General features: G+C 47.0%; 1 protein-coding gene and 1 pseudogene across 2 annotated transcripts; one reads left to right on the forward strand and one right to left on the reverse strand.

Moving 5' to 3' along the window:
* Nucleotides 1-275: 275 nt before the first annotated feature.
* On the reverse strand, nucleotides 276-34857 carry Prpsap1 (phosphoribosyl pyrophosphate synthetase associated protein 1). 2 transcript variants are annotated; one of them, XM_057775753.1, is made up of 10 exons: nucleotides 34604-34857; nucleotides 33184-33236; nucleotides 27542-27608; nucleotides 11286-11458; nucleotides 10185-10300; nucleotides 9717-9772; nucleotides 8920-9065; nucleotides 5383-5453; nucleotides 1509-1655; nucleotides 276-933 (listed from the first exon to the last, which is right to left on the reverse strand). In XM_057775753.1, the coding sequence occupies exons 1-10, from the start codon at nucleotides 34771-34773 to the stop codon at nucleotides 775-777; spliced, it is 1158 nt and encodes a 385-aa protein (XP_057631736.1). In that variant the 5' UTR covers nucleotides 34774-34857; the 3' UTR covers nucleotides 276-774. The 2 variants fall into 2 exon arrangements, with proteins under 2 accessions (XP_057631736.1, XP_057631737.1); XM_057775754.1 differs by lacking the exons at nucleotides 27542-27608; nucleotides 34604-34857 and having other exon boundaries at nucleotides 33184-33203.
* LOC130878010 (protein fantom-like) lies at nucleotides 13846-14061 on the forward strand (annotated as a pseudogene).
* Nucleotides 34858-71483: the final 36626 nt, after the last annotated feature.

Here is a 71483-nt window from a genome sequence, read left to right on the forward strand (position 1 = left end):
GCAACCAACACTGCTCACTCCACCTCTCTAGACAGGGCAGTGATGGACACTTGCCTAGCGTGGGGGGAGGCCTGCAGCACTCTCTCTAGAACAGACACACACGCAGATTTGCCCTCAGTGCCTAGGAAGGTGATGGAGCCTGTGGGAGACGTATCTGTGGTCCATTCCACCACGGACCCTGCCCACCCTGTTTTGTACCCACTGTTTCCCGCATAAAACAGACAGGGTTTGTCACAATCTAGGGGGAGCAGGGAGCCCCAAAGTACACAAGACACTAGAGAGACAAGAAACCTTTATTTGTGACTTCTGAGCAACACGGTTGCTGGGGACAGGGTCCTCTCTAACCTGACTAGCTCAGTGAGGGCAGACACAGATGCTTCTCTGTTTAATGGCAGCTGGCATAGGGGTTTCTGAAGGAGAAGTGAATCTCTGTAAGACATATTAGACCCGGGTCCAGGGTGAGGACACTCAGCTCCCTGGCCAAATTCAGTGCCCCACTTGCCTTCCCTGGAGCAGACACTACTTAACAGAAGGAGCAGGGAGCCTCCGCCTTCGGCTTCTCTTCCACCTCAGTAGGGCTTTCAGTGTCTGCTCAGGGTTAGGGAACAGGGCCGATGATGGCCGAGAGAGAAGGTTATGTCATTTATTTATTAGTCCTGTCTTCTTTCCTATCTTAGAGTCTCCTCCTCACGAGCCTGGTAGAGACTTTTTCTACCGCAGCCCACTTCCAGGCCGACACATGGCTGTGAAGGCTTAGGGTCACGGCCACTCAAGTCAGTCGTCCACCGTGATGTTTCGGAAGAGGTAAGCCATGGACTCGCCATTGTGAATCCTCCGAATGGCCTCACAAAGAATCAAGCTGATGTCCACAGTCTTTATCTTGGGACACTGCAGTTTCTGGAGCTCATGAGGGACAGTGTTTGTCACCACCACCTGGATGCGAAGCAATGGAAAGAACACAGTTACATGTCTGTCAGGAGTGGCTATAATGAAAAGCAAACCTAACATTTAATTTAGAGCCCTTAGCTCCAGCTCCAAACAAAACGTTTCTTTAGTGGTATGGGGGCTGAACCCTTCATACACGCCAGTGTGTTCCGCTGAGCGACAGCCCAACCCTGGTTCTGACCTTCAAGAGGGTCCTGATATGTGACCTAGATTAAAGGTCAACTATAATCATCTCTCCAGAGCTGGGACTATAAGCATAAAACCCCATCTGGTCAATGTACAGACTTTACAAACTGGTCGTCCAGGGGCCCAGAACTTAGGTCCTAAGAATGTCCAGCCCCATTCAAAACTTAGCCATTATCAGGCATCAAATGCGACTCCACTGTCAACATGAGTTTTTAAATGTACACCTGCCTGAACGCGGCTGCTACCAAAAGTACTGACAGGTTGGCAGCCTAGCTAGGGGCATGACAACTTAACAGAGTCAACTTTATTATTCCCAGAAACTGCACTGGCAGCCTGGATTCAAGCTGAATGTCCTAAGCCCTTTAAAGCAGACAAACCTCATCTATGGAGGACTCCTCAATCAGACGGGGGGCTTCAGCAGACAGGATACCGTGTGTGGCCATGACGTAGATCTTGTAAGCTCCCCTCTCTTTCAGGATCTCTGCAGCAGCCACAAAACTCTCCACGTCGTCAATGATGTCATCCTGGAAAGAGAGGTGGCTTCACCCACTCTCCACCCCAGCAGAGAAAGACACCCACCTGGTGTGGCAGGTCCTTCTGTATGTACTGCTTTTATTGGTTAATGAATAAAGAAGCTGCTTTGACCTGTGATAGGGCAGAATAGAGCTGGGCATGAAAACTAAACTGACTGGTGGGAGAAAGAAGGTGGAGTCAGAAAGACCAGAGGAACCAGATGCCCGGTAAGCCACGACCTCGCGGGAATACACAGATTAATAGAAATGGGTTAATTTAAGATATAAGAGCTAGCTAGTAATATGCTTAAGTGATTTAATTAATACAGTTTGAGTGATTATTTAGGGTCTGGGCAGCCAGGAGATAAACAGCCAGCACCTCCAACTACAGATGGCGCACCAACGTGTGCCAGCTGAATCCATATAAAACCTGGGAGAGCTTGGAAAGGGATCCTAGACGTCTACACACGCAAAAAGTTTAGCCATAGTTTTCCCCCCAGATAGGCCCTGTTTGCTGGCAGCTCCTTTAAGAGAGGTCTTCCTGGCTCAGTATTAGCAGCAAAAAAACCTTGCGGTTTTAAAACAGTGGCTTCCTGGTTCATGCTAGTTGCAGGAACAGCTCTGGCTCTTTAGGAGGACGAGCACTTAAATGGGGTCTGTGAGCAGCCTGTTACAAATTGCTTAATGGTGACATAGATCTGCTGTGACCCTAAAGCCTGAACAGTGTGCATGGCTCTCAGAGGTAGTGAGCATGCCTCTGCCATGTTGGACTAGGCAGAACCAACAGGCAAAGCTCAGAGTTGATCCTGGCCATGCCTGGTCAGCATTAAAAAAAAAAAAAAAAAAAAAAAAACACACCCCTGGTCGGAAAATAATTACAGATATACACACAATAAAGACAAATTCAGATGGAAAAAGACCTTGAAATGGGTCACAGTGTTGGATAAATGTACATAGGCTTCAGAGACAGAGAGAGACAGAGAGAGAAGAAAATGAATTGTAGGGGCCGGATTATACAAGCCCATTTTTCTACATTTTATGGCGGCCAAAATTCTAAGCAACCTTCAAGGCACAATTTGCACCTGTCACACAGAAGGCGTCACCCAGCCTTTTGGGACAATCCTAAGCAAAGGGTCAGGATGTGCTAATGTCGCTCTGCTCCTTCTATTGTAATTTAGGAGGTCACCTGGGAAAGAGGTGTTAATTCAGTCAATGCATTGCAGAAGTGACCACAGTCATTCTCCCACTACCTAGGAAACAGAATGCTAATGGTTTCCCCTCAGTTCACATTTTGGTATAAAAGCTGTTTGGAGAATAAACGCGGGTGATTTTCAGAATGTGAATTCAGGATTTCATGAAGGATCCTTGAAAGCTCCCTCCTGATAAAGTCATTTGAGTTGTTTTTTATTTCCACGCCTCCACTCTGGTATGAAAAATGGTTTATGTCTGGGCTGGACCCTGATAAAGAATATAGACTGTTAAATGGTTTTAAAAATTAAAACAAAGTCTTTAAATAAAGAGAGTTCAGATAATCACAGATTAAAAGAGTAAAGATGGAAAACACACAGAGAGTCTGGATTATGTATATTATTGTGTTTTCTCTGAATTTTCTGACTGTGAATGAGCACACAGAGACATTTCATTGTACAGGCTGTATACTTTAAAGGCATCTTGACTTCAAAATTTGGATCTAAGGATTTGTTGCTTTGGAAAGAGGTTCTGCTTTTGTTTCCACAGAGGATGAGAACCTGTGGATTGCTTCCAGACTAATCTGATTTGATGGAACAAGACCCTCTGGAAGGTCTCCGCAAACCCCAAAATTACTTCGCTCAACAAAAAGCAGGAAGCAATTTGTATAGAACTACACCCAAATTCCCAAATATTGTTTATAAATATTTGTTTACATTTAAAGGGGGATATGCTATAGAGGTACTTTGCATTGGTATGGATCTTGATTTACTGATACAAATTTAAGGTCAATTTTGTTATTATGTATATTTCTGCTCTTGATTAAGTATTATGTTTGTGCAATTCATTTAAAAATTAAGAAATACAGGTTAATAGATAGTCATCTATAACAGTAATGTTAATTAGGTTTTCTAGATATACAGAGATATATTTCAGATAGGTATTCTTCAAACCTTTCAAAGACTACAGAATATGGCATTTAAAATGTTTTAAGAACTTAGGATTTTACAGGACAGTGAGACACATCTGTTCCTGACAACACCAAGCTACTTCAAGAGGAAGATGGACATCAAAGAGATTCCTCATGGAGTTTGTTAGTCATTTGGGCAAGAAACTGCTCTTGCCTGGACTGCTTGATGTTATGCTATACAAACTGGACATGCAGGACCCGCAGAGAGATAACTGCTGAACTTGCCTAAAGGTGAGATGGTCCTTCGGAGTTCCTGCTTCATGAAAGAATCTGCCAGATACTATGCATCTGTGGCTGAAGATGGATGTCCCAATGGCACAAAAGAACTTTAGGTGACTGTCCAGGCAGCGAGATGTCTGTCAATTTTGGAGTTTTGGAAGTTGCTTACAATGCACTGTTAACTTAGGTAATGTTATCCTTTCTGGAGTCTTTGATGGAGTTGAAGAATAGATAGTTTTCCTTAGTTATAATAATAGATATAAAACTTTATAGACTCACAAAAATAAAATAGATAAGAGTATTTTCATTAATTTGCCAGATGTAAATGGACTAAATATTGTAACTATAATTCTTGCTTGATAACTGTTTTGTTGTATGTAATCTTGCTATGTTAAAGTTAAAACCTTTTTTATTTAGACAGAAAAGGGGAGATGATATGGGAAGTCCTTCTGTATATGTGTTGCTTTTATTGGTTAATGAATAATAGAGCAGAATAGATAGGGCAGGAAAACTAAACTGAATGCTGGGAGAAAATAAGCGGAGTCAGAGATGCCATGTAGCCGCCAGGAGACAGACGCACAAACTTTGCTTGGTAAGCCACCATCTCACGGCGATACACAAATTAATAGAAATGGGTTAATTTAAGATATAAGAGCTAGCTGGCAATATGCTTAAGTGATTGGCCAAGCAGTGATTTAATTAGTACAGTTCCTGAGTGATTATTTCAGGTCTGGGAGGCCAGGAAGCGAACAAGCAGCCTCTGCCTCCACCATTTCTCTGCTGCACGTGGTTTCAGCAACATTAGAACACATGCCTGGGCCAAGAGCTGAGCTCCCTGGGACAGCAAAGGTGCACCTATGCAGGGTGAGTGACAGCAGAAAGAGCGAGGCCCCAGTCCTAGGTATGTGTGACACGGCAGCTGAAGCTGACTCCTAGCTCACTCCACTGAGCCAGCATGCTGCTTACTTTGTCCCAAGAGAGGGTGACACAGAAAGGAGAGAGAAATAAAGGAGCTGCTGACGATGTGACTCGTGTGAGAGTGGACGGCACTGGGACATCTGCTCCCATCTTCAGCTTATCCTACGGCCCCGAAATGTGAGGAAGATCACGTGAGCTGGTCTGAGGGGACCTGGAACCCCTAGATGAAGGTCATGGTGTACTGAATTTCCCATGGGAGGCACTAGGCTTTTGTCGGCTACCCATTAATTTCCATTCATTGCTGTAAAAATTCTATTGCTTTCTTAAAGGAGACTGAACAGGAAGGGCAGATGGACGCAGAGGACCCTGCCGTCATGTTGAACCCACACTGACTAAGCCGCCAGTGTCACCTCTGTGTACGAAAGATGATGATGAGTTCCATACCACTATGATTGCAATGCGTCCCCCGACGTCCCCGACCACCGTTATTGGGGGCTTCTCTTTGGCCATCATCACTAGGAAACAAATCACAAGACCCAGTTAGTCAAGTACCTGGGAAAATGTAATAATGACCGGGTGGCAAGCCACAGCCAACTATACAGCCTGACACACAGAACCCTCCTTGACTGACTCACTCAAGATAAAGAGCTGGAGCAACACTGCTCACAGAAATAAGACACAAGACGGAAAAGTGACCTTAAATTTTCTAGTGGCTGCCGGGCAGTGGTGGCGCACGCCTTTAATCCCAGCACTCGGGAGGCAGAGGCAGGCGGATCTCTGTGAGTTCGAGGCCAGCCTGCTCTAGAGGAGCTAGTTCCAGGACAGGAACCAAAAGCTACGGAGAAACCCTGTCTCAAAAATCAAAGAAAAAAAAAATTTCTAGTGGCTGAGCAGGAGTCCTGGACCATTTTCTGGTCCAATTTTAACAGGTCCTTCATTTCCCACAGTACCAGGATGCCCCAGTCACAAATGCTCTGCACACAGCTGGTTAGCAGTCTGACATGGTGACATATGATAATCCCAGAGGTGGAGGCAGGAAGATTGAGAATTTCAGGCCACACACACCAAAACCCTGTTCTCAGCAGAATTCAGCTCTACTTGGTCATGTTACGTGGGGCTATGTGGGAGGCTGAAACAAGTCTAACATTCAGCTCCAAAGTTTGCGGCCAAGTGGGCAACACATTAAGACAGCATCTTAAAAAGGGAGTGGGTGGGAGTGGCTAGAGAGATGGCTCAGTGGCTAAGAACGCCTGCTGTTCAATCATGAGGACCAGAGTTTGGATTCCAGCGTCTGAATTAGACGGCTCACAAATGCCTGTAACTTCAGCTTCAGGGAGGCACCTCACATGAGTACACTCTCTCTGGGGAAGAGGGGCCATGTCACATGAGTACACACTCTCTGGGGAAGAGGGGCCATGTCACATGAGTACACACTCTCTGGGGAAGAGGGGCCATGTCACATGAGTACACACTCTCTGGGGAAGAGGGGCCATGTCACATGAGTACTCTCTCTGGGGAAGAGGGGCCATGTCACATGAGTACTCTCTCTGGGGAAGAGGGGCCATGTCACATGAGTATACACTCTCTGGGGAAGAGGGGCCATGTCACATGAGTACACACTCTCTGGGGAAGAGGGGCCATGTCACATGAGTACTCTCTCTGGGGAAGAGGGGCCATGTCACATGAGTATACACTCTCTGGGGAAGAGGGGCCATGTCACATGAGTACACACTCTCTGGGGAAGAGGGGCCATGTCACATGAGTATACTCTCTCTGGGGAAGAGGGGCCATGTCACATGAGTACTCTCTCTGGGGAAGAGGGGCCATGTCACATGAGTACTCTCTCTGGGGAAGAGGGGCCATGTCACATGAGTACACACTCTCTGGGGAAGAGGGGCCATGTCACATGAGTACACACTCTCTGGGGAAGAGGGGCCATGTCACATGAGTACACACTCTCTGGGGAAGAGGGGCCATGTCACATGAGTACACTCTCTGGGGAAGAGGGGCCATGTCACATGAGTACTCTCTCTGGGGAAGAGGGGTCATGTCACATGAGTACTCTCTCTGGGGAAGAGGGGCCATGTCACATGAGTACACACTCTCTGGGGAAGAGGGGCCATGTCACATGAGTACTCTCTCTGGGGAAGAGGGGCCAGGCATGGTGGTGCGTGCTAGTTGTCCTAGCACTTTGTGTGTGTGTGGGGGGGGGGGGGGCTGAAGAAGGATCTCAAGCCCAAGCTCCAGAGCCAAGACGGTCTCAAAACTAGCAACAGCAGAAGACACCACCTGTCAACAGCCACCTCAATAATGAGTCAGGAGAGCTGTCAACAGACGCGAATGATGAGAAGGGGTATTCACAGTATGCTACTGATGAGGAAAAAGTAACTTTCCTAGTGGGAAGCCTGCCAGGCGCCAACTCCACCAAGATGCCAAAATCAGCCTTTCCAGCAAGGGGATACCACGTGTTTCCTGTGGCATTCCTGCCAAATACCCAGATTTGAATCTCAGCATGAGGACATAAGCAAGTCCCAATTAAGGGATAGTCTACAAAATAACTGCTGTGCTGCTCTACAGTGTCAAGGTCATCAGCAACAAAGAAGGGAGGAGCCATTCTGGATTAACTGAGGCCACAGAAATGCCAACTGAGTATGTGCAGCCACAGATCCGGCCCTGGGCAAAAAAACAAAACAAAAACAAAAACAAACCCAAAGGTTTTCCTCCCGTTCCACAGCACACAGCTAAGGTGGTTCCGAGTGAGAATCAGAGTCTCATCTGCACAGTCAAGTACTCAGGATCAAACGGCACCAGAGCCACAGCTCAGGCTCAAGGCACCCAAACTACAACAGTGTAAGTCGGAGACTCTGGAGAAAGGGACAGAGCCAAATTCTTTTTACAGCCAGTACCAAAAAAAAATAAAATTATGAAATCCTCAAAAAGAAAAAAAAAAAAAAACCCAAAACACCCAAATAAAATTAAAAGCACATTACAAACTCTTTATATAAAACATATACAAAACTAGAACTGAAAGTGAAGCAACAGGGCAGTGGTGGTGTACCTGGGAGGCAGAGGCAGGGGGATCTCTCTGAGTTCAAGGCCAGCCTGGTCTACACAGAAAAACCCTGTCTTGAAAAACCAAAAAAGCAACAGAGAGTTAAAGGGATGGGATGGAGAGCGTGCGCACACTTGACCTGGGTCCTGATGGGATGGGGAGTGCATGTGCACACACACACACTTGAGCTGGGTCCCGAAACCAACTCTGATCCCCCATTACTTTTTGCTTCTGAGCTATAGCAAAGATAATTTTGGAAAAAAAAAAAAAAAGAGAGAGAGAAACTTTTTTCCTCTAAACATCTTAAGCCTTGCTGCAGCACACACTTGTCAGAGTCTGCGAGTCTGCGGGTGTAACTGCTTGCACAGTTGGAGTAAGAGGAGCAAGTCAGTCAGGTATCAGGACAAAGAGCTACCTAATCAAACTAAAGGTGCCTGATGCCAAAGCCTATGTCACTTACCAAAATAAACCCGAAGGCTCTGACTCCACACCATCACATAGAGTTGTTTACTGCATCTAGACGTCAGTTCACACAAGCCCTGTCCTGTCCATCCTGCTGGAACACCTAGCTCTGCTTTTACGAAGGGGTCGTGAAAGCAACAGTGCCCATTTGTTTAAAAATAGCTGAACAGCCCAAAAAGCCTACAGCTGATTCTTAGCCATTCACACTATTCAGAATTTTCTTCTGTTTATAAGTGAAGATGCGGGGTTGGAGAGGTGATTCAGTGGTTAAGAGCACTGCCTGTTCTTCCAAAGGTCCTGAGTTCAATTCCCAGCAACTACATGGTGGCTCACAACCACCTGTAATGAGATCTGTTGCTCTCTTCTGGCCTGCGGGCATACATGTAGACAGAATACCGAGAATACTATACATAATAAATAAATCTTAAAAAAAAAAAAAAAAAAAGCGAGGCCACAGCGAATCTTACGGGGAAGCTCCAGGCCCGGGTGCACAGTAGCATTCTTGACCATGGGGGGCGAGTGTCGACCATCATCCATGTCCAGCTCCGTGCACTGAGCTTCTCCGTGGATCACAGCCAGTCCCAGGCGCAGTCTCTCAGCATAGGACTGAGCCCTGAGGAAGACAACAGCTGGCAGTGGTGAACTGGTGAGAACACAGCCCCTGGTGCCACTGCAGCTCTCCCAGGACACAGAATAGTTCCTAAAATAACAGCGCCAGGACTACTGCGGGGTTCTGGATAATTTGGGTTCCTTCTTCCCAATATTCTATGAAGTTATTTCTAGAACTTTGTTCAAACGATGTTTCAAAATCAATGCCAGGCTGGGGTCGTGGTTTAGTTGGCAGAGTCCTCATTTAGCATGACTGAGGTTCTGGGTCTGACTCCCTGCACCACATAAACCAAGTACTTGTGATTGCACTGTGTGAGGCAGAGGCAAAAGGATCAGAATTTCAAGGTCACCCTTAGCTATGAAGGAAACCTAAAGCAGCCGGGATACATGCCCGATGAACTGCCTAGAAAACCAGCTAGGACCACTGCCCAAAAGCATTCCTGGCCTCACTAGTTTCCATTTTCCCCCAGATGAAAACAGTAACTCTGTGCTCAGGTACAGAGTCTGGGGCGCTGAGACGAAGCTGCAGAGACGATCTGACAGTGGGGTGGGAAATAGGAACCCATGAACTGGCCACAATGAGAGCTCTGGCTTCCCAAACTAATTCTAACTTTAGAAGTAGCCACAGGGAGTCAGAAATGACTAGGGTATTTACCTTTTTGCAGCATCAGGAGACTTAGCTACAATGACTGCATTTCTGTAATTTGGAATCTAGATTTGGAGGAAAAATAAAAAAGTACTGAAACATTATTTAAAAAAATAAAACCACCTTAATCTGGATGCTTGCTCAGGACCTCTCAGAACCCACGCCAGCCATCGGTGTGCTAGCGTTCATGCTGACTGTCATCATCACCAACTCATCGCGGCAAAAGCACTGACTGCTACCTCAGGACAAAACTGCTAAAGCCCTCATTCTAGAAAACACACGCGTGAAGGCGCTCAGAGGGCCTGTTCTTTTTAATGTCTGAAGACATGGCCCTCCGTGCCTAGATGCCCTCTGGCTGTGGCAGGCCCTGAGCCTCGGAGAGCTCCTGGGATGTGCCTTTCAATAGCGAGACCTGAGGCCAGGGAAAAACTAAATAGCATGTCTTTGAGGACATGGGGTCTGCTGGAGGTTCCTCACTTCTTCCTGGATATACTGAAGCAGGAAAGGTGAGGCTCTAAGGTTGTCCACGGGAAAGCTGAAAAAGCCTTGTATTTCCTTTTGGTGAAGATCCATAGTGATAATGTGAGTTAAACCTGAAATTTTAAAACAAAAAATTACAAAGTTCTCCCCTACAAGTTAACGGCCACAGTGGACATAAACTAGGTGTTCAATTCCTGCTTCCTACCAGAAGCCTGAAGGCAGGGCTACTGGGAACCAGGGACACAAGCTCTACTGTCAGTCTAAGAAACAGCATGGAGTAGAGTGACCAAGAGCTACAGCAGAAGGGTGTGCTCGCTGCACTGTCCTCAGAGCGGTCAAAAGAGAGAAAGGAAGAGCGAAATCAAATACGGATACGGAGCAAATGTAAAGCAGCAGAGAAATAAGACAGCCTCGCCCTCAGCAAAGAATAAAAACCAACGGCTAGAGACCACGGCTACCTCAGAAACAAGCAAAGGAACAAGAGACTCAGCACAAGTGCAGGACACCGAGGCGCCCAGTGCCTCCCTACGACGGAGGGATGTGTGAGGGCGTTCTCAGGGAAAAGGGACATCTACAGATACACTGCATGCTGTCAAAGGTCACTGCTCTCCCGGACCACAGAAGCAGTACTGTTCAGACAGCAGACGGGGGAACCTCAGCCACTGACCAGTGTTACTCTGTCTGCTCTTCATGGGGAACAGAGTGGCGAGGCTACCCAGGACATAGTGTGAGCTGCGGAGGGAGAGTAGACCCTGACAGAGTCTCTGCAATTACACCTCCAAGTGAGGCAAACAAAGAGTTGGCCTGAAGCGTGAGGTCACAAGAACAAGTCTGCCAGTTAAAATACAGATTACAAATGGCGGCCAAGTAACACAAACAGGTCAGAGAAAATGATAAAGCAGCGCCTGCTAGAGACAGAGGGGAACCAAGAATTTAACCTCAGCTCATATGCCCCTCCGAACAACGAGACAGGAAACAAGGTGTCATTAGCGAGTCTGTAGAGAAACAGGTCCCAAACCAGACACGGAGGTGGAACCTGACCTGCGGGAGGGAGGGCTACATCTGGCGCTGGGACCCCAGGCCTCTGGTCACACTCACCGGCTTTCGCCAGCATGGAAGCCAGGAGCTTGCACACGATGGAGCCCCTCTTCCTCATCTTGCTTTGCTTGCTGTAGGGGAAGTAGGGGATGACACCGATGATGTTCCTGGCACAGGCGGTCTTCAGTGCATAGGCCATAATCAGTAACTCCATCACGGCTGTGTTCACATCTCTAAAACATAAAAATTATCCTGGAGTAAAATCTACACATTAACAACCAGCAGGGCCCCAGCATCTGGGGGACGGGCACTCCACCCTTACGCTGGCTGCAGCGACGACCCTTTTCAGCTGGGTCAGGTAGAGTTCTCAGATGTGGTCACTCATACCTGCAGCAGTGACCCGGCTCTCATCTCTGCCTGTCTCTTCTCTACGTCAGTAACCATAGCACTTGACACCTGCTGGTACTCAGTCAAGAATTCAGACGTAGGCCACAGCTGTCATTAACAGAAAGCATTTTGTCTTTCTCACAGGGAAGGTGGAAAGGAGTAGGGAAGTTTTGGAACTTTTCACAACCCCCCTTTCCTTTCTTCCTCTGGCACATTCCTGAGAAAGACAAGAGAAGGAAACCTGACCCTGAAGCGTGTCTGAGAAAGGCTTGTCCCTGTGGGAACCGATGTCACTCTGCAGAGGTGATGGACTTTTCTGGAAGATCTCAAGCTCTTGTCCCTATTCTCTGACTCTCTGGCAGATACCACCTGTTCTCTGGAACCGCAGACTTTCCAGGTGTAGCTCTGGAGCGGACAGGGAGGAGGCAGGCTGCCCATATAAAGACAGTGCAATCTACCACCACCCTGCTGCGAATCCAATGTGGCCATTGAATCTGCAGGACAGTTAGGCTCTTCCTGTCTCTTTTCCCTCCCTGATACAGGGTCAGTCTAGGTTGCTGGGCAGACCTGGAGGCCACTGTGCTGAGCAGGCTGGCTGCCTCTCTCGACAGCAGCCGCAAGGACGTCCTCTTACTGACAGCTTTGTCCTCCAATATTAAACTCAAGAAACGCCCAAGCTCAAAGGACTCTATGTTAGAAATGAGATCATCACAAACTCCAGAGACTAGGGAGAACAAGGCAGTTCTTAGACCCAGCTCTGATTCTGAGCCAGGCATGGTGTGCACATTTTAACTTCAGCAATGGGAGGCAGAGGCAGTGGATCTTTGTGAGTTCAACAACAGCTTGTCCACAGAGAATTCCCGGACAACCAGGGTACATGCTGAAACCCTGGCCTGGCCAAACAAAACAAAACAACAACAAAATAAAATAAAATAAAAAATAAAAGAGTTCTACAGAAAGGAGCACAGGCACAGGGAAAGGCAAAGACAGTGTATGTGCTGATTTGTCCCAGATGGTGTGTTTGTTCTGAGACAGGGTCTCTGTGCGGCCCTGGCACTCCTGGAGCTCGCTGTGGACCAGACTGGCCTCAGACTCAGAGATCCGCCTGCCTCTACTCCCACCTGCTGGGAGGTGTGCAATCCCCAATAGGGCTGGAGAGATGGCTCAGAGGTTAAGAGCACTGCCTGCTCTTCCAAAGGTCCTGAGTTCAATTCCCAGCAACCACATGGTGGCTCACAACAATCTGTAATGAGGTCTGGTGCCCTCTTCTGGCCTGCAGGCATACACACAGACAGAATAGTGTATACATAATAAATAAATATATTTTTTTAAAAAATCCCCCAATAGAGAGAAATTTCTGTCATTTTTTCCATAGGCTGGGATTTGCCCCCTCCCCAGATTTCCTACCCTACTTTTAGGACTCAAAGTTTTATCTAATAAATAAGTTGGGACTTGAAACTGCCCTGCCTGTCGCTTTGACCCTGAACTCACACAGCGAACTACCTGTAACTCAAGTTCGAAACAAGCAGCTACCAAAGACACTGAGAGCTTCCTGCTTCTAACTCCCATCAGCTGTCAGGCACAGCCCACACGGCCAACAATCCCAACAACCCACGCCTCCCATTTGTCAGAACCACTTATTTTAGGTAGGCTGCTTTTACTGCTGTCAAGAGACACCATGACCAAGGCGTTCTTACAAGAAAACATCTAACTGGGGGGACTCAGTTTCAGAGGTTCAATCTACATTTTGATGAGAAGGCAAGAGGAAGGTCACTGTCACTGGGCAGTATCTTGAGCATAGGAAACCTCCAAGTCCGCCCCACACTGACACACCTAACAAGGCCACACCTCCTAATAGTGCCACTGCCTATGAACTTATGGGGGCCAGTTACATTCAAACCGCCTCATCGCTATATGAATCTTTGATTAAAAAACATCTCTTGCTGGGGGTGGTGGGTGAGGTAGGTGGCACACACTCAGGAGGCAGAGGCAGGTGAAATCTCTGTGAGTTCAAGGCCACCCTAGATTACACAGCAAGCTCTAGGACAGGCTCCAAAGCTACACAGAGAAACCCTGTCTTGAAAAAAAAAATAAACATCATTCCGACTCAGCAGTAAAAGTGTATAACGTCCTTGTAGATCCTGAGTGTAGGGTCTCCCACACAATCCCCCGTGCGATCCACTGCCAACAGCAATGGTAGCTGTCTGAAGGTGAACCAGGAGACACACAGGCCATGTCTGGTTCAAGTGAGACAGGAGGAGACCTGCCAGAACAAGATCTCTAAACCTCTTCTGAGCTGGAGGGCTACAAGAAACTTCAACTGCATCATCAGCGAAGACGCACACCACGCAGCGTCACTGTCCTTCGTGAGGAACTGCAAGGCAGGTTTCTGCGTTTGCCTGATAAACAGGATGCCCGCAAGTAAGAGGATAAACTGAAAAGGTTATAAATAATAAGCTTTTAGCTTTTCTTCTTCTTCTTTTTATTTTATTTATTTATTTATTTTTTTTTTTTTGGTTTTTCGAGACAGGGTTTCTCTGTAGCTTTGGAGCCTGTCCTGGAACTAGCTCTTGTAGACCAGGCTGGCCACGAACTCCCAGAGATCTGCCTGCCTCTGCCTCCCGAGTGCTGGGATTAAAGGCATGCGCTACCATCACCGCCCGGCTAGCTTTTTTTCTTAACACTGGGGAAAAAAAAAAAAAAAGATCCAATGCCCTGTCAGGTCTGAGGGCACTTGCACACAAACACGCAATAATAAATCTGAAATACAGAACACTTCTCTCAGAGTGCAAGTATGTACAACTGACTTACAGGCTCATCTTCAAAACAACCAGGGGCTCTACCTGGACCCCTGGTTGTGTCCCCTTCCTTGACAGTTTGTTGCGGGAGGTCCTTCCGCTCCTCCAGCCAATAGCCGCTGAGATACCAGCCCATTGGGGCGTGGTCTCTTTCCCTTTAAAAAAGCAGCTACTTCCCTCCTCGCTCTCTTTACTTCCTGCTCCGGTTCCGGCGACTAGACTTCTTCCTAATTGCGTGCGCAGAGGGCTGTTGTCTGGGACGGTGATCTGTAAGTTTATTCCCCTTTAAATAAATACCACCCTATTAATCACAATTCCAAACTGGTGTGGGATTGTTTATGACTTGCGCCTTCATCTGGCACCCAACGTTTAGTTTTAGGACCCTCCTTCCCCTGCTGGGCTGCCTACTGGCAGTTTGGCCACGGCCTGTGCCTTGTGCATGGAGCCAGCAGTTTAACATAAATCATCACACAGGGGCTTTTCTTGCTGCAGTTCTTTATATTTTCCCTTTAGACACCTCAGATTGACTTCAAGTCCCCACGCAGCCTATCGTTTGCCTCCCTACGTGGATTTAAACTCCACAGGCCCGCATAGTCTCTGCCCACGTGGTTTGCTCTTTTCTGAGTCGTTTTGCAAGCGCAGTTTTTAAGCGGAGCGAACCAGAGCACGCGGTTACCGGTTGCCAAAAGCTGCAACCCCTTGGGACGACTCTGTCACGTGGAGGCATACACGGCTTCCGGGTTACTCTTCTCTACCCCTGGATTCTGTGTTTATGGTTCCGTCTACGGAATTGATTTAATTACATTTACTTTGTTGAGCAACTTGCATTTCCCAGTTTTTAACAAATACTAGGCAGACACTGAAACAGGACCCAGTTTTCGTGGCGACTTGGCAACAGCGCCACCTGCTGGATAATAGGTAATATGGCCGTTTTCGTTTCCAACACAAATTTTACTGTTTTGGTTACCAAAACAATGGGTTTTTTCATGCAAGGTTTATATGACTATGGGGATAACTTAATTTACTGGTTACTAGGTTTCAGTGTTCTTTTGAATATTCTATCATTTACGAAAAATATGGCACTCCTAAGAACCATACAATCTTTACTAGAAACTCATGCAGGTCAGGAGATTCAGGATTCAAAAGCTTTGGAATCACAGGTGCAGAATGGGGACCAAAAAACTGATACCTCAGTGAAATCAGTAGAAACACATGTAGTTCAGGAGATTGAGGATTTAAGAGAGACAATGATAAAAAGACTTGAAATGATTGAAGAAATTATTGGAGCTGGTGAACAGAGTAAGAAGGCACAAGGACAGGATACAATGCCACCACCAGCTATTAGAACTGGCTTACCCAGGGTTTTAGCGACATACCCTGTAATTCATTCTGACAAAGCGTCAACTTCTAAAGGCTCAAAGGGAGTCAGAGAAGCTAGATGGATGCCAATAGCAATGAATGATCTAAAAGAAATTAAGCAAGCTATTGTTACCTTTGGCTTGCACTCTGCATATGTTAAGGAAATGATAAGGACTTGGGCTTCTAATGCTAGAGCTACCCCCCACGATTTCCATCAGTTAGTGTCTGCAGTTTTAGATAATGGACCTTCCTTGATGTTTGGGATCTATTTCAGAGAAGAATCCAAACATATGGAACAGCAAGGAAGAGCAAAAGGTGTGGAGGTTTCCCAAGATCAAATTTTTGGTGTAGGAGAATATGCTGATCTACAGGTCCAAGCTCTTTATGATGATGAAGTACTGTGTTTATGTCACCAAGCAGCTTTAAATGCTTGGAATAGGCTACAAGATCCAGCAAAAAGGGTTGAATCATATACCAGAATTAGGCAGGGACAGAGAGAACCCTTTAGTGACTTTTTGCAAAGATTAATTAAGGCTCTGGACATAGGGGTAACAGACCCAGAAGCTAGATGACTACCTCTTGAATCTCTAGCTTTTGAGAATGCAAACATAGAATGCAAAAAGATAATTGGGCCTTTAAAGTTTAGATCAGCGCCTATGGATGAATGGATTCAGCATACAATGAATGTTGAGACGTTTAGCTATAATGATGAATCTTGGGTAGGAGAAGCGATTTCCAAAGCAATGGGGAGACATCAAACTGCCAGGTGTTTTAATTGTGGTAAATTAGGACATCTGAAAAGGGATTGCAGGCAAAGGATTTCTAGGAATAATATCCCTTCTGGGAATGACAAAAATAGGAGACCTCGGCCTTCAGGTATATGTAGGAGATGCGGTAAAGGCCGACATTGGTCCAACGAATGCAAGTCAACAACAGACAGACAAGGCAACCCGATACCGTCAGGAAACTCCTTGAGGGGCCTCTCGCAGGCCCCCAAGCCAACAGTGGCCCAGTCATTCCCAGTCACAGTAGAGAACGTGCCTCACCAAGAAAATTAAAAGCTCCAATTTCTGCTGTAAAAAATATTACTGGTCTAAATGATGAATTACGCATGGAGGATGAGTAAAAAAACCCAGTAGGACAGAGTAAACATATATTTTGGCAGACTTCTATTAATGATCAAAGACCAAAGCTAAGAGTCTGTATAAATGGCACTTTTATTGAAGGCTTATTAGACACAGGTGCGGATGTAAGTATCATTACTCCAGAATCTTGGCATCCGAATTGGCCTCTTCAAGAGGTAGATGTTCAGTTCCTGGGAATTGGAACCCTATCTCGTGTAAAACAAAGCACAAGATGGGTTGAATGCATAGGGCCTGAAGGGCAAATAGGAAGACTAAGGCCATATATTGCCAATATTGCAATAAATTTATGGGGCCGCGACCTGCTACAGCAATGGAATACCCAGATTAACATTCCTGTAGTTCCAGGAACTCATAATTCTGGGAAGGATATGATGAGATATTATGGGAAAAGGTCACCAGCCGTTCAGGCTGTACAAGAACATACAGCAAATACCAAACCTTTAGAGGTACCAACAGCCCTACCTTTAAAATGGCTAACTGAGAAGCCAATATGGATCAAACAGTGGCCTCTAGCTGAAGATAAATTACAGGCATTGGAACAGCTGGTCCAAGAGCAACTAGATGCTCACCATATTGAAGAATCAACCAGCCCTTGGAATTCTCCTGTGTTTGTTGTAAAAAAGAAATCCGGTAAATGGAGAATGGTGACAGATTTAAGAGCCGTCAACAAGGTAATTCAACCTATGGGCCCATTACAATCTGGAATTCCTTTGCCTTCTCTATTACCAAAAGGATGGCCTCTTATAGTTATTGATTTGAAAGGTTGTTTTTTCACCATACCGTTACAAGAAAAGGATAGAGAAAAATTTGCCTTCACAGTGCCTACTTATAATAATTCTCAGCCTAATAGGAGATGTCAATGGACTATCCTCCCACAGGGTATGCTCAATAGTCCTACATTGTGCCAATATTTTGTAAGTAAGCCTTTGGAAATAATTCATAAACAATTCCCCAAGTCCATAATTTATCATTACATGGATGACATCTTGTTATCTGATTCAAATAAAGATATTTTAGAAAGGATGTTTGAAGAAGTAAAGAAAGTCTTGTCTAGGTGGGGATTACAAATTGCCCCTGAAAAGATTCAAAGAGGAAATTCTATTAATTACCTAGGTTACAGAATAGGGTTAGAGAAAATTAAAACGCAAAAGGCACAAATTAGGCGAGACTGGTTAAAGACTTTTTTTTTTTTTTTGGTTTTTCGAGACAGGGTTTCTCTGTGGTTTTTTGGAGCCTGTCCTGGAACTAGCTCTGTAGACCAGGCTGGTCTCGAACTCACAGAGATCCGCCTGCCTCCGCCTCCCGAGTGCTGGGATTAAAGGAGTGCGCCACCACCGCCCGGCCTGGTTAAAGACTCTTAATGACTTCCAAAGATTGTTAGGAGACATTTCCAGTCTACAACCAGCTGTTGGGATAACATCTGATCTAATAGTTCATTTAAACAAAACCTTAGATGGTGATAAAGATTTGAATAGTCCAAGAAAACTGACAGCTGAAGCAGAAAAGGAACTGACAATGATTGAGGAAAAATTACAGGAGGCACATGTGGATAGGGTGAACCCAAATCTTAGCTGCATCCTAGTCATATTGCCTTCCAGAATTTCTCCTACAGGGATTCTAATGCAGAGGGAAGATATTATTTTAGAGTGGATATTTATACCTAATAAACCAAGTAAAAAATTAAAAACTTATGTGGAAAAAGTCTCTGAATTAATTATAAAAGGTAAACTGAGACTTCATCAACTAGCAGGTATAGACCCAGCAGAAATTATAGTGCCTTTTACTACTGAAGAAAAAAGTTATGGGAAGACAATGAACCATGGCAAAGAGCTTGTGCTAATTTTTTGGGAGAAATTAATAGCAACTATCCCAAAAGTGGTAGACTTAACCTCATAAAGAGAACTTCTTGGATTCTTCCTAGAATTGTACGTGATGCTCCAATAACTGGAGCCCGTACGTTCTATACTGATGCAAATAAATCAGGGAAAGCAGGTTATAAGTCAGATGAATTGAGTAAGGTGGAACAAAGCCCTTATAATTCTGTCCAGAAGGCAGAATTATATGCCATTCTTATAGTGCTAAGGGATTTTAAAGAACCTCTTAATATAGTTACAGATTCACAATATGCAGAAAGAGTTATCTTGCATATTGAAACCGCTGAATTTATACCAGATGACACAGTGTTGACTTCATTGTTTATCCAGATACAAGACATAATCAGGAACAGGCTTTGTCCGACGTACATAACACACATCTGGTCCCATACAGGTCTGCCTGGTCCTCTAGCGCAAGGCAATGCTGAGATTGATCAATTATTGATTGGAAGTGTGTTGCAGGCCTCAGAATTTCATAAGAAGCATCATGTCAATAGTAAAGGCCTAAAGAAAGAATTTTCCATTACATGGCAACAAGCTAAGGACATTATAAAGAGATGTCCTACTTGTTCTTTCTATAATCAAACACCGTTGCCTGCAGGGAGTAACCCAAAGGGTACTAAGAGAAATGAAATCTGGCAGATGGATGTGTTCCACTTTATGGAATTTGGTGAATTAAAATATGTACAGCACATCATAGACACGTATTCAGGTTTTCAATGGGCTACTGCCCTGAGCTAAGAAAAGGCTGATTCAGTAATCACACATCTATTGGAAGTTATGGCCATCATGGGAATACCTGCACAAATATAGACAGACAATGGTCCAGCATATGTATCTAAGAAAATGAAGCGCTTTTTTGCTTATTATAATATAAAACACATTACAGGTATACCACATAATCCCACAGGTCAAGCAGTTATAGAAAGATCAAATCGTACTATAAAGGATATGCTGAACAAACAGAAAGGGACTGAAAATACCCCCAGAAATAGATTACATAATGCTTTATTGACCTTGAATTTTCTTAACGCTAATGAGAAAGGAACGACAGCAGCAGAAAGACATTGGATAATGGAAAAGTCTGCTGAACTAAATCAACCAATTTATTTCAAAGATGTGCTGACCTCTCAATGGAAGCCAGGAGATGTGCTACATTGGGGAAGGGGTTTTGCTCTTGTTTCCACAGGAGAAGAAAAATTGTGGATACCATCAAAATTAATAAAGGTTCGATTTGAAGAGGAGAAACCTCTTGGAAAGGAGAAATGACAACTCATCCACAATGATGATATTCCTACAGGTGTTAAGAAAAACATATAGAATGGGGGCAGGGTTCTGTTCTTATCTCCACAGGAAAACACTCATCTTTGAAAAATTCAAGGGATCCTGGATGTTTGGATACTGACAGATGGAAAAATACCTGCCCAACAGGAACTATCAAGAAAACTGAATAAGTTGTGTAAGTAAAATATACTAAACCATATTTCTAAATTTATAGATCTGGTTTTGAAGTTGGACTCTGGCTCAGTCCCTCTCCAATTCCAAGCCTGTTGGTAAGAGAAAAACCCAGAGTTTCTGGAGTTTCTGTCTCATGTCAAGAGCCATGATAGGGGACAGAAAGAAATATGAGTTTAGAGAACATCTTTGCTTTTCTTCATATCTATCATACTTTTCATTGAATATATCTATCATGCCTTTCATTGAATATATATATATATGTGTGTATATATGTCTATATGATTAATGTTTAAGTTTTTCACAATGAGTTTTTCCTGAAGTGACATTTAAAGTTTCCAGGAAGAAGATGGGGCCCCATAACAACGACTCCACCTGGTCGATATGACGTCATGATACTGATAGCGCTACTACAAGACCTGTTTTGGGTACCAGCTGCACAAGACGATCCCAACTTGGTTAGCTGAAATGGTGCACATCTTATACAACATTCTGGCCAGACCTGCACAAAATACTCAGAGACTATTTGCAATTTTAAAAGACATTGATCTTGAAATTTAACCATCATTTTACTTTCACAGGATCCCCCAGAAAGAACGTCGCCCCCATGACAGCTGGAAGTAACTCTAGAGGACAATGTCCCCTCTCCCAGTAAAGTTTGCCCTTGGGTTTAGGGACATCATTTAGGGGTTGATTATAATTGATATACGGTTGAGGGTTGGGGAAGGAATTTTATAAGCTCAGGGATCATTTGAAAAAAAAAAAAGAGGGATAATAGATTGGTACTTGTTGGTACTTGTGAGTTATTGTTTTGAGACAAATGTATTGGTATCGATTCTTATATATTGATACAAAGTGAAATTATATTGACTATTGTATGCATGCATGTTTCTACCTCTGTTTAAAAACATTTTTTATGTATTGACATATATTGTATATATTTACCATATTGCAGTGTACATTTCTACCTCTGATTAAGATACTTACATATTGCTTGTGTATTGATATATATTTACCATACTGCAATGTATATTTGTACATTGTTTATATTTGGAGGTCATTGTTCTCATTTGTTTCACAGTTGTTTATTGTCTTAGTCTTTAAGTTAGATAGATATTGAGAATTATATAGATCAATAGTATTCTAAGTTTGTCATTTATAATTAGACTAATCAGGTTCTTTAGATAGAGATTATACTCAGTATAGATAGATAGAAAATGGCCTTTAATCTAACTCAGAGTTTTGTCGTAGTGAGACACAATTGCTCCTGGCAACACCACTCTATTCCTGAGAGAATGTTGAGCACCAAAGACACTCCACCTGGAGCCTTTCTTCTTGGCTGAACTGGCCTTTGGGTAAAGAAATGCCCATACCTAAACCTCTGACAGAAATAGAGTATCTGTGAATGGAAAACACAGGACTGTCATATCCTGCCAAGACAGGGTAAGATAGTTTTGACAAGTTTCTTGCCTTTGAAAATGGTGTGTCAGTTATGTTAGGCCTTAGCCAAAGTTGGTTGCTTCAACGCTGCAAACGTGACCTTGGGTGATTGCCCAGGTAGCTAGTTGTCTCTGTGATTTGTTGCATGTTTTGGAAGTTGTTTGATTGCACTTCTTAATTACCCAGGTAACATTATTTCCCTTCTCAGATCTTTGATGGGGTTGAAGACTCTATAAATGTAGTTACTTTCGACTCATGACTTAGCCAAGCTATTAATTATATAAGACCTAAGCTAGTTAGAATAGGATATTTGTACTTATTGTATATAATTTCATAGTAGGTTTAGAACTCTCTTACTTAAACAAAAGGGGGAGGTGTTGCGGGAGATCCTTCCGCTCCTCCAGCCAATAGCCGCTGAGATACCAGCCCATTGGGGTGTGGTCTCTTTCCCTATAAAAAAGTGGCTACTTCCCTCCTCGCTCTCTTTACTTCCTGCTCCAGTTCAGGCGACTAGACTTCTTCCTAATTGCGCAGAGGGCTGTTGTCTGGGACGGTGATCTGTAAGTTTATTCCCCTTTAAATAAATACCACCCTATTAATCACAATTCCAAACTGGTGTGGGATTGTTTATGACTTGCGCCTTCAACAGTTCTTTCTTTCCAAGGGAACAGTGTTAATTTAAGGCTAGCATGAAGGATCAGAAGACAGTCTTGGTACAACCAACAAAAAGCAACCAAACACTTTCAAGGCACTTGGGAATTCCTACCATTGGGCTAATTTTAGTTCAACCATCAATTATGCATGGAGCAATCTGAGTTTATCGCTCGGTGAGGCTGGGGACAAACAGCCAAGAGGCACCCCATCTTGGGAGAAGACCAGAGCACACGACCACTCTTGCCATAGGCATTTATCCTAAGCAGCATACGTAATTCAAGTAGCAATGTTCCTCATCCAAAAATATACCTCCATACTTATTCTTCCCTTACCAACATTATATACACCGAACCTCAACAAGAACCCAAGCAGAGCTGGAAGAAGATAAAGTTTAGCTGGCCTTGTTATAGCATGTGCTATACACATCGGCCTGATGCCACGGGTTCTGCAGAGCACTAAGGGAAGGGCCAGCCAATAAGAACTGACCTTGAGATCCCGATCTCGGAATTCACCATTTCCTACATAATAATCTTACTTTCCATTTTTCCTCTTCCCAGTAACATACACCAAAACATTCCCCACCATGGTCGAGCATGGTGACGTGGCTCTCTCAAAGCCAGCTCTCAGGCAGAAGGAGGAGGATTTCTGTGAGTCTGAGGGCAGCCTAGGCTACACAGTGGGCTCCAAGCACCCAAGGCTACGGAGACCCTGTCTCAAAAACAGAACAAAAAGAGTAATATCCTCAAGTCCTCAACCTGTATCATCAGGAAAGTGACAATGGAGCCTTTGTCTTGCTGAGACAAACTGAACACAGGCAGTTGTTTTGTGGCTAGCAGGGTTTAGAGGACTTGGCAGGCAGCCTCTGCTTTGTCTGTCAGGAATGTTCCAAGCTCATCCTGCTGGTTCTTGTAGTCACATGTGTAAGTAGGACACGCTTAACTACCTCACCAACAGTCTGTCTCTCTTTAGGGTAACTATACTTCACATTAGACTCAGCTCTGACGACTCTCATTTTCAATAAACAGAAATTAATTTGGGGTAGGGAAGTAAGACACAATGTGTAGCGTGTGTGTGTGTGTGCATAAGACTGTTTGGACCTGAAAAGCACTAGTCCCACCCCCTTCACCAACTGACTAGAGCAAGTTAGTCCTATGCGGATTCTACTCAATTTTTTTTTCCTGATTTTAAGAGACAGGGTTTCTCTGTGGCTTTGGAGCCTGTCCTGGAACTAGCTCTTCTAGACCAGGCTGGCCGCGATTCTACTTAATTTTTAGATTATTTGTGTGTGTGTGCATGCAGACCCACACATCTTAACACCCGTGTAGGGTCCAGACTGCTGTCGGGCTTGGTGGAAGGGACTCATTGGCCTATCTTGCCCTCTACATGGTGTTTGTCTTTGTTTTTCGAGACAGGGTTTCTTTGTGTAACAGCCCTGATTGTCCTGGAACTCACTTTGTAGACCGGGTTGGCCTTGAGCTCACAGAGATCCTCCTGCCCCTACCTCCTGAGTTATGGGATTAGGTGTGTGGTAAAGTGCAGTTGTGACGCCTGAGGACCTGAGCTCAACCCCCAGGATGCACACAACAGCACAGAGAACCCCCAAGAGTCGGCCTCTAACACACACACACGCGGTGGTGCACGTGTGCACACACAGATCTAAAAAGACATGGGGGTTGGGAGAAGATAGGAAATACCTGGAGAGGTTGGGTTTTGCCTTGATGTTGCCTACTTTTAAATCCCTAAACTGAAGGAAGGAAAAGAAAGTCATCTATCTCAAGACAGGCACACATCTGTACCCAAACTCCTCCTTCAAGGACAGTCTGGGCTACAAACAGAGACACTGGGTTTAAATAAAATTCTTCTGGCTGTTCACCCAGACTTGGCCAGCCTGAGACCTGTGCCAGCTGTTTGTTATCTGATCACGCTGCTGTCTTCTGTCACGGTCCCAGGTCACTCCACGGTCACTCCACAAGCTTGGCTTAAATATTTGTTCTGAGCACTCTTGGCTTCCGCGAGAGGCTAAGAACAAAACTGTGTCAGGGCAAACCTCTACCGCAAAGGGCCTTGGCTGTGCTCTCCCACTGAGACCGGCACCCGGATGGAGACCCCCAGGGAAGGACCAAGTAGGACGTGTAGCTCAGTGCTGGAGACCTTGCCTTTAGATGCACAAAAGGAAATAAAATTTGAAAATACTGAGGATTTTTATTTTTTTGCCCAGACAGAGGACTGTGACTCCCACACTGACAATGACACATAAGAATAACCTGGCTACTGAGGGAACTTCAGGGGCTGGAGAGATGGCTCAACGGTCTTCCAGAAGACCCAGGTTCAGTTCCCAGCACCCACACAGCAGCTCACAACTGCTGGAACTCTGGTTCCAGGGAATCTAATATCCTCTTCTGACCTCAGTGGGCACCAGGCACACATGTGGTACACAGCAAAAACACCTATATGCATAAATAATAGTAATAACAAATGATTTCAAAATATACAGAATCCAAAATTTTGAGTCAATACAAGGAGGGCACATGCCTAATTTAGGAGGCTCACTGCTTTCTGCTGCGGTTGTTTTGTTGAGACAGGGACCCACTATAGCTACCCTAGAACTCACTATGCAGACCAACCAGGCTGGCTTCAGCCTCCTGAGTGCTTGGGTTAAAGGCCTGAACCGCCACATGCACAGACACACAAACACACGTAAATTAAAAAGTAATTCTTAGAACCAAGCTGGCGCCTGCGCCTCCTGACTGCACCTGCAGCGTGACTTGCAGCCTGAGGCTCCCAGTGCCACGATGCTCTGCATCGTCCAGCTAATGCGTCACGTGTTCTGACACAGCAATGAGAAACTAACACAAAATAGTCTCGGGAACTGCGTCAGGCAAGTCTCCTGTGGGCTTGGTGGAATAAGGCTTGTAATAAACATTTAGGAAGCAAAGAACAAGAAGTCGGAAGCTTGAGGCCAGCTTGGGCTAAGGAGTGAGTGACACTGTCTCCGAAAAACAAAGCTGTTTTGCTGGTCTGGTGATACACACCTCCATCCTAGGTCTCAGGAGGTTGTGGGGAGCAACTTGAGCTGGAAGCTAGCCTGCGCTGCAATCAAGATCCTATTTCAGAAATCAGAAGAGACTCAGTCCTGTCAGGTCAGTCCTACCACTAGAAAAGCACTCGGCCAGGCAGTGTCGGCTCACCTGTAGGCCCCGCCACTGGGGAGCCAGAGGCAGGTGGCTCTGAGTTTGAGGCCAGCCTGGTCTACAGACCAAGTTCCAGGATGGCCAGGACTACACAGAGAAACCATTATCTCAAATAACAAAAACAAGCAAACAATTTTTTTTAGAAAGAAACACAGTGGAATAGCCTAGTGAGTCACTGCCTAACATCAAGACTTGAATGTGGCCCCTGGCGGTTAAGGGAAATAAATATCAGAAGACACCTTGCCCAGGCGTCAAGAGTCTCAACCATCCAAACACACCATGAAAACAATCTAACAGCTACACTTAAGGGCTGCTCACAGCCGGCACACTAGTCACCCCAAAAGCAGCCAGCATGACATTCCAGAAGGAAAAAGGAAAGCAAAGCTCCAGTTCCGGCTTCTACTGCAGCCCAAGGCTTAGTGCAGCCAAGAGTCCTCAGTGTCTGTCTAAGATGCACCCTTGTGCCTCCACAAGCCAGGCAGGGCAGTCAGAAGTCTCTTTGCCCTGGCCCTGTCTTTGGACTTAGACCTCTGTATTTGGAGGACGATTAGTGAAAACGCTGGGCCGCCTGGGGCTGAAGAGCTGCGGCTCTGTTTTCACCCTCGGACAAGGGCTCCACAGTCAGGTAGTCTAAGGGCCTAGGATTTCATGAAAATTGCTTTCTCTCCTGAAGAATCTTGCATCAGAGAAAGGAGATGACAATGCACCACACTGCTCGCTGCCAAAGGATAAACCGAAGGCAGCCCAGAGCAGCCATGGGACCAGGCTCTTAAAGCCGAGGAGGACCTAGGAAACAAAAGCCTCCTAATCATACGCTGTTTGAACCAACTATCAGCTCCTCAGGGAAGACATGTCTAGGCAGAGCTGCAGTCTCAGGAGTCAGCTGTCTGGTGGAGACAGGGTTAGAACAGAGACAACATCAGGCGCACATATGTATCATCATCAAAACCCCGCAGCCAGAAGAAAGACAACAAGGCACTGAGACTCAACTAAGACGGCCCTGGGCCTACACCTAGCAGTGTCCAGGAAGACTGCAAAGTGCTTCCCATGCTTCCTCACTGAAGGTCCCTCGTCCAAGGCTGGTAAAGGAGGAAAAGCACAGGACTGCGTAACCCATTTCCCTCAGGTCTCCTCTCTTATATTCCGGACGGTGCTAGGGATTGAACCCAGGACCTTGCACATTCCAGATAAGTACTCCACCCTGAGCTATTTCTTTAGTCCCTTCTTTCTCACTTCTAAAGTGCATGTCAAAACCACTGGGGAGGCGGTGAGAAGGCTCAGTGAGTAAGGATGCTAGCAGCTAGCACTGATGACGCGGGTTAGATCCATCCCAGGACTCCCGGGAGAACAAGAGAAGGTCTTCCTCCACGCTGTTCTCGGCTCTCTTCATGTACACGGCACACAGAACCCTCACCTCCATAATGGTCTTTTTTTTTTTTTAAAGATGTATTTATTATATATACAGTGTCCCTCCCGCATGTACACCTCCATGCCAGAAGAGGGCACCAGATCTCATTACAGATGGTTGTGAGCCACCATGTGGTTGCTGGTTCCAGGTTCTCTGGAAGAGCAGCCAGTGTTAACCTCTAAGCCAGCCCCCTCCATTAAATAAATGCTAAGATTTTTTTTTTTTTTTTTGCTTTTTTTCTAGGACAGGGTCTCACTAGGTAGCCTTGGCTGGCTGGAATTTGCTATGTAGCCCAGACTAGTCTGAAACAGAGATCTGCCCATCTCTGCCTCCTGAGTGTTAAGGTTACAGGTGTGTGCCACCATGCTTGGCAATTTCATTTACTTTCTGAGGCAGGTCTTACTAAGTTGCCCAGTCTGGCTTTAAACTGGTTCCATAGTCTAAGAAGGCCTTGAATTATCCTTCTGCTTTGGTCTCCATCCAAGCGCCAAGCACAAATTTATATTTTAAGACAAAACAGTAACAGAAACCAACCCTGGATTGTTGTTCACATGAAAAGAAAGTTTCTCAGAGGAAATGGACTCCCCAAGGGCACCAAGTCTCACCTGGGTATTGTCTGTATAATGAAAATATCTTGGCCACGAACAGACTCTTTGATTTCAACTCTTGTTTCTGAAGGAAAAAAAAGTGTTAGAGTTTAAACAGTCCATGGTGCAATAAACAGACAACAGGTAGAATAATAAGGATTCTAAACAGTGCTGCTCCCCCACCCCAGGACAACCCAAGTCTTAGCTAAAATACTCATACACAGAGTGGCCAGGCTGGGGGTAAAAGACAAAAATCAAGAAAAATGTGTCAAATAGTCCAAACCATTCCAAAAACTATCACCAAACGAAGACATGAACGAGATGCTGAAGGAAGGGGCTGCGACAGGTAATGAAGTCGAAGCTTGACGAGTTAGCTTTCTACACACTCAGGCATCCATGGCGGGCCTGGGCTGGTCCCGGAGGGTACCGAGACCAATGGGATGGTGCAGCATGCCACAGTCAGGTCACCAAGAGCAAGGCAAGAACAGCAGCTTTACAGGAAGTGGGGAGCACTGGAGACCACTCGGGACGCAGAGACTATGAGAAAGGAGACGCACAGGTCAAGAAGCCAGAGGGCCAACAACACAGAGTTCTGGGTTTCTTCTTAAACGTGAAAGGAGCTTGGTGTGGTGGCACACGCCTTTAATCCCAGTATTAGGGAGTCAAGCAGATCTCTGTAAGCCCAGGCCAGCCTGGTCTACAAAGCAAGTTCCGGAAGAGCTATGTTTGGGAGAAACCCTGTCTCAAAAACAACAGAACAAAACAAAAAGAATCCCTGCTGAAGCTTTGTGAGGGCTGGAGAGATGGCTCAGAGGTTAAAAGCACTGGCTGTTCTTCCAGAGAACCCAAGTTCAACTCCCAGCACCCACATGGCAGCTCACAACTGTGTGTTACTACATTTCCTGGGGATCCAACACACTCACATAGACACACAAGCAGACAAAACACTAATACACATAAAAAAATGTGAGACACCCAAAGCTGGGGGTGGGGGAGGCTGCCGGCCGCCGTGAGAGACGAAGGACGGGCAAGGACACCGTGGAAAAAGCACAGAGCTCAGGATGTGACCCACCCGACTGGAGACCAGGGGGTGAGGGGCAGAACTGACTCCAAAGGGCCCCCGTTTGACAATCTAGCCTGTGGTAGCACAAAGCTGAGCATCTTAATCTAAAATCTGAAATCCAAACTATTCCCAAAGCTAAAACTCCTGGGATGCTGTGGACTCTACAGCATCTCAGATGTGCAATGCATCACCAGTAGTCTAGATCTGCAGCACTTCCAGTCCCAGCCTTTCAGTGCAGGAAGACCAACCTCAGCTGAAGAATATCTGCTCTTAGGTTTGGAAGTAGCTGAGTAGTGAACATTTCCCTGGCACGGACAAGGTGAAATCCTGGATTCAATCCCTTCAACTAGTCCCCTACCACCCCCTAAAAAAGACCTGAAAGAATGGATAGAGTGGGCTAGACAGAAGGCTGCTGACACTTGGAACAGTTCCGATGCTGCAGTCCCAGAGACGACGAGACCCACAGCAATGACGTAGAGGAAGGAGAACCTCTTCAGCATCCTCTCCTCCAGCCTCCCAACCCCCAACGCCCATTGGACAGCCTGGGAGCCAATGCCCTTTCCTAGCCTCTTGACACCACACCTCTCTCTCTCTCTCTCTCTCTCTCTCTCTCTCTCTCTCTCTCTCTCTCTCTCACACACACACACACACACACAATCTTGAACGAAGAAAGCTGCTTAGAAGCTGGCTGAAGGACACAGGATGCTAGTTAAAATGCATGACTTTCACACATTCTCTTAGTGTGCACTCCTTAAATGTCCATCCAATTGTCCTCTCTTGTCCTGGATCCCCAGATATCATTATGACCCTGGACTTGCCGGGCGGTGGTGTCGCACGCCTTTAATCCCAGTACTCGGGAGGCAGAGGCAGAGGCAGGCGGATCTCTGTGAATTCGAGGCCAGCCTGGTCTAGAGGGGAGTTCCAGGACAGGCTCCAAAGCTACAGAGGGACACTGTCTCGAAAAAAAACAAAAAACAAAACAAAACAAAAACAAAAACAAAAAAAAAGACCCTGGGCTTGATTTTGGTTTGGGAGGCAGGGCCTTACTTGGTAAACCTGACTGATTGTCCCCCTGTATAGCCCAGAATGGACTCAAATTCATGGTGTTCCTCTTGCTGCAGCCTTTTGAGAGCTGAGATCACAGGCGTGAACCACAACACCTGGCTCTTCAATGTCTGCTTCCGCTCAAATAAAAGCAGGATGAGGCCAGGCAGTGGTGGTGCACGCCTTTAATCTCAGCACTCAGAAGGCAGAGGCAGGCTCATCTGAGTTCGGGGGCAGCCTGATCTATAAAGCACATTACAGGACAGGCTCATCTGAGTTCCAGGGCAGCCTGGTCTACAAAGCGCATTACAGGACAGGCTCATCTGAGTTCCAGGGCAGCCTGGTCTATAAAGCGCATTACAGGACAGGCTCATCTGAGTTCCAGGGCAGCCTGGTCTATAAAGCGCATTACAGGACAGGCTCAAAGCCACGCAAAGAAACCTTATCTTAGACTACCCCTCCCCAAAAGAGCAGGTTGCCCTGAGGCATGGAGGTCTCCTAGATTATGCAGGACAGTCAGGTACCTTCAAACGTTCATGCTAGAATTAGTTTTCCACACAGGGCCACTAACTCAGCGTAATAATCCATACATTTGGATTAAAAAAAGAAAGAAAACAGGACAGAATTTGAAAGAGAATCATGTGTATGTGTGTCTGTGTATGCACACGCACAGGTAGCCGTGAGTGTGGGTGCGTGTACCATCAGATGTCTTCTCCATCACTTCCACCTACGTTCTCAGCTCACAGCACTCCTAGGCTGGCTGGCCTGTGAGCATCTGCCCCGCCAGCACTGACATCACCCAGGTACAAGCACCACTACTAATCCATCTCCCATCTCCACCCCCCACCAAAGAGGAAGTTCAGTCCTGTTCAACACCAGACTGCTCATGCTATCATTTGATGTCCTGGAGAGATAAGCCTAAGACATATTTACCAAACAGAACCCAGAGTAGAAGACATTCTATATGTCTCTCCTCTACTTGTTACACTGTTATGTGCACCCGAGTGGAAGGAGGGGACAGCAAGGACAACAGTCAGAATCTAAAGAGACAGGACGCCAAGGACACAGACCTCTAATGCTGGAGAGTTCACACACGTCAGTGAGTACAAGCACTTGTTATGCAAGACTGATGATCTGAGCTCAGTCCCTAACATGCATACACAGGCATGCAAACATAAACATGCGTACACACAACACACATGCATGGTGACACACAGTGCCTGGTATCCATAACCACAGCACTCCTGTTGTATGTGCAAAGCAGCAGGAACAGTAGGAGACCTGCTTCAACAAAATAGGAAAGAACTGAGCCCCAAAGCTCGTCCTGACTTCTGCATGCACTCACCCCCACACCTGCACACCACCACACATAAACAAAACTTGAAGCGCTATCTACTTGTAAAAATACGCCAGCTTTTGAGGTGTGATGGTTCCACATGGCTAAGACAGGAGGACCCCAAGTTCCAGGCCTGGGTGTCAAATTCTATTGGGCCAGGGAAACAATGCAATAGCATGTTAAAAACAAACAAACAAACAAAACCCAACAAGCTGGGCATGCTGTGGAATATGACTTTGAGAGGTGTCACAATTGTTTGTGCTGTGGGATATTCAGTGATGCAAAGATGTGCTGCATTCTTTTATTTCATTTGTTTAGCTCTGTGAAGCAGTATTGCTTTGCCTGCCTAAAACAGCTGATGGTCTAGTAAAGAGTTGAATGGCCAACAGCTAAGCAGGAGAGGAACAGGTGGGGCTGCCAGGCAGAGAATAAATAGAAGAAGGAAGAGAAGAGGGAGGCATAAGAGGAGGAGAGGAGGATGCCTAGGGCCAGTCACCCAGCCACCCAGAGGTTTCTGTCCCACCAGGACCCACATCCGTTTAGTCCCAAATAAATACACAAAGGCCTACATTAATTATAAACTGATTAGCCCAGGAGCTCAGGCTTCTTATTAATTCTTACAACTTATATCAAAACATAATTTTTGCTTGTTTATTTTTTGTTTTTTATTTTTCAAGACAGGGTTTCTCTGTGGCTTTGGAGCCTGTCCTGGAACTAGCTCTTATAGACCAGGCTGGCCTCGAATTCACAAAAATCCGCCTGCCTCTGCCTCCCTAGTGCTGAGATTAAGGGTGTGCGCCACCACCGCCTGGCTACAACCCATAATTTTTGTGTGTGTTAGCCATATGGCTTGGTACCTTTTTCAGCGAGGCAGTCACATCTTGTTTGCTCTGTGTCTGACTTCCTTTGCGTCTGGGTGACGACTGTGCTAATGGGCCAATCAGTTTATAATTAATGTAGACCTCTGTGTGACTTTGGGCTGCAGGACCGGGAGGGACAGAAACTTCAGCAGCCAGCAATGGAGTAAGAGGAAAGAAAGGCCTCTAGCACAGAGAAAGGTAAAACTCCAGAGGCAAAGGGTAGAAGGATAATTTAAGTTAAGAAAAGCTGGCTAAGCCAGGTGGTAGTGCATGGCTTTAATACCAACACTTGGGAGGTAGAGTCAGGTGGATCTCCGTGAGTTTGAGGTCAGCCTGGTCTACCAAGTGAGTTCCAGGACAGGCTCCAAAGTTACAGAGAAACCCTGTCTCGAGAAAACAAACAAAACGCTGGCCAATAAGCCAAGCAAAGGCCAGGCATTCATGAGTAAGAATAAGTCTCTGTGTATTTACCTGGGAGCTGGGTGGGGGCCCCAAAGAGCAAAGAGTAAAAATAAAACCCAACAACAGGTACATGCCCACAATCCCAGACCAAGGAAGGCTAAAACAGGCAGATAAGGAACTCAAAATCATCCTCAGTTCTGTTGCAGGTTCCTGGAGAACTCAGCCTTGACAACAGAGGCCTGAGTCTCAGTAGTTTAAGGTACCTGGTTCCAAGAAAAATGGAGACCACCCAGGCCCCACCCGGGAACAGGTCATCCAAAGAAAATTCCTAACGTTCCAACCACTGTAGACACCCGTCGTTTTTCCACCAGGACAGCCCAAACCAAATGTCAGCCAATCAGGGGTCCTGAACATTAGAAATCCCTCATCACCCCACCTGGGCTACTATAAAAACCCAACCCTAACTGAGCTAAGGGCTCTCTGATCACTGCAATAGGTTGGACACACGGAGAGACAGGGTTTGCAAACTTGTGTAAGAATGAAGGCTCTTTGCTTTTACAGACAAGACTCGGTCTCCTAGTTGGTTTTGGGGTGACTCCGTGATCTGGGCATAACAGTTCCAAATCAACAAGGGCTGATCCAGCAAGATGGCACAGAAGGTAAAGGCACTCAGTACTGAGGCTGATGACTCGCATTTGATTCCTAGGCCCCACACGGTAGGAAGAAGGAGCCCAAAGCCCGTGTGGTATTACTGGAGACGCAGAAGCAAGAGGATCTTGAGTTGAGGCCTGGATACCTATCTATCTAATGGAGAAAGGAAATGAAGCCAGAGTAGTGGGCATGCTCACTATCCCAGCACCAGGGAGATGGATCAAGGTCATGCCAGCCTAGGCTATGAGACGCTGCCCAAAGAACAGCAACAAACGCTAAATGGAACAAAAAGACTCTAACTTACCTCCATTGGTCTCCTGGTACACAACAGATTTCCCCAATTCAGCACCAAGACGCCTATTACACAAGAAAAAGGGAGTCGGGGATTAATTAACCCAGCATTCTGGAAGCTGAGGCAGGAGGATTGCTGTAACGTGAAGGCCAACCAGGACTTCACAGCAAAACTCTCTTAAAAAAAAAAAAAGGAAAGAGCACAATCATATAAACGCAGCAAAAGCTCTACACGTGAAATAACACACTGCATTTATAACAAGGTTTGTTATACAACTTTAAGGCTTTCTGAACCATTAGCATAACAAAAAAGGCAAACCACTCATTTTTAAAGCCTTCCCTTAGGCTTACTCAAGGCAAGATCATAACTGAGTAAATATGACCCAAGGTAAACAAACAGAGGCTTCAGAGTGAGCCCTGTGGTTGGCCTTGGCCAGAAAGATCATAAACAGGGCTTAGAAACTGAAAGCAGGCAGCAGAATGCAGACTTGCCCTCCTGTACTCTCTTATAAGTGCTAACACAACAGGTGGAGATAAAAACTCCCGAGGGAAAATGACCTTAAATGTTCAAAGTCAAGCCATTTAAGCCTGGACAGACAGGTGAGGCCAGCATCTGGAAGGCTAAGGCCAGAAGGTAACAGAGGCTGGCCTGGGTCACAGAGATCTTATCTCAAAAAACAAAAACTAAGGATGGGTGTGGTGGCGTAAGGCAGACGATAGTTCAAGGCCAGTCCGCCCAGAGCCAGAGCGAACAAGCCTCTTCAGCAGCGAACAAAACCCAAAGAACGAGTTAAACAACGTGGGGACAAATTTGGTTACATATTTCTAAAAAGTTTATTTTAAAAAGGGCCCTTAAGGCGCTTTATAACAGGGGTCTAGTTTTCTCTAAAGGAGAAAAGGGGTCTTACACGAGACACGTGCTATCGGGAGCCCCTGGGAGGCATCGACCTGCCAGACTCACCTCCAATATTTCCCACTAAGCTCAGGCTCACACTCCCATCCCTGTCCCATAGAATCGCCAACATTTTACAAGGTTAGAAAAAACAAAACCAACCAACCACCTCCCTCAACTCAGTGTCAGCGAGGTGACGACGACAGGCAAACCCCCCAAGGTCCCCTAAAGTCACACCTGCACACACCCCTAGGCAAAGCCTGTGTGTGTGTGTGTGTGTGTGTGTGTGTGTGTGTGTGTGAACTGATCAACATACTTGGAATCATAGCTCTCCCCGCCCACCCCACTGTAGTTCCGAGTTCCTTCTCCCTGCCCTTCCAACGCCTTCGGTCCGAGGCTCGACCCACCGAGCCGGTCTCGTTAGGGACGGCTGGAAATGGCGACGGTCACCTCCGGGCCACAGGGAATCTCCCAGGGGCCTGGGATGGGAGTCGGCCCGAAGCGTCTGCCCCCGGACCGACCTGAGACCGCCCCGGCTTACTCGGTGATGCGCTTGGCCAGCTCGGTGCAGGCGGCCGTGGAGTTGGCCGAGAAGACTCGGTAGCCGGTGCGGGCGGCGTTCATGGCCGGCGGGGCGGCGGGGCGAGCCCGCGGGAGGCGCAGGACCGAGCACGCGGACAGCGGGGGCGGCAGCAGCAGCCTCCTGGGCATCCTCCGGCCCGAAGCGCGGGGCCGGACGCGGGCGCAGCTGTGACGACGATAGCGGCGACCGGCGCGGGTGCGGGAGGGAGGGGGCGGGACACCCACGCGCAGCCGCCGCCGCCCCCACGCCTCCGCGGAACCCAGGCCGGCGGCTAGAGCGTCCTCGCCGCCGCCATCTCGGAAAAGGGCGGGGATGGCGGCGTCGCCTCGAGAGCCAGTTCTGACGGGTGCGCTACTGGTTCGCGTGGACGCTTGATTTTTGAGTCTCCCGGGACAGGTATTTAACTTCACGGTTTTGGGTGGTGCAACCAGCTTAGTAGAGGCCTCGGACGTTTTCAAAAGTATTTTTTGCCAGGAGTCAAGATGTCCGCTTCAGGGCCCGGAGACAATCTAGCCTGGCGCCTCTATGGTCAATCGGCGCTCGGCTCCCGCCCCTTGCCCGAGTGCACAAGCCGGGCTTTATTTTCGCTGGATTCCGGCAATCATCCTGAAATGCTCCAGAGCCTCGTCGTGGAGCCGTCCCCCAGGCCCTACCCGTGTGTCTGCACGTGAAGCGAGCTTGCATTCCCGCCAGTTTGGCTTCTCAATCACAGCCGCCCCTGGCCCCCAGCAGCAGAGACCGCTTCAGCCTAGGCGAGCCTGGTGCGGACGCGGGACGCCCGATGTGAAGCCATTCCAGAGAGACATTTGTGTCTCTAGACCCCAGAGAAATGGGGGTTTCTTTACCGGGAACGTCCGGCTGGAGGAGGAAAAGGCACCAGCAAGGGGGGTAACTTGTCTCCCGCAGAGAGATTTCACCCAGCTCCCATGATTTAGCTCCCACAGGGAAGGCTCAGTGGTCAGGGGGCAAATTCTTGGCCTGCTCTTTAAATTTTAGTCCGGATACACGCTTGTGGGGTTCCCTTTCCCCGATGTGGCCACATTGAGTGCATCTCCGTTTTCTGCTTTCCACGTTGACTCCCCCTACCTCACCCCCCTCCCCCAGACAGGGTTTCTCTATGTAGCCCTGGCTGTCCTGAACTCCCTCTGTAAACCAGGCTGACCTCGAACTCACAGAGATCCGCCTGCCTCTGCCTCCCGAGTGCTTGGATTAATTAAAGGCTACCACTACCACCTGTTGTGTCTGCATGTCTGTCTGTGCACCATGTGAGGTCAGAAAAGGGCTTGAGATCCCCTGGAGCTGGAACTCCAGGCACGAAGCTGAGGGGTGCTGGGAACCGAACTTGGATCCTCAGAAAGAGTAGCCAGTGCTCTTAGCTGTTGAGCCATCTCTCTAGGCCCTGATGTAGCAGCTTTAATTGGCTCATTGAGGAAGGTGGCTAGACCTGACTTGAGCACAGGTTGTGATCCTCAGGCCTGATTATACTTGTTAACACAGCTCCCTCTGAAGCAAGGATGTAAGCCCCAGGGACCACGAGAGGAGGACCCTAAGCGCTCTGGCCTTACTCTAGAGCCTGCTTCCTACTAAGGCACGGTACTGGTCCGTCCCTCCCATCCCCTCTAACCCTCTCTGCCCTGCCATTTCTGTGTTACCCAAGGACCAGATACCAGGGGCAGTAACACAGGGGTGGAACCACAGTGTCTGCCAGGATAGACTGATTGCTTTTAAAATAATTGCTTTTTTAAAAAATGATTTATTTTTATTTTATATGCATTGATGTTTTGCCTGCATGTCTGTGTGAGGGTGTCAGATCTCTTGGAACTACAGTCAGTTGTGAGCAGCCATGTGGGTGCTGGGAATTGAACCCAGGTTCTCTAGAAAAGCCATAACTGCTCTTAACCCCTGAGCCATCTCTCCAGCCCCACTGATGAATAGCTTATGCAAGGAAGGCACTTAAAAAAATCACATTCAAAGCCGGGCGGTGGTGGCGCACGCCTTTAATCCCAGCACTCGGGAGGCAGAGGCAGGCGGATCTCTGGGAGTTCGAGACCAGCCTGGTCTACAAGAGCTAGTTCCAGGACAGGCTCCAAAACTACAGAGAAACCCTGTCTCGAAAAACCAAACAAACAAACAAACAAAAAATCACATTCAGGCATGGCAGTGATGACACATGCCTTTAATCCCAGCACTTGGGAGGCAGAGGCAAGCGGATCTCTGAGTTCAGAGCCAGCTGGGGCTACAGAGCGAGTTCAGGACAGCCAAGGCTACACAGAGAAACCTTGTCTCTAAAATCAACAACACAAACCCCCAAACACTCCATGTTCACGACCCGAACAGCCACATAAAAGCATGCCCCTTCCCTTGTTTCTGTGAAACCCCATCTGTGACCAATGCTGCCTACGTCACCATGCTCAGTTTGTGCCTTGCTAGGGATGGAAGGAACCCAGAGCTTTGTGCGCACCGGGCAAACACTACCAACTGAGCTCCGCCCCCTATCTACCGTCCCCGCCCACTCTCCTCTAACCTCTTTGTAATAAAGTAATTTGGAAACCCGAATCTTATCGGAGAAGGCAGAGGATAAACGTCTGTAGAAATAACGCAGGGAGTTTCCGAACATGTGCGCGGCATTTTTTTCTTGTGGGGAGCAGGGAAGTAGGGCGCTAGTCCACAAAGTCACCCAGGGATCCAGTGAGCAGACAGGTCGGCCGTTCCCAGCTCCTGAGCGCAAAGCAGTCCTACCGTCTTTCCCTTCCACAAGAAGAAAGGGGAAGTAGCTCCCCAGGAGCCCCTCCGTGCCAGGGTCAGCCTAGCTGCAAAGGAGGCGTCCTCTCCACCTTAGCCGCTCAATGCTCAGGAAGGAGAGCAGTTGGTCACCCCATAGTGCTCCCTCCTGGACGTTAAGCTGCCCAGCACCAGGTTAGGCCCTGCAACAGCCCCCAGATGCCTCCGTCTGGCTGGCGCTCATTGTCACTGACTGAAGGTCTCTGTCCCCAGTTCAGATGTCGAAGTCCGACCCCCGGTGATGACTTTAGGATTGGGGCAGTAACAGGGCATAGATGAGGGTGGAGCCCCAACAAGGGGGCTTCACTGAGGAGAGGAAAAGACACCAGAGTGTCCCCTTTGGCATGTGGGGACACAGTGAGTAGGTAGCTGCCTGCCACTGAGAGGAAGAGAATCCTCCTCACCAGAACCGACCATACTGGCTCCTCCATGGGACTTCCAGCTTCAAGAACCATGTGAGATGGCCAGGCATGGTGGCACACATCATTAATCCAAGCACTCAGGAGGCAGAGGCAGGCAGTTCTCTGTGAGTTCGAGGCCACCCTGGACTATACTGTGAGACCTGCCCCCCCCCCACAAAAAAAAGTTAAAATAAAAAATTGGAGGTTAGAGGGCAACTTAGGGGGGTCATTTCTTTTCTTCCTCCATGTGAGTCCTGGGGATTGAGCTCAGGTTTTCAGCCTTGGTAGAAAGTGGTTTTACCGAGCTGCACCATCTCATCGGCCGTGCTGTGGAGTTCCCCAGCACCAACACGCGCATGCACACACACAAACACAAACACACGCACGCATGCACAGCAACACTACAAGGTCTCTCCTGGGAAGAGAAGTGACTGAACAGCTTGGACCTTAATTCACAGACAGGGTTTCAGGCCTGTTGAGCATGTGTTCCATTCAATGTTGAAGAACTTAGACGCGGCGCTGAACGCCCAAGAGAGCAGGGTGGCTGGATAAATAAATAATGATCCCTTCAGACCCCGGGACTTGGCAGCCCTCGAAACTTCGTTTCTAAAGGCTCATGGGAGAGTGAAGACAAGAGCATAATCTAATGCTGTGTAAACAAAGGCCGAAGTGACCTCGTTTAGAAAGAAGCTGACTCTTACTTTCCGGCATGTCGCCGTAAGACAGAGAGGGCACACAGGGACATGTCCTGGGGACCCGAGAGTCCCTTAGGAGGCTTTTATTATTGAATCAAGGCTTAACTTCACAGAGGCGAGAAGCTGGAGTGTCCCTGAGTGCCCCAACCTGGGGAGAGAGGAGTTGTGTCTAGTGCCTGGAGCCTCTCAGAAAGATGGAGGACCAAAGGTGGTGCCTGAGGCTCAGAAAAGGGGGAACCCCCGAGACTCTCACAACAGGGTTTCTCTGTGTAGCCCTGGATGTCCTAGACCCCCTCTGTACCACCTGGCTTGCCCTTGGACTCTTTTAAGCAGAAATCCTGGCTTGTGGGGACTTGAAGTCAGAATTAATTTTAAATGGAATTCATGGGAGTCATTGTCTGGCCTGAGCTACTGTATTAGACAACCCCAGACTGTAGAAAGTGTGCTAGGGGGTCTTGGTAGGAAAAGGAGCTACAGGAGAAGCCAGTTTAAAAATTAACACAGCAATGGCAAGGAAGGGGTGCTATTCAGCCTCCCTGTTTTAAACCTATAACAAAAGTGGTTTCTATAACCCTGGCTGGCCTTGAAGTCACAGTCATCCTCCTGCCTCAGACTCCTTGGTAGCAAGATGCCATGAGAGTCGGGTAAAGGTTCTCAAGAATTTATTCAGGTATAAAATAGGGTAAACACTCACTGATCAGAACGGGTTACATGCCGCAGCTAGTCCAGCTGCCCACTGGGTGAAGAGCACCAACAGCAAGCTGCCAGCTCCGCTCCAACCCCCCAAGAGATCAAGAGAGCACGAGACCCTCCCCCTAAGCTTATAAATTGTCATGTCTGCAGACAAGATCATACACCCTAGGATTCATGATCCCCAAGAGCCGTCAACTGAAGGGATCTACATCCCACAACATTCCTTCAATGCTAGGATGGCGGGCAGAAGATGCTACATCTGGCTCCTCTTCTTTTTTTTTTTTTTTTGGTGTTTTCGAGACAGGGTTTCTCTGTGGTTTTGGAGCCTGTCCTGGAACTAGCTCCTGTAGACCAGGCTGGTCTCGAACTCACAGAAATCCACCTGCCTCTGCCTCCCGAGTGCTGGGATTAAAGGCGTGCGCCACCATCGCCTGGCTCTGGCTCCTCTTCTCTGTGGCTTAGGCTAGCCCTGAATTAGCTAAGTAGCCCAGGTTAGCCTCAAACTCCAAATCCTCCTGTCACGGTCTCCGAAGAATTGGAATTAAAGGTGTAGAACCACCACACCCAGCCTAGCACTGTCTCCCTCGTGGACGGAACGCTCCCAAACTGTGAATCACTAGCTACAACCAATTAAATTTTGAACAAAACATATAGAGAAATTTTGTTCTTTGGCTATCTGAGTTAAGCAAATAGACTAATGAATTATGTCCCGCAATGAAGTATTCTGGAGGAAATCATGCCTGTTACAAGGTCGTTTTCTTTGCAGAGTGTGGGTGTGAGCATACTAGACAAGTTCCCTACCTCCCACCTGCCCCTTCTCCAACCCTCCTTCACGCCTAGGAATGTGAATGGTCGTGTTTGGAACATACAAACCCTTCATTTACACATTACATGTGACGAGGTTCAGCTGAGTTGAGCAATTGCAACAGAGGCTGTCTGGCCCACTAATACTAAAATTTTTGCTATCTGATTTTTACTTTGTGTGTGGGTGTGTGTGGGTGTGCGTGTGTGCGTGCATGCGGGTATTGCTTGCATGTCTCCATACCATGTTTGTGCCTGGCATCCCTGGAGGACAGAAGAGGGCATTGGATCCTCTGAAACTACACCCAATGATAACTGTTATGAACTCCCCAAGTGGGAGCTGAGAATCGAGCTCGGGGCCTCTGGAAGTGCAGCTGGTGCTCTTAAACCTAGAGTCATCTCTCCAGATGCTACCATCTGAATCTTTTCATTGTTTTTGTGACATGGCCTCACTCTGTAGCCCTGGCTGGCCTGGAACTTTCTATGTAGAGCAGGCTGGCCTCCAACTCACAGAAATCTTTCTGCCTCTGCCTCCCAAATGCTAGGACTGCTGCCTGAGTCTCTGGAGAAGCTTTATTGATCCCTAATATGGACAATCATTCTCAACTGTGCAAAAATGGAGTCTGTGTGTGAGATGGTTAGTGCTGACTGTTGTATTGGCATGATCCAGAGTCACCTAGTTGCATCACTGAGCGTGCCTGTGCCTGTATCTTGGTTAAATTATTGCTGTAGGAGGACTCACCTTTCTTTTAAAATGTTGGCTGGCTGGGCAGTGGTGGCACACGTCTTTAATCCCAGCACTCGGGAGGCAGAAGCAGGCGAATCTCTGTGAGTTTTAGGCCAGCCTGGTCTACAGAGCGAGTTCCAGGACAGCCAGGGCTACATAGAGAAACCCAGTATTGAAAACAAACAAACAAACAAAAATTAGTCTTTTTAATTTCTGGGTTTAAAAAACTTGTTTTATGTACATAGGTGTCTTGCTTGCATGTATGTCTGTGTGCCACATGCGTGCACGGTGCCCACAGAGACCAGAATAGGGAGGGCATCAGATCCCCTGAAATTGGAGTTACAAATGTTTTTTGGTTTTGTTGTTGTTGTTGTTTTTGTTGTTGTTGTTGTTGAGTCAGGTTTTCTCTGTAGCTTTGGAGCCTGTCCTGAAACTAGCTCTTGTAGACCAGGCTGGTCTCGAACTCATAGAGATCCATCTATCTCTGCCTCCTGAGTGCTAGGATTAAAGGCATGTGCCACCACTGCCTGGCTGTAATTCTTCGTTCTCAGGACCAGTGAGTGGCAGCAGGCAGTGCCTTCTCATGCTACTGCTCTGGAGCTAGGGTGTTAGGACCCTGAGGTTTGACGGCGCCTGGAATTCCTTCAGAGACTCGGGCACCCAGTTTTTTCTTGCCCTAGCCTTCTTTCTCTCTTCAACTCTGGCCCCCGCACCCCTGTTGTATGTGCGGGTGCCTGTGCCCATGTTCAAAGGTGGAGGCCAGAGGGTGTGTTTTGCTCAATCACTCCTTACCTTATTCTCTCAAGACAAGGTCTCACACAGAACCCGGAGCTGGGGTGGCAGCCAGCAAGCCCCAGCGATCCTCCTGCCTCCACCTCTCCCACAGCAGTGGGGTATAGTTGCATGTGTGGCCACATCCCCCCTTTTGCATGGCTACGAGGGACTTGCAGTGAGGCCTGCAGCACAGTGCAGCATCCAGCGTGCATTCTTACCCACTGCCTGCCTCTCACCTCGGATACCTCTGCTTCCTCGTTTCTGCCCAGGCCATTCTGCAGCGCGTCAGCTGTCCTCTGCCACCATTGCTGCTTCTGCCACTGCTGGCATTCCTTAGCTCACGTCAATAAAAAAAGGGGGGGGGGGATGTCAGGAAAGACAGGTAGCTTATGCCTGTCGCTCCAGCACTTGGGAAGCAGAGGCAGTAGAATTGCTGTGAGTTTGAGGCCAGTCTGGGCTAAACAGTTCCTGCCTAATGTTCCATCCACAATATCACTAATAATGAGACCCTGCCTCAAAAAGAAGCAAATAAATAAATACTATTTTCAAACGTTGGAACACCAGGGGGCGGCATAGGACGTGTCTCTTACCGGCCTTTGGCTGGCGTGGCCCGAAGGGGTTCTGAGAACCTGCAGCTGCAGCATTCGCCACACAGCAGCAATCCCTCAAGCGGGTGAAGGCTGGGCATACAAGGATCAAAGGACTCCCGTGGGGCTCCCAAGGGAAGTGCTCAGCCAGGGGGAAAAGTTCCCTGTGGTTTCCGGCTCTCGAGGGTTCCCGATGGTTCCCGGTTGCAGAAGACCAACCCGAGTTTTTAGAAAATTCTGGAGCCGCAGTGCCTTCCGCCAGCACCGGACTGTGCTTCAGGACCTAATGGCCGTGGTTCCAGGGCAGCTGTCCTGAGACGTCCGTGCAGGGTTCAAGGCAGTCAGTGTTGGTGTCAGGGCAGGCTGGTTGGCACCCAAAAGGGTGCTTGGTTGCAAACAAGGTAACAAGGCAACTGGGGGGTCAAATTGCCTGGGCTCCAACATCTTATCTTAAATTAAACAATTAAAGGGGGCTTTAAATAAAAGCCTGCCAAGCTGGGCAGGTTTTTTTTTTTTCTTGACAGAGTCTCACTATGGCCTCAAACCCATGGCAATCCTCCTGCGTTAGCTTTCCTGAGTCCCCTCTCTCTCTCCTTTTTATTTTAATTTTATTTAATTTGTTATTAGATTTGTTCATTTTATGTGTGAGAGTTTTGCTTGCATGTATTGTGTGATTGTGCGCAACATCTTATGCTGGTGTCCTCGAAGGCCAGAAGAGGACATGGGATCACCAGGAACCGGAGTTATGGATTGTAAACCATGTAAACCACCATGTCGGCCCCGGTTATTGAACCCGGGTCTTCTGCAAGAGCAGCAAAGTACTCTTAAGCCTGTCTCTCTCTTTAAGAACGTTTTTTTAAAAAATATTTATTTATTTATTATGTATACAATATTCTATCTGTGTGTATGCCTACAGGCCAGTAGAGGGCACCAGACCTCATTACAGATGGTTGTGAGCCACCATGTGTTTTCTGGGAATTGAATTCAGGACCTTTGGAAGAACAGGCAATGCTCTTAACCACTGAGCCATCTCTCCAGCCCCAGAAAGTTTTTTTTTTTTTTAATAAGGGGGTGGGGCGTGAACCAGGGCACGTGTGTGGAGGTCAGGGGACTTTGTGTGGTTGTTCTCTTCCACCTTTTTCCGGGGTATCTGGAGATGGGACTCGCGGCAAGTGCCTTTGCCCACCGAACTGTCTCCCAGGAGATCAGAGGTCTCAGCTGACAGCTTGTCATCCTTCACCTTACCAGGGAGCAGAAGGGCTTTGGCAATTTCCGGTAATCACGCAGTTAGTCGTCTCGAGCATGCCAACCAGTTGGGGATTTCCAATGCGACTCTGATCTTGGCCGGAGCAAGGCCCTGGGTCCCGGGAGGCCCGGTGCTCTTAAAAGAAGCTGGGGTGTCTGGAGCTCCTCGGGGCTTGCTAGAGACTTGCTACAGGGCATTTCCCAGTCTTCCGGGCTCCCCAGAGAGAAGGAGCCTCTGCTGCCCACTGCTGCCACCTACTCAGTGACCTGGGTGTGTGGGTGGGCGGGGGGTGGGGGGGTGAGTCATCTTTCCCTTGCTTTCTTCTGCCTCTGCCTCCTGAGTGCTGGGATTAAAGGTGTGCACCCCCACTGGAACCATCACCACTACCACCAGGCAATAATCTACTTCCACCATGTTTCCCAGGGCACCCGCTTCTGGGGACTGCAGTCTAAGACAAGGCTGTTCCTTGACTTTTAAAGAGAAAGCAAGCCGCTATGAGCGCTTGTTCCCCCCCTCCTTTTTTTTTTTTTTTTAAAGATTTTATTATATATACAGTGTTCTGCCTGCAGGCCAGAAGAGGGCGCCACATCTCATTACAGATGTTTGTGACCCCCATGTGACCCTGGGAATTGAACTCAGGACCTCTGGGAGAGCAGCCAGTGCTCTTAACCTCTAGCCGTCTCTACAGTCCTCCCTTTAACTTTTATTTCAAGCCATGGGGAAACTAATCGGTTTTCAACCTGATTACATCTGGAATCAGCTGAACGCCAAGCAGCTGGGCATATCTGGGAGGGTCTGTCTTGCTCTGGTCACTTGACCTGCAGTGGCAGCACACCCAAAGGCCATGGGAGAAGGAAACCTGCTTTTAGCCTGCTTGTGCTCACTCGCACTCTGGCAAGTCCATCTGTCCGGCAGCTCAGGCATTGCTTCGTTGGTATTAGAATCTGCTTCTTCAGGATTCCAGCAGAGACTGAAGACTGTCAGCTCCTGAGGGGTCCAGCAGAGGCTGGGACCCTTGAGTTGAGACATCAGTCGAATGGACTGGACAATGTCAGCTCCCAGACTTTTCCTTTGGGGACGGACATATTTGATGACTCAGACCATGAGCCCCGCTAACGAATCGTGTGTGTGTGTGTGTGTGTGTGTGTGTGCGTGCGTGTATGCGTGTGTGCATGCTATAGCCCATATAGACCTTGGACTTATGATCCTACTGCCTCTGTTTCCTGAGTAACTAGTATCGCAGGCTTGCACAATCAGGTCTGGTTCTTTCCTATCCTCTTTAAGACAAGGTTTCCTTCTGTCAACCAGGCTGTTTTTGAACTTACTATGTAGCCCAGGCTGGCCCAGAACTAATGAGCTCTCTGCCTCAGCCTCCTGGGTGTGGGGGTGACAGGCATGTGTTACTATGCCTGGCCTTCCTTGTGTAGGTTTCTAGGGTTTTTGAGCATTAATTTTATGTGTCAAATTAGCTGGATCTTGTTCAAATGTTTGATTAAACATTATTCTTGATGTTTCTGTGGTGGTGTTTTCTTAAATATTTTATTTATTTATTTATTTATTTATTTTATTTTTTGAGACAGGGTTTCTCTGTAGTTTTTTTGGTTCCTGTCCTGGAACTAGCTCTTGTAGACCAGGCTGGCCTCGAACTCACAGAGATCTGCCTGCCTCTGCCTCCAGAGTGCTGGGACTAAAGGTGTAAATATTTTAATACTTAAATCAGTGTACTTTTTTTATTTTTTTGAGATAGGATTTCTCTGTGGTTTTGGAGCCTGTCCTGGAACTAGCTCTTGTAGACCAGGCTGGTCCCGAACTCAGAGATCCCTGCCTCTGCCTCCCAAGTGCTGGGATTAGAGGCGTGCGCCACCCCCCAGCAACAGTGTACTTTTAGATAAAGCAGATTACATACCGTAGTGTGGGTGGGCCTCACCTAGTCGGCTGAGGAGCTGAATGGCACAAAATGCTGTTCCTGGGGAGGTGGTGATGGTCTGCCACAGCCAGATGTGGGCACCCATCCCCCAAATCCTTTCTGGTTTATCTGAACCTCAGAGTTTGCAGGACCCTCCAGGAAGAAGCCTCTAATCTGAAACAACCAAAATCTTCTTTGAGATTTCATTTGACAGCTAATTTTTTTAGTCTTCTGTTTTTTTTTTTCAAGACAGGGTTTCTCTGTGTAGCACTGTCTGTCCTGGAACTCGCTTTGTAGACCAGGCTGCTCTGGAACTCACAGAGATCTACCTGCCTCTGTCTCCCAAGTGCTAGGATTAAAGGCTTGCATCACCACTTCCAACATTGTTTGCTTTTAATGATTTATTTATTTTTGTTTTATGAGCATTGGTATTTTGCCTGCATGTATATCTATGTGAGGGTGTCAAATCCCTTGAAGCTGGAGTTACAGACCATTGTGAGCCACCATGTGGGTGCTAGGAATTGAACCTGCATCCTCTGGATGGAAGAGGCCTGTGCCCTTATTTGCTTAATTCTCTTTACAAAACCAGGCTTAGGGCTGGCTGGCAGAGGCATCTAGGCATCAGTTGCTGACTGCAACCTGGTCTGAATGGTGTTGAGCCCTGAACTTCCTGAGAGCTAATGTGGACCAGTCCAGCTGATATGTGGTCCTTCAACAAAGTCTGATGAGTGCCCCATTGCCTAAATGCCCCCCCCCACCTTTGGCTAGCCTTTCAACCTACTTGGGCCTCGATAAAAACGCCCCAATGTCAGCTTGAAGTAGTTGTGGAAAGAAACACGACATCCCATGCCCCCTGCCCAAAATAGGTTAAAAGGCTGAGACAAGGGGGAACTCCCTGGCATGGGGAACAAGATAAATACCTATAGTGCCTGTTAATATACTAGGTCCAGAGTTGTCAATTAATAGATTTTTTAATTTAAGTAGTTCCATGCCTCTTTAAAACCAGGGACAAGCAAGACCCAAGATTGGGTTCTGTCATGGGTGCTTGTGAAGGGGGAAATTTGGGGGCCAGCCATGATAAGCTAAGTATGGGCAGGTCACCCAAAGGAAGTTCTTTACTTCAACCATTATCACCTGCCAGAGTAGGACTTGGCCATCAATAAATTTAAACAGAGGCCTGAGTCTCAGTAGTTTACTCTGAAGCAATGCCTGGTTGCAGGAAAAACCACAAGCTGAGATTACCCAACCTCCACCCAAGAACAGACCATTCAAAGGAAATGCCTGGCATTCCAAACACTGTAGATTGGACCACCTGCCAAAACACACTTGTCAGGACACCCCTAGACAAATGTCACCCAATCAGGGGTCCTAAAACCTCAGAGACCCCTCACCCCCACCTTTACTACTATAAAACCCTATTCTAATTGAGCTTGGGGCTCTCTGTTTATTCCAATACGTTGGACGTGTGGAGGGACGGAGTTTGCAAACTTGATTAAAATAAAAGCTCTTTGTGCTGGGCGGTGGTGGCGCACGCCTTTAATCCCAGCACTTGGGAGGCAGAGGCAGGTGGATCTTTGTGAGTTTGAGACCAGCCTGGTCTACAGGCTCCAAAACTACAGAGAAACCCTGTCTTGAAAAAAACAAAAAACAAAAAAGCTCTTTGCTTTTACATACGGGAACTCTGTTTCCTCGTTGGCTTTTGGGGGACTTTGCAGATTTGGGCATAACATTTGGTGGCTTGTCTGGGAACCCCCAAGCCACTGAGACGACCACCTGTAGAGCCTTCAAATGGCTGGGAAGTTTTCGGTGTTCGGTTTCATGGCTCTCATATCTGTGTCATGACTTTCTGTGAGCGGGCCCAGGAACCGAAGTTCCTGAAGATGATCTGCGGACATGCGAAAAGATCACAGGCAGGGCACCTGGAGGAGACGTCCCCAGGACCCTTCTGCAGAGGGTGGTTCCCTCTGGTGAGACACACAGGTAGCGGTCTCTCAGTTCTGTGGTGAGACAGGCGGGAGTGTGTCTCAAGTCTGTTTAGAGACACGCAGGTAGCAGCGGTCTCATTTCGATAGAGGGGTGGGTCACACCCACAAAGCAGCTTGAAGCTGTGTCTTTGGTTTGGTTTGGCGCCATTGTCCTGTGTGTCTATGTGTTGTGTTTTTGTCCTGACTTAGACTGCTGCTGACCATATGGGACAGACTCAAATCCCGACTTCTTTGACTTTGATATTGTGATCAATTACAGGACTTTAGAGATAGGGCCATAAGCATAGGGGTATATATATTTTCCTCGCTGCCTTAAACATTTCATGAAAAGGAGTCAGCCTTGGCCCCAAGAACCAGGCTGCAGGGCAGCTTGCTTGTGTGAATGGGTGGCTGGGCTATGTAGCCTTGTTGTTACAATGTAGCAAGGCTGCCAGGCACAGTTGTAGGGAGCAGATGTATCCCAATAGGATTTCAAACACTAAGCAGAAAATCTGGGTTTAATTGCTATAAATATCTGTCATTTAAAGGGGTTGGTTACTGTTGGTCTCAAATGTTTCACACTGGTACAGGATTTTTATATGATGTAAATTTAAAGGGTTTTTTGTTATAATATATGCATGTTTCTGTACCTGTTTAAAATATTGTAGCCATACAATATAAAAAGTTATAAAAGGTCAAAAGGGGATGTCAACTATGTTTGCTGTGGTTTCTCATACATGCAAATACTACATATGCTTGTTTTGTTGGAAGGTTTGTCTATGCAAGTATTTTTTTTTTCAAACATGGAGCTAAGACAGAAATGGTCTATTTGTGCTGTTATGGGCCTGACTTCAGAAATTTATCACCGAGCTCTGATTACTAAATTTGGGTTAAAAAAAAATTCAGATGACTTTTTGGTATAGATAATGTTAAAAGTGCTTTATGCTGTTTTTTAGAATTGTATTATGGATCTTCTTTTGTTAGACCCATGTTTTACTTACTTAAAATCTACGCATGGGTAATTTTAAAGAAGCCATAAGGCATAATTCCATTTTAAATTTTGGGAAAAATAAATGGATGTCACGTGATTTCACTGCCATATTGATTAAAGGTGACCACATGGAGGGGGCCTAACAAATCTCCAAGATAGTTTGGATTGAGATAAATTAAAAAAAAAAAAAAGCCAGTGCCAGGTGGTAGTAACCAAAAGTACTAGTTATAATAAAATCAAACAGGCTGAGATCTAAAAGACAGGCTATATATATGCTGTCGAGGGTGGGACCAAAGAAGTACTTTATTTATTTTTTTATTTTATTTTATTTTATTATTATTTTTTTTTTTGGTTTTTCGAGACAGGGTTTCTCTGTGGTTTTGGAGCCTGTCCTGGAACTAACTCTTATAGACCAGGCTGGTCTCGAACTCACAGAGATCCGCCTGCCTCTGCCTCCCGAGTGCTGGGATTAAAGGCGTGCGCCACCATTGCCCGGCGAAGTACTTTATTTTTGATATTACAAAAAGATATTTAAGAGATTTTAGTTTTTAGCCGGGCGGTGGTGGCGCACGCCTTTAATCCCAGCACTCGGGAGGCAGAGGCAGGCGGATCTCTGTGAGTTCGAGACCAGCCTGGTCTACAAGAGCTAGTTCCAGGACAGGCTCCAAAACCACAGAGAAACCCTGTCTCGAAAAACCAAAAAAAAAAAAAAAAAAAAAAGAGAGAGATTTTAGTTTTTTTTTAAAAAATTTAAATAAATTTATAAGAATGTAAGACATCTGTACTATAAAATGTTTTATATTGTTAAAAGGCTAAAAATTAGGGTCGGAGCCATAGCACCTAAAGTTAACCAAAGACAAAATTGTTCTTTTCTTGTAATGCAGAAGACAATGGCCTAAGCAGTTTGATAGAGGGCTTGGCACAGCATCCAAGCCTATAAATCTCAGTCTTTTGGAGGTTGTTGTGCAGGGGCAGTCTGGGACCACCTGCATGTCAGATGTTTAAACTGAGATTCACAACATAGACGAAAAACTGCAGTTGTAGCCTCCTTGTCTTTGCTAGCTGTGCTGGGTTTAAGCTATTTGGATAAACTAAGTCATATATATATATTTTTTTTTTTTGTATTGTTGATACTAAAAGGTTTGGACCTCTTCTTCTGGGAAAGAAAATGTTGTTTCTATGTCAATCACTCTGGGGTAATTAGAGATTCAATGGCCTTGTTAGTGATAAAGAACAAAACGCGCACAGGAAAGCTGGATAAAAACTTGTTCAACTGGTCTCCTTGGTTAACAACTTTACTTCCAACTCTAACAGGCCCCTAATGGTCTCGCTTCTTCTTATCAACAGACTGATGGCTTTTGTTCGAAAAACGGGTCAATACTGTTTGACTGATGGTATTGAGGACCCAGTATCACCCCCTTGAGCCCTGGACAGACAGGACCCTTGATTGAGTCCGGTCATTGGTACTTGTGAAGAGGGAATAATGTAGGGCCCAGGGCAGCTTTCTCAGGTCAGCTTGGAACATACCTGCCAAGCTGGGTTCTATAGATCAGAAGGAAGGTAGCCCTTAGTCTCTGTTTGCCCTAGGGCAAAGCTAGCTCTTAGACTCCCTGCTGTTCCCATTTCACCTTGGGACCTGTTCCTTGCCTTTGCAGGAGACAGTATTAACAGCTAGGGATAAACTTATTCTGTGTTTACCCTCGGAATGACTAACTCAGTTTCTTTATTAGCTTTAATTCAAAATCATTACAGAGTGGAGTTCTAGTCTTGTAATAATTATAGACTGTTAAAAAAATTCAATTTGGGGGGCTAGAGAGATGGCTCAGAGGTTAAGAGCACTGACTGCTCTTTCAGAAGTCCTGAGTTCAATTCCCAGCAACCACATGGTGGTTTACAGCCATCTATAATGAGACCTGGCGCCCCCTTCTGGCTTGCAGGCACACGTGGAAGGAATGCTATACGCATAATATAATAAATAAATATTTTAAAAAAATCAATTTGTCAGTCATCTTTAATGTACTGATATGATTAGTTACAGAAATAAGCCTTATTTAGTTCTCTGTATATGTTTTCAAAGTCAAACTTAAAACAAGTAATAAAAAACAGACATACCTAGGAAACCCTCATACTGCAGAGATCTGCAGAATATTGGCATTTAAAATAATAATTTAAAAACTTATTATATTAGACAGAGACTCTGAGATCCTAGCAGTAACTCAAGGTCTCCAGAAAAGATTATGAGACACCATGATGTCTCCACCTGGATTATGAGGATGCTGACCACTGGGCGAGATGACCCCCAGTACAATACCGGCTGCCAGGACCCAGCCCAGACTGTGGACAAACAGCAGGACCTTGGAAAATTGATTGCACCACTTTTGCCTGGACAAAATAAGGTCGTCTTTTTCATGTCCCCATTCCACAGAAAAAGAAAAAATTCACCTTATGGGCCTGGCTGAGACAGTAAGACTGCTGTTCTGGATACGTCTGCCTCCAATGCTATGGAGACCTGGGTATGACTAACTGTATATGGTCTTTGGTCCCTGTCATTTTTAATAGATTTAAAAACTATTTGGTCTGTGTACTCAGATATACTTTATTTATCCTTCTGAGATCTCTGATAGTGTTAATGGCTAGGGCAGTTATAATGTCAGTTTAATAGCAAAAGGTATCCAGATTCTTCCACAAAGCTATAACCAACTTGTTAGCTAGGACTCAAAGATATGAGTTTATACTTCCTGTTTACAGATATCTGTTATCTGCTGTTTTTCTAAACTTTAACTTCTGTTCCTAGTTTAAACTTATCTCAATAGGCTTCCACTTGGCTGGCAGATGCATCTAAGTATCAGTTGCTGACTGCAACCTGTTCTGAATGGCAGGGAGCCCTGGACTTCCTGAAAGCTGATGTGAACCAGTCCAGCTGATAGGAACACTCCCTGGTCCTTCAACAAAGTCTGATGAGTGCCCCATTGCCTAAACGCCCCCCCCTCACCTTTGGCTAGCCTTTCAAGCTACTTGGGCTTGGATAACAACGCCCTAATGTCAGCTTGTGGAAAGAAACACGGTATCCCATGCCCCCTGCCCAAAATAAGTTAAAAGGCTGAGACAAGGGGGAAGTCCCTGGCATGGGGCACCTATAGTGCCTGTTAATATACTAGGTCTAGAGTTGTCAATGAATAGATTTATTAATTCAAGTAGTTCCATGCCTTCTCAAAAGCAGGGGCAAGCAAGACCCAAGATTGGGTCCTGTCATGGGTGCTTGTGAAGGGTTCCCAGTGGGAGAACAGGCCATGTGGGGGGCAGCCATGATAAGCTAAGTATGGGCAGGTCACCCAAAGGAAGTTCTTTGCTTCCAACCATTATCACCTGCCAGAGTAGGACTTGGCCATCAATAAATTTAAACAGAGGCCTGAGTCTCAGCAGTTTACTCTGAAGCAATGCCTGGTTACAGGAAGAACCACAAGCTGAGATTACCCGACCTCCACCCACCCAAGAACGGACCATTCAAAGGAAATGCTTGGCATTCCCACCATTGTAGATAGGAACACCTGACAAAACACACTCACCAGGACACCCTTAGACAAATGTCAGCCAGTCAGGAGTCCTGAGCCTCAAAGACCCCTCACTGTAACTTGAGGGCCTGTGGGGTTTCTGTCTTGCCCAGTTCCCATATTCGGTAAATTGCAAAGAAATCACAGAGAGTCTACATTAATGATAAACTGATTGGCCCATTAGCTCAGGCTTCTTATTAACTCTTTTAACTTATATTAACCCATTATTCTTTTTTTTTTTTTTTTTTTTTTTTGATTTTTGAGACAGGGTTCTTTATAGCTTTTGGTTCCTGTCCTGGGACTAGCTCTTCTAGACCAGGCTGGCCTCGAACTCACAGAGATCCGCCTGCCTCTACCTCCCGAGTGCTGTGATTAAAGGCGTGAGACACCACAGCCCGGCCCTAACCCATTATTCTTATCTATGTTAGCCACATGGCTCAGTACCTTTTTCAGAGGGGCAGGTCACATCCTGCTTCTTCAGTGTCTGGATAGGACTGCGGAGCACTGGGCTTCCTCCTTCCCAGAATTCTCCTGTTCTCATTGACCTGCTTCTACTTCCTGTCTGGTTGTCCTGCCTAAACTTCCTGCTTGGCTACTGGCCACTCAGTGTTTATTTAAAACATGATTGATAGAATACAGAATTGTCCCACACCACTTCCCCTTCTTTTTTTTTTTTAACAAAGAAAAATATCCATAGTCCATTATTTGGGAATGTGGGTGTATTATTCCAGGCTACTTCCTGCTGGTTGGGGGCACTGATAATCTTATGGAGACCTAAAGAAAATTTAGAGTTGTGATCAAGTCCTGACTGGAGTACCCTGTGAGGCTTGATCGTCTCAGGCAGCATCTTGAATCTGTTCTGGAGGTAGAGCTCTGACATCTGGACCATCTGTTCCTACTGGAGATTTCTCAGGTGGTCTTCCTTGATCAAACCTGATTTTTCTTTTCTTTTTTTTTTTTTTAAAGATTTATTTATTTATTATGTATACAGTATTCTGTCTGTCTGTATGCTTGCTGGCCAGAAGAGGGCACCAGATCTCACTACAGATGGCTGTGAGCCACCGTGTGGTTGCTGAGAATTGAACTCAGGACCTTTGTAAGAGCAGTCAGTGCTCTTAATCTCTGAGCCATCTCTCCAGCCCAAACCTGATTTTTCTTAACTCAGAATGAATCCACAGCCTCTTGCCTCTCATATCCTGTGGAAATAAAAGCAAAATCTCTTCTCCAAAGTAACATACCTTTTGACTTCAATTTTGAAGTCAAGGTATTTTTAGAATACCTATCTTGGATTAATTTAGCAGCATTTATAAACAAATATCTTTTAGCAGCTGTTGCTCCTTCCTCGGCATTCAAACAATTCAAAGAGAGCATAATAACATACAGTATCCAGATTCTCTGTGGCTTTACTTTAACCTTTATTTCTTTTATTTTTACTTACTTTTTGAGACAGGGTTTCTGTATATCTTTGTCCTGGAATAACTCTGTAGATCAGCCTGTCCTTGAACTCACAGAGATCTGCCTGCCTCTGCCTCCCAAGTACTGGGATTAAAGGCGTGTGCTACCACACCTTGAACTCACAGAGATCTGTCTGCTTCTGCCTTCCAAGTGTTGGGATTAAAGATGTGTACTACCACACCCAACTACTCTTTCTTTATTTTTTATTTTAAGGGCTTTAACCTTTTTCTTTTCTCTCCCAAGCCAGCATATATTTTTAACTCGAGGTAAACCATTTAGAGGTTGTTTTTTTTTATCTTGAATCTCTCTTTACTCTCTCTCTCTCTCTCTCTCTCTCCCTCTTTCTGATCACATGAGTCTTTAATTTGCTAAGCAATATGGGTAGGATTAAAGCCGTGGCTTTGATGGCTGACTTCAACCCATTCCTTAGCTTTATGAAATTCTAGGCTCATGGCAGAGATACTGGCCAGAGCCATGTTTATTGCCACAACTCTATGACATTACAAGGTCCTTGCCAGCAAGCAAGCTGCAACAGTGTATCCACAAATCACACTCAAATGCCCTCTCTGTAGCTGGACCTCTTGCCTCAAAGAGTCAGAGTTTGCACTGGCAGAATGGCCCAGAAAGCAGGCACTTTCAAATGGCACAGCTTTTTTCCTGCTATCGTTGAAAACCAGAAAGCATGCGGTCAGCTTTTATCAACACCATTTAAGTGTTTTGTGGCAGGACCTCTTAAAGAGCGGCAGGGTTTTGAAGCTAAAGCTGAGTCAGGAAGCTTCTATTAAATGAGAGTTCTTGCTTGCCTCTCTAGCAAGCAGAGCAGACCTGAGAAATTGCTGCTACCAAGAAGCCATGATTTATTCTTTTCTGTCTAAAATTACTTCCCAAGCTCTGTCAGGCTTTTTGTGGATGCAGTTGTCCACGTGGACACCATTCTGTAACATGAGGGCCTGCTTGTTGGGGTTCCTGTCCTGCCCAGTTCCCACAGCTGTTAAGTCCCAAGGGTAAAGTCTTTAAAGAGACAGAGTACAGATAATCATAGATTAAAGGAAGTAAAGAAAAATAAGCTCCATAAAAATGGAAAATTAACAAAGAGTCTGGATTTTGTGTCTTATTGTGTTTTCTTTGAATTTTTTAACTGTGAAGGAACTAAGAGAGACATTTCATTGGATGGGCTGCTAAGCTAAACCAGCATGTATATTATAAAGGTATCTTGACTTCAAAATTTGGGTCTAAGGATATGGTGCTTTGGAAAAGAGGTTCTTCTTTTGTTTTCACAGAAGATGAGAACCTGTAGATTGCATCCAGGTAAATACGGTTTCATGGACCAAGGCCTCCTGAAAAGTTGCCATGAACATCCTCAGAAACTTACTTTGCTCAACTCCCAACTGAGATGAACCTAGCATACAGGATACTTCATAACTGCACAAAGCAGTTTGGAGAGAAAAAAAACTGAGCCCATATTCCCAAATATTGTTTATAAATGTTCTTTTATATTTAAAGGGGGATATGATATAGAGATGAATAATTTGTATTGGTATAAATCTTGGTTTATTGATATAAATTATTTATTTATTTATTTATTATGTATACAATATTCTGTCTACATGTATGCCTGCAGGCCAGAAGAGGGCACCAGACCTCATTACAGATGGTTGTGAGCCACCATGTGGTTGCTGGGAATTGAACTCAGGACCTTTGGAAGAGCAGGCAATGCTCTTAACCACTGAGCCATCTCTCCAGCCCTATTGATATAAATTTAAGGTCAATCTTGTTATATGTATATTTCTGCTCTTGATTAAGGTATTGTGATTGTATAGTTCATTAAAAATGTAATGTATAATTAAGAAATATAGGTTAATAGATAATCATCTGATAGTCAAATTTGTAGTCATGTTAGTTAGATTTTCTACATGTACATAGATATATTTTAGATAGGCATTCTTCATATCTTTAAAAGACTGCAGAATATGACATTAAAAATGTTTTAATAACTTAGGACTTTTCATGACAATGAGACACATCTGCTCCTGGCAGCGTCAGCTACTTCAAGAAGAAGAAGAAGAGCCTCCTTATGGAGTTTGCTAGCCATTTGGGCAAGAAACTGCTCTTGCCTGGACTGCTACAATAGACATGCAGTACCCAGATAGAGATGACTGCTGAACTTGCCTAAAGGTGAGATGGTCCTTCGGGGTTCCTGCTTCATGAAAGAGTCTGTGAGAGCCAGGCGGTGGTGGCGCACGCCTTTAATCCCAGCACTCGGGAGACAGAGGCAGGTGGATCTCTGGGAGTTCGAGGCCAGTCTGGTCTACAAGAGCTAGTTCCAGGACAGGCTCCAAAGCTACAGAGAAACCCTGTCTCGAAAAACAAAAACAAAACAAAAAATAAAAGAGTCTGCGAGACATTTTGTAGAACACAAAAGAAAGTGACTGAACTGTCTTTGAAATTTCCTGCTTCATGGAAAAGTCTGCTGGACACTATGGGACTGTAGGCTGAAGACTGGATGACCCAATGGTACAGTAGAACTTTGGGTGACTGTACAGGCAGTGAGATGTCTCTGTCAATTCTAGAGTTTTAGAAGTTGCTTACAATGCACTTCCTGTTTACATAGGTAATATTATATCCTTCTGGAGTCTTTGATGGAGTTGAATAATAGATAGTTATTATTATAGTTTTCCTCAGTTATGATAAAAGATAAAATAGATATAAATATTGTAACTGTAATTCTTACTTGATAACTGTTCTGTTATATGTAATTTTATTATGTTAAAGTTAAAGCCTTTTTAAACAGAAAAGGGGAAATGGTGTAGTAGGGTCTTCTGTTCATGTGTTGCTTTCATTGGCTAATGAATAAAGAAACTGCTTTGGGCCTGATAGGGCAGAACTTATGTAGTCAGAGGAGACAGAACTGAATGCTGGGAAGAAGGGCAGAGTGAGAGAGACACCTCCATGGATCTTCTGCCTGAGACGGATGGATGCTGGTTAGAATCTTGCCAGTAAGCCACAGTCATGTGGCGATACACAGATTAATAGAAATGGGTTAAATTTAGATGTAAGAATTAGCCAGTAAGAAACTAGAGCTAATGGGCCAAGCAGTGTTTTAATTATTACAGTTTCTGTGTGGTTATTTTGGGTGTAAGCTAGCCAGGCAGCCGGGACAAACAAAGGGACCCTCTCCCTTGTAATGTCTCACCCACCTTTACTACTATAAAACCCTGTTCTAATTGAGCTTGGGGCTCTCCCTTTATCCCAATACGTTGGACATATGGAGGGATCAAGTTTGATTAAAATAAAGGCTCTTTGCTTTTACATACGGGACTTGGTCTCTTTGTTGGCTTTTTGCGAGGACTTTGCAGATTTGGGCACAACAATGGAAAGCCATTTCTCTCTGTTTTAAAAGCTGAAAGATAAAGGATGGACATATCCAAGTGGCCAGAGGTAGCAGCTAAGAACTGGATAGAACAAGCCAAGAACTGTGGGTTTAGGGCTATTGAGTCCTGCCACCAAGTGGACTGTTGGGAAGAAAAAAAGATCAATTGTAACAAATGTAGCAAATGAGACCCTTTCAGACTCCACTCCCTGCAGCCATGGGCTGGAGCCCAGGTGACCTGCAGGCTAGGTCCAAGCTTCACTGCGCTGACGCCCCAGCCCAACACATTCCGGACTTTTGCCTCACACCAATTTGGAAGTAAGAAAAGCAGGGTCCCTTCTCCTTTCCCATCCTCTGAATAGGTCTCTGGAAGCTGAGGTCTGGTGATCTTTATTTCTAAAAATAACACTAACTTGGATCTCTATGCTGATTCTCTCTATAGGATACTGAAAACCCTGCTGGGGATGAGGGCTGAACACCAGGCGGCTGAGCCAAGCGCTCTAGGAGTGACCCTCCAGCATCAGCAAGGACAGTGGTGGGGAGCAGCTGCTGTGGCGGCCTCTGGAAAAGCTGAAATGGAAATACAAGTGCAGTGACCTTGGAAGGACAGAGACCTCTTGTGCATGTGGGGTTTTGGTGGCTCCTAGTGGGGGGCTTTGCGGTCATTCCATCAGCTCCAAATACCTGAAGACTTTGTTCAGTAGAAACCTTAGAGGATCTTCTGTGTGCATGGCAGACACTCCTGTCAAACAAGAGCAGTTTCCATGACATACAGCTGCCTTTGTGGCGGCACTGCTTAGCTAGGAAGACAGAGCATAAAATGGAGAGAGGAGCTGGGTGGTGGTAGTGGTGCATGCCTTTAATTCCAGCACTCGGGAGGCAGAGGCAGGCGGATCTCTCTGAGCTCCAGGCCAGCCTGGTCTACAAAGTGAGTTCCCCCACAGGCCCAAAAGATACAGAGAAACACTCTCTCCAGGGGAAAAAATATGGAGGGCTGGAGAGATGGCCAGGGATTTAGAGCACTGGCTGCTCTTCCAGAGGTCCTGACTTCAATTTCCAGCAACCACATGGTGGCTCACAACCATCTGTAAAGAGATCTGGTGCCCTGTTCTGGTGTGCAGGCACACATACAGGCAAAACACTGTGTGTGTGTGTGTGTGTGTGTGTGTGTGTGTGTGTATGAGGGTCCAGGTTGATAGGGCATAAAGCAAACAATACAGAAGTCACAAGGCCCAAGTGTGCCAAGTGGGTCAGGTTCAAGGACATACAGGTGGGATTGGAGAGATGGCTCAGTGGTTAAGAGCATTGCCTGCTCTTCCAAAGGTCCTGAGTTCAATTTCCAGCAACCACATGGTGGCTCACAACCATCTGAAATGAGATCTGATGCCCTCTTCTGGCCTGCAGGCAGACACACAGAATATTGTATACATAATAAATAAATATTTTTTAAAAAAGACATACAGGTGCATGGCAATTAGAATCAAAGGACACAAATGACAGTGATATCTCTGGACCTGTGGTGGCAGGGGATAAAGCCTGATAGCCAATAGCCCGAGGTGGTCCCTTCCCCCTGAAGACCATCATTCATCAGGGGAAAGTGGAGAATTTCCATCCAAGCTGGAGAGATGCAGATTGAGTGGGTATATTAAATTCTTTAAGCCCTGTAAGAGGACAGTACAGCCCTGAGACAGGGGCGTGGCTTCTCCGGTCTTTATGGTGGCTATGTCCAACCATCTGCCTCAGTCTTCAAAGGATTTACAAGTTAAAAAACTAAGAAAAGTCATAGGGCAGAGGCAGGTGGATCTCTGTGAGTTCAAAGTTAGTCTGGTCTACCCAGTTCAACCTTGTCTCAAGAAGTCAAAAATAAAGATTTAAATGTTAGTAAAAGAATGAACATGTGCGGGCGGTGGTGGCACACGCCTTTAATCCCAGCACTCGGGAGGCAGAGGCAGGAGGATCTCTGTGAGTTCGAGACCAGCCTGGTCTACAGAGCTAGTTCCAGGACAGGAACCAAAACCACAGAGAAACCCTGTCTCGAAAAATCAAAAAAAAAAAAACAAAAAAAACAAAAAAAAACCATGTGTTAGTTTTTTCTTCTTTTTCTTTCTTCCTTTGTGTGTGTATGTGTGTGTGTTGTGACTGGCAGAGAAAATGAACCCATTTGAAGACCCTGCACTGCAGTGAGGACCCTGGAACTTGTGGTTTGTGTATGAAACACGGAGAGTCCAGGGAAGGATGGAAGGATGGTGTATTTCTTTTCTTTTTTTTTTCTTTTTTGGTTTTTCAAGACAGGGTTTCTTTATAGCTTTGGAGCCTGTCCTGGTTCTAGTTCTTGTAGACCTAGTTTGGCCTCAAACTCACAGAGATCCACCTGCCTCTGCCTCCTGAGTGCTGGGATTAAAGACGTGCACCACCACCTCCCAGCGAAGATGGAGTCTTTCACATGAGACATTTGTCCCGACTTGAGGGAGCTTGTGTTACTACAGAAGGCGACTTTTGGGAAAACAGGTGTCTGTAATCAGGCCTCCTTCATGAGGGCTTGCCTGGTTTTGTTTTGTTTGCTTTTTATTGAAACCAGGTGAAGGGTTTGGAGAGCTGGGGACACAGGGCATCATTGTGCGGGGTGTGAGTGGACAGGGAAGGCCTGCGTTCCAGTTGGCTGTCCACTTGCTCAAGTACTAGCTGATTTGTCCTTGGGTGAAAACCAAGTTTGCAAAGTGCCCAGAGACAGCATAGCGAGCAGCGAGCCAAGGGACAACCCTACCCTTTAGGGGATGGATGCTGTGTCCACGGGCCCCAATGCTGGGATCTAACACTGAAGAGAAATGTAGCTTCCAGGATTGGGGACTGGGATCCCCCTCACAGCAACACCTCCAGGTGTTCGGAAGACTATGGAGTCCAGGAATTGCTAGGCGATCTGGGAGACCCACACTTGTTCCTGACGTGTATAGAGCGGTCATTCTCAATGAGGACATTGGAAACTGTCTGGAGACAGTTTTGATTGTCACACTTAGGGTGACAGCTCCCAGCAGTAGCTAGTTGTGGAGGCCAAGGATGTTGCTGAATACTCTCCGGGTCAGGCTCTCACCGCAAACCATGTGGCGGCCCCGGAGAAAGAGCTAGATCGGCGGAAAAAACCCTCGCCCCACCTCACAGAGGGAGCAGCAATGTCGCCACCATCAACCAAACATGTGTTTTCCATTTCTCTATTCTGCTTCCACCCCATATAAGGAAAGCACGAAACAGGGTGGGGGTGGGAGAGCTGCTGGGCCAGCTGCCGGACTCTTTCCCACCCCCTTCCCCTTTGGGTCTAGCAATGCTGGGGAAAGATGGGGCATAAGAGACAAGTCTGAAATTCGAAACAGGCTTATACCCTACAGTGTAGACTCAGACTGAGGCCCAGGGAGCCGGAGGCCTGCTGGGAAAGGGGGGTTTTGAGCAGCCGCATCTGGTGGAAGTTACTGGAAAGAAAGAAAGCCTTCACCAAGACACTATCCCTCGAGATACTGTGTGTGTGTGAGTGTGTGTGAGTGTGTGTGTGTGTGGCTAAGCACAGAAAGCCTTTGCCGTGTGTACTCCAAGACACTCCCTCGATATACTGTGTGTGTGAGTGTGTGCATGTGTGTGTGTTTGTGTGTGTTGCTAAGCCACAGAGTCAAACCAGAGCTCCAAAAATGCCTTTATTAATATTGAGAGAGAAGGGGGCCGGGGAGACTCCTGGTCACTACAGTGCTTACAAGGCAAGCCAGCATGAGGGCCTGAACTTGGTCCTCCAAAAACTTACAGTTGACAGAGAGACAGAGAATGCCAGCACAGAGCTGTGTGTCTATAACCCCAGTGCTGGGGAGGCAGAGGGGAGGATCCTGGGAACTTGCTCAGCCAGTGTTCCCACATCAGTCCAAACTGTACGTTCCAGATTCAGTGAGAGACCCTGCCGCAAAACGAAGGTGGAGAGCAATTGAGGAAGGTGACTGATGTGATTCTGTGTGTGTGTGTGTGTGTGTGTGCGCACACACATGCACACACAGAGGGAAGTGTATGCAGGGTGTTCTGATTTGTTTCTTGTTTCATGCCCAAATGCAACATGGGGAGGAGAGGGATTATTTGGCTTACACTTCTACCACACAGTCCACCATGGAGGGAATAGCAGAGCAGGATCCAGACAGGAGCCACAGAGGAAGGCTACCTGGTGGCTTGCTGTCCGGCTCATGGTCAGCTGCCTCTCTCATACCACCATGGACCGCCTGCTCAGGGGTGGCACCATTCACGGTGGGCCAGACCCTCCCACAGAGTCCCAGGCCAATCTGTTTTTCTCAATTGAGGTTCCCTCTTCCCAGATGACCCTAGCTTGAATCAAGTTGACAGAAAAATGAACCAGCTGCATGGTGAGCTGTCTCAAACAAAACTGCTAAATGGAAAGTCAGCCGCCTCCAGGAGTGAGATGGGGTTACAGATAAATATTGTCCCGTGAGATAGATCGCAGCTGTAGCACCAAGGCCAAGGCTGGACACTGGTCATCACACTGTGAGACACGCATTGGAACGCACTGGAAGGAATGTGTTTGTAACGTACAAACCAGTTCCCTACAGTCGGCCCCGTTCTTACCCACTAAAATGATGGACATCTCCTAAGACATCATCATCAATCCTTCTTTCCCTGCCTCCCCTCTGCTCCTCACAGGTAAAAGAACCCATTTTCTATCCCTGGAATCTGGGCTGACGATTTCAGTCCCTTGATTGACAAACACAGTACAGCTGAAAGTGATGCTCTGGGACCAAGGCTGGGGTGGGAGATGTCCTGTGACTTCTGACTTGTCCCTTGGCATTCTGTTTAAGAAACCAGCCATGGCTTCACATGGAAGGGCCACCCTGCCTGAACTCCCTGTTAGCAGTCAGAATCGACTCTGAATGTGTCAGGGAGCCACACCAGATGCTCAGGCCCAGGAACTTTGCAGCCACAGGACACCCCCAAGTAAGAGCACTCGGCTGTGCCCTGTCCACCCACAGTCCATGGAGAGAGAAGAGTAACGTTATCTTAGGTCAGTACACTTAAGGAACATATACAGGTTACACAAGACAGGTTCAAGGTGTTTTATGTTGTGATTTTTGAGACAGGGTCTCACTAGACCAGACTGGCCTCAAACTCACAGAGATCCGCCTGCCTCTGCCTCCCAAGGCTGGGATTAAAGGCGTGCGCCACAGCCACCCTGCTTAGGTTCAAGTTCTAACATGAGCACAGCACTGACTCATATTTCAGCTCACATAAGAGCCCTGCGAGCCTCCCTCCACTTCCCATCTCCCATTGCTTGCTCCTTCCTGTCCTCCTCTTCCTGTGACTCCTCCCCACTATCACAGCCACCGTGGAAATGCAGCCAGGCTCTTCAAGCTCTGACAGAGGTGACACACTCAGGGGTTAGGGTGCTTGCCTAGCGGGCCAGCGACTCCAGAACCCGGGATCTGGAGGCAGGAGGGTCAGAACAAGAACTCAGCTAAGCAGTGAGTTCAAGGGCAGCTGGGCTACATGAGACCCTGGGAAAGTGTGTGTGTCACAAGAGCGAGGACCAGAACTCAAGTCAAAGGCTGCGTGCAGTGGCACACACCTGCCACACCTCCTGGTGATGGTGAGAGGGGAGGTGGACACATACCTGCCACACCTCCCGGTGAGGGTGAGAGGGGAGGTGGGGACTTGCAGCTCCTTGATAGCACACAGCTATCTTGGGTGCTTAAAATTCCAGGCTAGCACACCTTTAATCCCAGCACTGGGGGGGGGGCAGAGGCAGGCAGATCTCTGTGAGTTCGAGGCCAGCCTGGTCTACAAGAGCAAGTTCCAGGACAGGCTCTAAAACTACAGTGAGGGGGCTGGAGAGATGGCTCAGAGGTTAAGAGCATTGCCTGCTCTTCCAAAGGTCCTGAGTTCAATTCCCAGCAACTACATGGTGGCTCACAACCATCTGTAATGGGGTCTGGTGCCCTCTTCGGGCCTGCAGGCATACACACAGACAGAATATTGTATACAGAATATTGTTAAAAAATAAAGAAATAAATAAAACTACAGTGAGAGAGAGAGAGAGAGAGAGAGAGAGAGAGAGAGAGAGAGATTCCAGGCTAATGAGTCTGTCCCAAAAATCTGTAGGTGCAGAGAACCTATATATAGGAGGACCTATCTCTGCATGCCATGCACCCACACACCTGCACTCACATATGGCCATACAAAGAAATCTGACCATGTCACAAACACAGTGTGCTGACATGGAAAACCAAACCAACCAACCAACACAAAAAAATCAGGACAATTCTCGGTTGACAGTTCACCAGCCAGCAGAGTAAGGGCCTCATGGTAGGAGCAGGATCCCCTAGTAATTAAATACCAATTAGACATTAAGAAAAAGCCAGTTCCAAATCATAGCACTGTTCAACAGGGAAATGGGATAATTTAGCTTTGTTAATTGATGAACGCTCTTGGGCTGACGATGTTAAGAACTACAGAACCAGGACCACTCTGCCCCTTTTCTTGGAGCTGGGTGGCAGTCCCACCCCCACTTTCTTAGAGTAGGGCAGGGCACCCCCTTTTCGTGTAGTGTGGGTGGCAGCCAGCTTTGTCACCATGCCTGTGTTTCACGCTGGTGTCTGAGAGGAAGTGGGAGAGATTGCAATAGCATGTGTCATTCCTGAACTATGCCTGGTTTGTTTCCGGGACTGGTTACAGCTAACAATGCAGGTTACATCGCTTCGGAGTGATGGGGAACCCACTGTAGCGTTCTGCATCATGGGAGGGTTCTGAGTGGCGGTCAGAGAAGCGACTGCATCCTGGTCTGGTGTCCCTGCTTTGCTCCACAATCGACTTCAGTTTGTCCTTTGGTGGCACACTGGTGTTCTGTCTTCATGGTAGAATCTAATGTTAAAACAATACTCTTTTTTTTTTTTTTTTTTTTTTTTTTTGGTTTTTCGAGACAGGGTTTCTCAGTGGCTTTGGAGCCTGTCCTGGAACTAGCTCTTGTAGACCAGGCTGGTTTCGAACTCACAGAGATTCACCTGCCTCTGCCTCCCAAGTGCTGGGATTAAAGGCGTGCGCCACCACCGCCCGGCAAAACAATACTCTTGAAACTGAAGGACCACCGAAATAAAAATGGCTTATTGGGCTGTTGAAAATGCTAGCCAGAGCCCAGTGGAGGTGGCAGACGCCTTTAATCCTAGCATTTGCAGAGGCAGGGGGATCTCTGAGTTTGAGGCTAGCCTGGTCTAAAGAACGAGTTTCAGGACAGCCACAGCTATGCAAAGAAACTCTCTCTCAAAAAAAAAAAAATTAAAATAAAACAAATAAGACAAAATGCTAGCCAGGGTTAGAGAGATGGTTAAGAGCAATGGCTGCTTTTCCAGAGGACTCAGGTTCAATTCCCAGCACCCACATGTTGGCTCACAGCCATCTGTAACTCCAGTTCCAGGGGACTCGACTCCCTCTCTGGTCTTCTTGAGCACTAGGCATGAATGTGGTGCAAAAATACACTCGGAGAAAACACCCATATGGCCGGTGGTGGTGGCCGCGCACGCCTTTAATCCCAGCACTCGGGAGGCAGAGGCAGGCGGATCTCTGTGAGTTCGAGGACAGCCTGATCTATAAGAGCTAGCTCCAGGACAGGCTCCAAAGCTACAGAGAAACCCTGTCTTGGGGAAAAAAAAAACCCATATACATAAAATAAAGTAAAAAGTAAATTTAAGAAATGAACATACAGTTTGTTTTTGTTTTAAAGTTAGCCAGGGTTCAGTAATACGGCTTAGTGGGTGAAGGTGCTTGCTGCCAGACTGGAAACCAGAGTTCAATCCTCAGGACTCACATGGTTGGACAGAACTGACTCCCTGGAAACTGCCCTCTGACCTTTGCAGGAAACTCTCTATGGGATGCACCACACACACACATACACACACCACACACAAACACCACACCACACACACACACCACACACACATACCCTATACACACACAAACACACCACACACACATCATATATACACCACACACACACACATACCCTATATACACACAAACACACCACACACACACACTACACACACACCGCACGGTGGGGGGTTGGATAGAAAGGAAATTAAGGGAACCAGTTGAGATGAGAAAGGGGACCATGGGAAATAGGGGACAAGAAAGGGTAATGGGGGTGACTATGTCCCAAATACTTCACATACCTGCATGAAAATATTAAAATGAAATCCATTATTGTGTATAATTAATATAAGCTAATTAAAAATGCTAGCCAGAAAAAGCATCAAGCTTCAGACAAGTCTTTCCAACCCGCAGCATTGGGGTTCGCTAGAAGTCGGGACACCGACTGGGGAGAAGGAAGCCGACGTTGTCTCCACGCGCCTGCGCTGGCCTGGAAGAGCAGGTTAGGCCAAGTGAAGAATGCTTTGGGGCAGGAGAGACCCTGAGGAGACAGAGCTTTGGACCCTGTGCCAGGAGCAGTGACGCCAGAGGCTTTCAGCGGTTTGGGATCGCGGTACACTAGGAGAAGGCGCGGTGGTGTTCCACCTGCCTGGTGCGGCGTGGTCTTGTTCTTTATTAAATTTAGGACACCTCTGGTTTTGTTGTGGTTGTTTGTTTTTTCTGGTCACAATTTGGGGCAGGTAAGTCACAATTTCAGAAGGCAGAGCCCAGCGCAGGTGGCTTCAATGTGCTGCCTACTTCAGACGTCAGGTGCAATGACCTCAGCTGTCATCTGGGTGGATGCAGCCTGCCACCTTCTCTCCAGGGAACAGCTTCCCTGAAGGGATGCCACAGGCCAAATAACCCTGTGGTTTTCTTAGCCCCGGAATGACTTCGTCACATGAAGAAGCCCCTCCCCCACACCTTCCCTTTCCCTCCCGCCATTATTATTAGGAGTAATAAAAGAACGGAATAAGGCCGGGGCGGTGGTGGCGCACGCCTTTAATCCCAGCACTCAGGAGGCAGAGGCAGGCAGATCTCTGTGAGTTCAAGACCAGCCTGGTCTACAAGAGCTAGTTCCAGGACAGGCTCCAAAACCACAGAGAAACCCTGTCTCGAAAAACCAAAAAAAAAAAAAAAAAAAAAAAAAAAGAACAGAATAAGGGAGGCAGAAGCCAGCACTGGGCATTCCAGACACGTGCTCCACCACTGAGCTACAGCCCAGTCCAAGGCTGGGTTCTAAAGTTTCCATATTTTTAAAAGATTTATTTTTTTCTCAATTTTTTCAAGATAGGGTTTCTCTGTGTAGCCCTGGCTGTCCTGGAACTCTCTCTGTAGACCAGGCTGGCCTTGAACTCACAAAGATCCGCCTGCCTCTGCCCTCTGAGTGCTGGGATTAAAGGCGTGAACCACCACTGCCAGCTTTGTTTTTTTTAATTGTGTGTGTGTTGTGGGGGGTTGTGCCCACAGAGGCCATAAGGGGGTGCTGGGTGACCCTAGAGCTGGGTTACCTAGAACTGGATTTACATATGGTTGTGTTCTGCCGAGTGGACAATGGAAACCAAACCCTGGTCCTCTGGAAGAGCAGCCAGTGCTCTTGATGGCTGAGCCATCTCTCCAGCCCTGTTAACATATTAAATAAAATAAAACAAAAAGCCAGATGTAGCCGGGCAGTGGTGGCGCACACCTTTAATCCCAGCACTCGGGAGGCAGAGGCAGGCGGATCTCTGTGAGTTCGAGGCCAGCCCGGTCTACAAAGGGAGTTCCAGGACAGGCTCCAAAGCTACAGAGAAACCCTGTCTCGAAAAACAAACAAAACAAAACAAAACAAAACAAAAAGCCAGATGTAGCGCCTCATGCCCTCAATCCCAGATTGAGGGATTGGGTCAGGAGAATTGCATCAGCATGAGGCCAGCCTGGGCTGTAGTGTGAACTTTTGTCTCATAAAACCAAACATAAATCAGTAGAACAAATCCATAAAGTTTATGACTGGGGAGTGAGGATGTTGTTCATCGACAGTGTGCTTATCCAGCATGCACGGAACCCTGGGTTCCATCTCCACTAGTGCACAAACCAAGCATGGTGGCACACTCATGTAAGCCCAGCACTTGGGACACGGACACAGCAGGGCCAGAAGTTCAAGGTTATTCAGGTACATAGCGAGTTTGAGTCAGTCTGGGCCACTTTCACCACTTTCTGGACCAAGAAAGTCCCTCCAAACAATGCCTGCTTCTGGGCTGGTTGCCACCTCCCTCTGCTGACAGAGAGCTGCAGGAAGAGCCGCTGGCCTCCTGTAATTAGGAAGACAGAAAGCAGCTGGAGAAGCCAGCGGACTGTGTGTTCCTGCCCCAACCAGAGCTGCACCGTGTGTTCCCAAACACCGAGCCCCTTCCACAGCTTTCCCGTGCCAATGCGTTTGTCATTTCTTTCCTCACTGCCCCAGTCCAGTCAAATCTCTGGAGTCGGCAGCTGAGCGCGGTTTTGGGGTTTACCATCCATCAGTTTGGCATGCTAGGTAGCTGTCACCAGTCAGTCATTCTCCAGCCTCTGTCTGACTTTAAGGGCACCTCTGATCATGTATGTATGTATACACGCATGTATGTACATATTATTTTTTTTCTTTTTAGACAAGGTCTCATTGTGGAGCCCTGGCTGGTGTTGGAACTTGTTCTATAGCCTTCAACTCACAGAAGACAGATCTCTCATTTTAAAACCTGGACATGAATGTTTATAGTCCTGGCTCTCAGGAGGCTGAGGGAAGATTCCAGACCAGTCTGGGCAAGATTCTGTCTTAAAAACAAGGTGAGGGCCGGGCGGTGGTGGCGCACACCTTTAATCCCAGCACTCGGGAGGCAGAGGCAGGCGGATCTCTGTGAGTTCGAGGCCAGCCTGGTCTACAAGAGGTAGTTCCAGAACAGGAACCAAAAGCTATGGAGAAACCCTGTCTCAAAAAATCCAAAAAAAAAAACAAAAAAAAAACAAAACACCAAGGCGAGGGGTTGGAGATTTAGCATAATGGTAGGCTGCTGGGGTTGTGGGGGGGAGAGCAAAATGAAACAGAGAAAAAGACATTTTCCTCGAGTGGTCGGTAGCCCCCAGGCTCACGGTTTCCTTTATTGCTGGCATGTATGTACACAGATGTGAAGATCCACAGGGGCCAAGGAGGACATCGGGCTCCTGATCTGTTGCTCTCCACCTCATCCTGTTGGAACAGGGTCTCTAGCTGAACCTAGAACACTCAGTCTTGCTGGGCTGTGCTGGCCGCTGCAGCCCTGCCCTTGTCTGCACCCCAACATTGGGGTTACAGGCTCACACAGCTTTATTGACATCTCTATGTGGGGACCAGGGATTCAAACTCAGATCCTCATGCTTGCACCGCATGGGCTCTTACCTCAGTGGAGCAGTTTCCTCGGTCCCGGTGTGGACTGGAACTTAGATGCCTGCTTTTCATAGTCTCGGGGGCGGGGCACACAGTTGAGGTTCCTAAAAGGGAGGCCAGCGCACTCCTCAGCATCCCTGGGTCTCCTGGCTCCTGGCTTCTGCTCCTTCTTTCCCAAGTCCCGTACCTCTGCGAGCTTCAAAGGGGGACAGATGGCAGGTTTACTTGCAAGGGCTCAGCATGTCCTCCTATAAGAATACGCTGATGCCTGCCAAGAGCCCAAAGGAGGCTGAGCTGACCCTGTGCTCACCATCCTTGGCAGTTAAGATGTGCTTTCTCCTTGCTCTAGAGTCTAACTCCCCCCCCCACCGCCGTGTGTGTGTGTGTGTGTGTGTGTGTGTGTATGTGCGCGCATCTTTCAAGACAGAGTTTTTCTGTGCAGCCCTGGATATGTCTGCCTCTGTCTCCCTAGTCCTGCGATTGAAGGATGTGACACCATGCCCGATTTAGAGCCTAGTTCTTGGTCTGGGATCCCAGAGCAATAGCAACTGGACCTAAAAAGCTTTGTGCTTATTTGCAAATGCCCAGCTCTGATGCGGGGATGTTTTTCTGGTCATGCTAAGTCAGGAAGACTGATTGGTCCTTTGAACTCTGTACCAGGTTGGTTCATCTGCCCCTCTGGGACTCTCAGCCTGTGAAGCCAGGGAGGCGTGGGGTGGGAAGGTGTCCCTCCAGAATGCCAACATCTCGGTAGGGGGCTCTGTATCCAGAAGCACCCTTTCCCCTGGGGGGCTCTGCTGTGTCTGCCAGAGCGGCACGAACAGGAGAGGCCAGTCTTGCTGTGCAGTTTGAAGAACCTTGCTGACGAGTTTATGGAGACAAATGAAAGGTAAGCGCTTCCAATCTCGCGCTCCACTCCCGTCACTGCGATGAAATCCTGTGCCAAAAGCGACTGAAGGAGGAAAGAGCCCAGAGCTCCCAGTTCAAGGCTACAGTCCTTCGTCCAGAACTGGCCGTAGCAGGAGCTGGCGGCAGGGAAGGAGCGGCGAGCCACGGGTGAACATCTGCCCCTCAGCTCCAGGACTGCACCAGGGAATGGTGCCACCCACGGTGGACAGGTCTTCCCACTTTAAGATTCTCCCAATAGCCCTCCCAGGCTTGTTCAGAGGCCCATCTCTCTGGTAATACTAGATTGTGTTGGCTGACAGACGACACTGTCTCTAAGCTCCTCGGCTTTTTAGAGCACTCTCAACCTTTTTTTTTTTTTGCATATTTAAAATATACATATTTTTAGCTCAGTGACTGAGTGCTTGCCTAGCACCCATCAAACTCTAAAATCAATCCCAGTATGCAAAAAAAAATCTTTTTTTTTTTTAATTTTAAAGACATATTACTAACCAATCAATCTACAAGCCTTGAAACAAGAGACAGTAAAGATCAAAATCCGAGCCAGGCATGTTGTCACATGTTTTTAACCTCAACACTCTGGAGACAGAGGCAGGCAGACTTTTAAGAGTTTGGGGCCAGTGTAGTCTACATAGTGAGTTACAGGCCAGACAAGGCTACTTAGTGGGACCCTTTCTCAATGCAAAATAAAATAAAATAAATATAAACATTCCAGTTGGTTGTGGTGGTGCACGCCTGACCCTAGCATCTGGGAGGTGACAGTAGGAAGGTAAGAAATTCTAAGTTATCCTTGGCTACAGTGAGTTTGAGGCCAGCCTGGGCTACATTATACCCAGCCTCAAAACAAAGGGAATACAGAGATGACTCAGGGGATAAAGTGATTTGCACACACGAGCACCTGAGTTTATATTCCATAAAAAAGCTGGGGTGCGGTGGCCTGTGACCCCAGTGCTGGGAGGATGGAGGCAGGCCAATTCTGAGGGCAACTGGCCCACCTGCTTAGCCAAAACTGTGAACTCGAGGTTCAGTGGGGGACCCTTTCTCAAAAAGCAAAGTGTTAACCCCTGACCTCCACACACATTGCTTCTTTGAGCACATCTACCTGTACACAAGCCATGCATACCACAGACAGAGTAAAACAAGGACCAGCCATGGTGAGGGACCTGCTTGTGAGCCTAGTGAAGGAGCTAAAGAAAGAAGGTTCAGGAATTCAAGGTCATCCTGGGCTACATAGGACCTTATCTAAAAAAATAAAAAATAAAAAGTAATAAAGTTTTTTTTCTTTTTCTTTTCTTTTTTCTTTTTTTTTTTTTGGTTTTTCGAGACAGGGTTTCTCTGTGGCTTTGGAGCCTGTCCTGGAACTAGCTCTGTAGACCAGGCTGGTCTCGAACTCACAGAGATCCGCCTGCCTCTGCCTCCTGAGTGCTGGGATTAAAGGCGTGCGCCACTGTCGCCCGGCAGTAATAAAGTTTTTATAGGGAGAGAAACAAAGGAAAGAGAAAGGAAGGAAAGAAAGAAGGAAGAAGAAGAAAGCAGGAAGAGAACGCTGAACTCAGCACCTAGGCGGGTGATCTCTTGCTGACCACACTCAGCTCTGAAACCGGGCCAGAGGAAGCCGCTGGGATCATCTGACAGACAGTGCCTTGAAAGAGCAGTGACATCTCAACTCATGCTCAGATGCCAGTCACGTCCCTGCGGCCAGGACTTCAGGGAACAAGAAACTCCATCTTTGGAGATGGCCCTCCTGTCGCTTGCAGCCGTGCAGGGTCATGCTGTGGTCCCGTGCATGAAGCCGCCTCCACCAGCCTGCGTGGGCTGCACCGAAGGCATCCGTTCCCTTGTCCAGTGCCCTGTTGTCCGGCTCACCCTGCACAATCGTTACCTAAATTACTAGGCTTGTGTCTGCAAAGAATTTGAGGCTTTGACCTTCAGGAACTGAGCCTCCAGGGAAGGGCTGTTCTATTTTCGGGACGTGGATAATGAGCGTGAGGAGTAGGCAAGCCTCGCTCCTGGCTTCGTGTCTTCTCCAGCTTGGCGAATCGGGCATCTGCCTCCCTCCCCCTCTTTCGGCCCTAGTCCTCAATGATTTGGCTACCCAGGGGAAGCCAAGAAGGGCACGCCCATAGAGCAGCATCCCCAGAGTATCCTGTGGGTGTCTGTCCACCCTCAGGTAGGTGGACGCAACCCCAGACAATTAATACAAAGTCACTGTCTCCTGGGGATCAGGGCCAATCCCCGTCTGTCTGTTTGCTTTGGGAAACACCCAAGGACACATTTTGAGAAATGTGGAAGCAGAAAACATTTCAAAACAAAAAGTACGGGGAAAACCGTGCACACACTCATCCCCTCAGCCTCCGAGCTCTATCTATGGGTTGCGGGGTTGTAGAAGCAGCCTTGCTTTCCTTCCCTGACTGCAGGAGAGCTGGTCCTGCTTCCAGCCCCCCACTTCTAGGACCTGCCTGAGTCGGGTGGCCTGCCATGCTATAGCTTCTCTTTCCTCAGGAGGTAAGGTCGGCAGACTAGGATTCCTGCGCCAACATCCAGGAAACATCCATCCTGCTTGTATCCAGGATGTGGGGTTGGGCAAAGGCCAGGCGGCAGCCCACTTCAAGCCCAAATGGAAGGTGATGTCAGAGGGAGTCCAAGGAAGGTTGCCACTGAGTGACTCTTCTCAGAGTC

The sequence above is a fragment of the Chionomys nivalis genome, chromosome 7 (assembly GCF_950005125.1).
Source record: "Chionomys nivalis chromosome 7, mChiNiv1.1, whole genome shotgun sequence".
Classification (NCBI taxonomy): Eukaryota; Metazoa; Chordata; class Mammalia; order Rodentia; family Cricetidae; genus Chionomys; species Chionomys nivalis.

Excerpts from the sequence above, each read along its gene's own strand:
- Prpsap1 (XM_057775753.1), bottom strand. The coding sequence starts at position 34,773 with ATGCCCAGGAGGCTGCTGCTGCCGCCCCCGCTGTCCGCGTGCTCGGTC. Across the intron at positions 33,237-34,603 it reads CTGGCCAAGCGCATCACCGA|GCGTCTTGGTGCTGAATTGG; the intron begins GTAAGCCGGGGC and ends CTTGTGTAATAG. Across the intron at positions 1,656-5,382 it reads GACGCATTGCAATCATAGTG|GATGACATCATTGACGACGT; the intron begins GTATGGAACTCA and ends CTCTCTTTCCAG.